Below are 72,089 nucleotides of genomic sequence, written 5' to 3'. Positions count from 1 at the left end.
AGTCTGAGTTAAATTGCCAACCAAAGACATAATGTTGGCTAGATAAGCCAAACATAACAAATTGTATTGCAATATATATGTTTGATACATTTATAAGGATTATACTTGTATACAAGTATACAAGTATACATAGAGTTGTAGTCAAAAGTTTACATACCCCAATGGAAATGTATAATATCTAGAAATGTCTCAAAAACAAATAATTATAGGAAAAATCTTTTGTAGCAAAGATTTTGGTAAAATAAATAGAATATTTTTTTTCTGCAATTATGTATTTCAACAACTACGGGTCGTGCAGTTCTGTGACAGAAATACAATGAACTTTGGTTATAAATTTCCCTCCCGACCTGTGAGGGTACTAAGCGAGGACAGAATTTTTTTTGATGGGCTCACCTGACAGTTCTTTTCCCGGGTCGGGAAGTCATTCAGCCTGATAAAACGCGAGACTCCATTGCAAGAAGGTATTGACCTGGAAGGGAAACAATGTATCAGCCGCAGATTGTAAAGACAGCTGCATTTGTTTACCAAGGGGTCATGCGTGACAGCATATAAGGGGGGCAGAGAATCGTAATCAGTTCCTTCGCATTGGTTTGTAGTGAGTTAAAGCCAGAAGGTCAGTAAAAGTGTGTTGGTATTGAAAACCATGAGTGTTGTTTTTTTGTTTGTTTGTAACTGTAGCCTACACTAATCGGTTATTGGGCAAATTAAACAATAACATTGCATGGGCATCAATGCAATTCAAGCTCACTAAATCAAGGAGCATCTCTATAATTAAAGGTAAAGTAGTAGATAAAAGGTTCTACATTAATGGTGAGGCAATACCAACAGTGTCCGAGAAGCCAGTGAAAAGTCTAGAGAGATGATATGGCGGGAATCTAAAGGACACAGTTCGTGTGGAGAAACAACAAGCAGTGGAAGACTTGAAGAGAATAGACAGCAGCACTTTACCAGGAAAACTGAAATTCTGGTGCTTTCAGTTTGGTCTACTGCCAAGACTGCTGTGGCCATTGACTGTGTACGAGGTTTTCTTGACAACAGTTGAGAAGCTGGAAGCTTTAATCAGTTCATACGTCAGGAAGTGGTTGGGAGTTCCACACTGCCTCAGCAGAATGGGACTTTATGGTAAAGGAATACTGCAGCTACCAATCTCTGCTCTAAATGAGGAGTTTAAGTGCACCAAAGTCCAACTGAAAATGACATTAGTAGATTCAGGCAACAAATGCGTAAGGGAGGCAGCACTCATGTTGAAAACTGGAAGAAAATGGATGGGAAAGAAAGCTGTGGAAGTTCAATATGGAAAAGGAGGTTTTGGTCTCAGTTCAGCTCCTCCTACATGGCACAAGGCAACTCCGGCTCAACAGAGGAAGCTGGTAGTCAATGAGGTGCAAAAGCAGGAGGAGAGGATCAGGTGTATAAAGGCTGTTTCCCAGGCCAAGCAGTAAGAATAGATGAGATGGTAGAGTGTGGAACAACGCAAGATCAGCTAGCAAGACCTACGCACAACGGAACAGAGCAGGATCAGTTTCCTCATCAGATCAGCATATGATGTTCTCCCATCACTTCAGAACCTAAACCTCTGGGTGGATGAGGATCCCTCATGGCCTTTGTGTTCATCACCTGCAACATTAAGGCACATTTTGACAGGATGTAAGGTGGGTCTTAGCCGAGGACGGTTTACGCCATGACCAGGTGCTGTGATGTTTGGCAGCACTGGAAGACAAGCATAACCTGACCAATAAGTTGCTACCAGTTCCATCAAAGCATTACACACAAAAGACAATATTCCTTCGTCCAGGAGAGCACCCACCAAGAAAAGGTGTTAAAGCTAAGCCTCATCCAGGACAACTGGAAGCTGCTAGAGACTGGAAGATGCTGGCTTCTGGTCTGGATCAGCATGCCTTGTTCATCTGGGAGAAATAACAGTGCCGTGGGAAGATGCTGTGGATGAGGCGTATGAGAGGAAGAAACTTTGGTATGCTCAACTATCTGCTGAAGTAGAACAGCGAGGATGGAGAGTCTGAGTTTACCCAGTGGAGGTCGGTTGTCGAGGATTTGTGGCACACTCTACAACCCAGATTCTCAGAGACGTTGTTTCAGTGGCCAAGAGTTGCGTTGCACAGTGAAGAACTTATCTGAAGCGATAGAAAGGAGCAGCAACTGGCTGTGGTTGAGAAGGAAAGATTCTGGATGGGGATCTTAAGCACAACAGAAAGAAAGCAACGCTGATGTACAGGTAAGTAAGCTGGGCTGAGCTGAGTGGGGGATGGAGGGGGGTGATGCTGGGACGCCAGAATCACTGTTGAGTCCTCTTGAGGTGTCATGGGCTAGTTAAAGAAACACAGAGGATGGAAGGTGCCCACTTCAAGACCCCAGAGCTGTACCCTACTTAGCTCAATCCAGACGGTTGTCCTGCTGATGCACTGGGGAGAATGCACTGGGTTGATCCCCGGAGCCAGCATTGCAGCCGTTGTGTTGGTGATGCGCTGGGGAGGCAAAATGAGCTGATCCCTGAAGCCAGCATTACACTTCAGGAATCAACACCAGACAGAAAGATATCTACATCATCAGATGAAAAACAACACAAATGGATGGAGATGCAGATGGATCACATTAGTTTACTGCAAAGCTACGTCTTAGTTGGTGCTTATTTTGGTGAGATCCAAGTTCAAATCAGCATGAAATTCAACATCTACTCTCATGTAATGGAAATCATGTAACTGTCTCGTCTTGTCTTGTACTTTACCAGACAGTTAACACAGTTCTGGAGCTGTGTGACAAAGTGGTGGCCCCTGTGTATATTATCTGTTATATGTTGAGTGTGGTGTGTTAAATGTTGGTGTATAGTCATTTGTACCTGGGATATAAACGGGTCCGTGTAACACAAGTGTTTAAAATGTATATTTGTATTTAGGCACGAGGATTGCACAGCACTTCATGTGCAATTAAAAAGTAATAATATGTGAGCACAGGGAATTGCACTTTATTAATTCACGTGCAGTTGTACCGAGACTCCAACTGAATGATTGATTAGCAATCGAGTCTTGGTACGGCTGCATAAAAGTAGCATGTTTTCACCCACTCGGGGTTGGGTGTTCAGTGAGTGGAGAACGGGAGAGGAGGGGAAATTTAATAACAATTGCTATTGTGTGCTGGTGGGACCAGCACGATACTTGTGTATTTAAAACTCACAGTGTTTGTCAGTGTGTCTGTCCGTGCACCGTGTTGTTAAGTATAGTCCGTTTTTTGTTTATCTATTTATTTTGGCGAATGTGCGATGTTCTGCCTTTTGTCTGTTTAAAACCCTTTTATTTACAATAAACCAGCGCAAACAAGCGTCTCATCATTTCAATTCATCTGTCCTGTCTGTGTGTATTCTATTCCTTTCCTGGTTCTGACGCCACCCCCTTCAGCCGTCTTTGTGACAAGCTGTTACCAGGGGCCAGCAGGAAACCGGACAACACTGCACCTATGGGGCACATCCTGCACTGGGTGGAGTGCCTTTACCGGATGCGCCACTCGGGAGCCCCCTCAGGATTTACACATTTATATGTATATATATATATATATAGCTATATATATTCCCCCATTGATTCTGTACATTTCCTTTTATCAGAAGATTTTATTTTATTCGAGGAGGCATCTAAATTCTCCTGGTAAATAGTCATTCAGTAAATTAGTAAATTATGAACATACACTGTCTGCCTACTTTATTAGGACCTGTCTATTTGACTGGTCTTGGCTTTGCCAATGTGTGAGGCATGTTCTCTTGGTATACCCTTCATCTCTTGGTTACTCTGGAAGGCCAAGCAAGTTTACAAAAGCATTGTTTAACTACTACTTTCAAGACAACTGCTCCAGAATGGTAGAAAAAATAATCAAGGAGATTCTAAAATCAGGAAATGACATTCGCCGGAGCAAAGATGCAGATATTAGCCATACTCTGAAGAATGGACATCTGTTGAATCCCTGGCAGATTAAAATGGCCTGTGTGGATTTCTCCCTTCAATGTTCATGAGGAATAACATTGGAGGGGGGGATCACTGTTACCTCTGAACATCCAGGGCTGAATGGCAGGCAGGGGTGTTCAGGTCAGAAATTAGGACCATCCTTGGGGGGTAAGGGAGAAAGCAATTCAGTCTCCACGCCTCAAGCCTGCCCGGGACTGGAAGGGACTGGAGAAATCAACCTTTCTCTTGGAAAAGAGAAGGGGGGGGGGGGGGGGGGGGGGGGGGGGGGGGGGGGGGGGGGTTCAGTCTTTTTTTCAGACAGGGTTCTTCAAATACTTGCTTATCAAAGAACATTATGTTTGTAAATCAAATATGTGTTCATAGATGTGTGGTTCTTTCTTAACAGATCATTTGAGACAAGACCAGCAAATATCCCTTCTTGTCAATGTAACATTTACTGCATTGATTTATTGGAATCAAGTCCTGTAAGTATGCTAACATTTCATGGAAATTAGCCTACATGTTTCATCTAAAACAATGCAGACATGGTTTATTGCTCTCTCTCCCCCATTCTTTCTTTCTTTAAGTCAGCCTTGCTCATTTCTATTGACAGCATTGAACTGTGATTGCCAGTGATCTATTAGACATGGAGCTGATCTTCAATCAACAAACTCGTGTAGGCAGAACTGTTAATGAAATATACTGCTGTACGTGGCATTCGCTGGTACAAGCAAACAGATCAAATCAATCTAGCTTGGTTTACTTTTTCAGTTGAAAAGTACTTAGCATTCATTATTACACCAGATAAGCCAGACCAGCTAAAATTACACACAAGAAAAACCTGTCCTGCATTTTCAGTGTGGTCTTCATCTATCTGAATTGCAAAGATGCTTGCAAATGAACACAAAAGTGTTTTTCCTGTTTAACATAATTCATGATCTCTTAATGTATTCTAACAAAATCAAGGCTGAGGGTCCAGTCTTCTCATTTCAGATATGAATAAGGGAAAGATCAAGACAATTGTGGATTTTAATTATTTAACAATGATGATGCTTTCCCTGCAGCAGATTTTAAAACAAAAAAAACTATGATAACTGTGCTATGAAGATTATATTTAGTGGTAACACTGCATACAATTTTGTAACGAAAACATACTTAAATTTAGAAAGAACTTAGAAACACATTTTGACAAGAAGTTATATATTTTGTGTTAAAATTATAACATATTTTAATGTCTGATTATTTTACCTCCAATTTTCTCACCAACTTAGAGTGTCTGATTATTTGTTCCCATCACCACAGCAATTCCATGCACAACTCAGGAGACCTGAAGGTTCACTGGGCGTCCCCTGATCCCATGACTGAGAGTGTCCTGTTCTACACCCAGGGACTCAATGTTAGCGAGCTACCAGCCTATGGAGCACAAAGGTCAGCCCTGCAGGTGTCCGACCAAGCTCACTAGGCACCTGGCCGGTAGAGTCCACCGTAGCACAATGAATAGAATAAGTTTTTGCCTCCCTAAGCCAATGCAACACTCCTGCCTTATCTGCTTTCATACTACTGTATTCTGCACCATACAGAAAGCATGTTTTCCTTGTTGAAGTTTTTTTATTTCTAGTTTCAATGGTAAGCCCAACATATATCTGAAGTGCAAAGCAATATGTACACTGTATCATTGCTGAACATCAATCTCTACCCCCTAAATAACATTTTAGTTCCCTAGTATATTTATAGACCTTATAGTTTCCTCCAGAATGTTTTTTTTTTTTTTTTTCTTGTTCAGGTCTGTGTGAGTATGCTATATTAAATGAGGAAACCACAAAACTTAAAAATGGGTTATCAGACAAGATAATAAAGGAAAGCAAATTTCATGTTAGACAGGGAAGAACACATATGGATCACGCACAGGGTTTCCACTTCTGGATACCTGCTTTGAAATATTGCACTAACCCCTATGTCAATATTGCTACATGTGCCATGTTTGCCCACTGTTAAAATTCCATTCCATTTTGGGCCCAGATAAATACTCATGGGTGACGTAGAAGGGTTGCCCCTGTGTTTGTTGCCCCTGGGGTTTCCCAAGGAGATTTATCCCCAGAAATACCCCCAGGCCCAGGTACTTGTTCAATTTTAGCTACATTTGTGCATATTAGTGAATACGAAGCTAGGATGTGAATAAGAAGCTTGACAAATAAGAAGCCAACTTTAGCATGTTGCATTAACTAATTTTTTTTTTTTTAGTTAGTTTGTTTGATTTTTTCATTTTGTAAAGTAGCCTGTAGTTTGACACATTTGGGCCTACCCTGGAGAATAATTCAAACTTGTCTCATTTTGACACAAAGTGATGGTTGGATCTTCTTTAGATCGGCTTGAGGTAAAGAGAATTGTGTGCATTGCAATGAGATGGTTTTTCAGCTTGGGATCGTAATAAACACAGACACAACTGCTTTGAACTGACTTGCTAGCTGGTGGAAGCTGGTAGAAGTTTACATTATCCACCACTTTCTTCTTTAGAAAATAAACACAGATTCTTAGATCATTACATATTCCACAAAAAGAAACCGTGAGAATAACTAATAAACCAAACTAGTGGATAAAGTCTGCAGCTTTAGAAAATACTGAATCGATGGAAAAAACAGTGGTGCAGAAAAATACGATCCAAAAACGATCTCCTTTGAAAATAACTCCAATTATGTTTTTAAATGAAAATGCATGTGTGCTATAACATGTGTTTCTTTCACAACTACACATTTGACACCTGTTTGGTTTATTGAGGAGGGTTCCCAAGTGCTGTAACAAGCTTTAAAGGCATCCAGCTGTGGTTTATACTAGCTGGGTACAGCAGATACAATCAAACCTGAAGTGAAGTAGACAAGCGGCTTGGCCATTGCCTTTCTCACTGTTCTAACTGACTCATTTCTTTTAGTATACGTTTTTCTGGATATGGTCTATAAGGGTGCTTAAACTGTTATAAAGACTTTGCAATGTTGTGTAAAATAGAATTAGTTAGCCCTAATCTTCAATGTGCTTTAATGATAAGGTATGACTTGTTTAATTTAGTAAAGCCACAAAATGATGCTTTTGTGTGACGGGGTGCTCCCTCCCCTGTGCGCATTTTATATTTTGTGTTATTGTGTATTTGTGTTTGTTGTATTATTATTTAAAGTGTATGGTTTTGTGGCTTTTGTGGGAAAAAGACAGTGTTTTGTTATTATTGTTTACAGCCTGAATGGGGTTAAAATGCCCCATCCAGATAAAATCGTGAGAATGCATGGCCAGCGAGTGAATATTGACAAACTGGCTGTTGACCACGCATATGAGAAACCCCGAGCTGAACCTGGTCGAGGGATAAACTAGGTGATTGACAGCCAGTTAATCCCTCTGTCCCAATATAAAAACAAGCAGCTTTGGCTTAGCATGGTTAGTGTGTTCAGAAGCGGAACGAGAAACGTGAGTCATGAGACAAGAGAGTCGATATTATTAGAAAGTGATTGCTACCCGTGGTTTACACTAGCACGATACTTGTTTTTGTTTCGTGTCTGTTTTGCATCAATCTATTTATTTTGGCCACTGTGCCATTATGTTTTGGTAAAGTGTTTTGTTTCTGTTTAAACCTTTTATTTTTCAATAAATCTGTGCATTCATTCATACCTCAGTGCTGTCTGCGTCTGTCTCCTCCATGGTCTGCCATCACCCAACAAGGCAATTTGTGACATACAGTCACACAGTTTTCTCTTAAATTACATTTATTGTGGTATTATATGTCCCCTAAACTGGGTTATTTAATTTATCAAAGGGCAATTTTAACACAGCGTAATAACTTAAAATCCAGCTCACTGTTACTAAGAGATCAGTTTCTCTTGAGCAGAAATCTGAAATGAGTTGGGGGGGGTCCTTCTCTCCAAACACAGCACACTGAAAAAGAATTCTGTGCAGTATCTCTCTGACTCTAACACCAAAATGCTACTGAGTTTCCCACACGCTTCAAACTCTTTATTTCTCAAACTTGACAGCACTTTCATTCGTGGTGTGAAGGAGAAAGGGCATTGTATTTCCATTACAGATTAGATAGGTTGATCAGCCATACTAACAGTACACCATATTTAAAAGATTAGATCCTTCTAGATTTATAACTTTTTAGTATTAAAAAAGTCCAAACTTTATAGAAAGTATTCTGTGAAACTATTCAGATTACTGAACATGATATCCTGGTACTAATGTATTGAAACAGAAAGCTATACTGATTCTCCATGTCTTATTCCATACTGTACATACTGTTCCTATACATCATGGTCATTTTTTTCATCATGTGTTACTGATACTTGGTTTCAGAATTGTAATTTGTGTTTTTCCTACAGAGCTACTGACTATTTGGAGTGAACAGTTTTAAGAAACTAGTCCAGAGTTTACTGGAATGGAGTGAAAAACAACATCCTGTTATTTAGCTCAGAGTTTACTCTGGTTGCTAGGCCTCAATAGTAAAGTACATTTTTATTCAAGGCAGCCGCCTCACAGTGGGGGAGATCTTCTTGTTTTCTTGTGTAGAATGACAAGAGAGAGCCAAGCTGCTTCTGGTTTTGCTGCTAGATGCCTTAACCTGTTCAGTGCCTTGTTAAACTTAATGCTTGTAACAGCGTGGCCGTCCTGGTTTCATACAGTTTAATGGTGTTCAATGGGGTTTAGGTGATTCTTCTTATGATCTTAAAGAAAATCAAAGTGATTGCAGCTGAATGACAACGACACGAATCCAGATCCTCTGCACTGTGACTTTGTCGTCTCAGTCAGGGCTGAGGGCTCCGGAGAGCAGTTCTTTCAAAGCAGTCTTTCAAGTGTTCCCCAAGTCAATGTATTAATTAAGAAAGACCAGCCACTTCAATTTGCATACCTGGAACACTGTTCCCTTTTACAACAACAAGCAATCATTTCATGATTATCTGGGCTGTGTAAATGTGACCCTAAACAGAACTGAATTGCACTAAAACTCTCTACAAACATGTTTCTGGAATCATATAAATATGATTAATGTTGCACATGATTCAGTTCACAATGCTTTACCTATGGGTTTCAGTGCAACGCTAATATGCTTCCCCACCTCACTTCCCTGCAATCAGCATATTTTCAGAAGTTTTTTAGTTTGTAAAAAATGTAAAATGTGCAAAAACAGAATCAACAGAGAGAAGAGAATCACACAGAACACACATAATAGGAGATGAAATGAGTATGGAATGAAACAGCATGAGAATGCAGATTGTATAAAGTAGCCCTGTGAATCATTCTACTTATCATCCCTTTATGTAAAAAAAAGTCTAGAGAAAATGTATCTATGCATCTGCATATGTTTTACCATATAGCATACACGGAGCTAACACATGTGTTGGGGAAATGTTGTGTTATATTTTTCCATCATGATATGCAATACTAGTACTATATAGAACCACATAGATCAAATACAAGTGTTTTAAATAGTATCAGTGATGACTGCCCTCATAATATGTATTTGTTGTAAATGAGTCAATTGGACTGTAGTAAAAACAACGTAACACTTTGCACAATTAACAGGTTCTTTTATGTCTTAATTAACAAGATCATTAAATTCTGAATAAATTAATTTGAATCAAAGACCTACTACTCAATCCATGTGTTACCTCTTATTAGCATTAGCAACACTATCACTGCACCCCCCAACCCCCCCCCCTTTTATTCATATTCATAGATTTTCTGAGCTGTGAGACTGCACAGCAGGATAAGATGGAATGTAAACATTTCCCAAGCAAATGAAAAATGGAACACATATGCAAAACCAACGTGGATTTCGGAATTTGGGGGAAATAAGTTGGTTTCAAGACAGTGGGTTGGGTTGGCACGTTTCATAACAGTAAGTGTATTATTCTGCTGTGTGCACTGCAATGGAATGACACATAGTGCTAAGAGGTTCTTGGCCTACAAGTATTATGTCGTGCAGTCTTCTTAATAAGGGGCTCATAGTTCATTTAAAATCCCAACCCATTTCTCTTTAAGGGCATGTCTCGTTTCAAGGGAGGTTACTGAAATGCAAGGCTGCTCATATTTTCCTGGTTAGTTGAAGATAAGGAGCCTGCCAGGGCTGAAGATAACCAGCAAGGAAGATGAAAGGTGTTTTTTTTTTTTTTTTTTGTCTCATTTTACTCCGGGCCCTTGTTTTATTTCCTTGCTGACAGCTACCATCCTTATAAGTACTTGGACCGATTAATATTGTTTGCTCGTTATGTTATCAAAGCAGTTGTTTAAAACAACAGAAGGCCTACATTGACAATTGTAACTGATATGAATCTCTCTAAGCTGGCAGAATAAGAAGGTGCAAGCTTTAATGCACATCAGTGTATTACTGGAGAAACACCCTCTAGTGCACAGCAGTGTATTACTGTAGTAAACATCCTCTAGTGCACAGCAGTGTATTGTCAGCAAAACAATAGGAAAGCTGGATTATATTGAATTGATCTTAACAGGCCCAAATAAAGGGCCCAAAACATATAACACCCTATAGTGCATACTGGTCTCCTTTGTGTATTTGTTAACAAAAATAAAAGAAAGGTCATATTTGAAATATTAATTAATTGAAGATCAGTTCCTGGACTCCGGTGAAAGACAGTGTTTGAAATATGAATGAATTGAAGACCAGTTCCTGGACTCCAGTGAAAGACAGTGTTTGATTGCAATAAGAACCACTCAAAATAAGTGCAGACTTTGTAAAGAGGTAAAGAAGCAGCAACAGAAAGAAAACCAAACCTGAAGCTGCTTGCTCTTTAAACACATTATTATTATACTTTATTAGTCAAGTTGTGTTTTGATTTAAAGGTAGGGTTGTAACCTTAATTCAATGCACTGTAAACATCATACTGTAATCCCACTGGGTTTATGCAAGCAGCTGTTAAACTGCATCCTGGTTATGTAGCCTGTGATTATACAGGTAATGTAATCTACCCTGAGACTGTGTACCACACTGAGATAAGAGCTATCCTCCAGCTCTCCTTATTAGTGCTTGGTCTTTCTGTAATGAAGAGCCATCTCAAGTATTGCTTGTGATTGTCTGCAGGCCTGGAGAGCTAGAATTCATTATCTGTTGTGGGAAACTGAAAGGACTTGTTCAGTAGGCAGTCTCAGAACACTCCTGGTTGTACCAGATACACTGTCTGGCCACTTTATTAGTATTAAAACCTAATATGGGGTTAGGGTTAGGATTAGGCCACAGTTTGCCCTGATCACAGCCTTGACACAATGTGGCATGGGCCACATGGTGCTTGAAGGGGTCTCGAGGGTCAGTAATATTTCATACAATCGGTACAGAGAAGTAGGAAGAGGTGGTTATGAATGCACGATTCAAGTTCATCCCAAACATGCTCAGTTTGATTGAGATCTGGGGGTTGTGGTGGTCCTGGAAGATGCCTTCAGCACCTCATGCTCCTCAAAGCATTCATGCACAATTCCGGTGTGGTGAATGGGTGCGCTAGCATCTTATCCATCACCATCAGGGTGCAAGTACAGCACTGTTGGGTGGGCTTGCTCTAACAGTAGTTAACTGTAGCAAAAATGACGGCTTCCAGATTACACCGTGTAACAATTTTTACAGTACAAAATAAATTTACAGTATAATCGTAAATCTTGATAAACTACTCACTTCTAAATCTTTTGTAGTCATTTTTGTATTACTTTAGTATAAATACATGTTAATTTGGATTCATATGTTGTTTTTTTCTGACTTTATGTGAAAAAAAGACACAAATTTGCCTGTTTTCCCATTGGAAATAGTGATATTTTGAAATATCACTGTCCTTGTCACAAAAGCAAAGTTTGTGGGGAATAATAGCCATTTTCTATACTTTTGAGGCATAAGCAATTAGGAAATAATACTTACTACCCAGGAAAAAAAATTGTGTTACATAGTGAAGGGATCCAGGGGTTGGTCAGATAGTATTTAATAAAGTGGCCAGGCTGGGTTTACTTTACATGCAGAGTATTATAGATGCAGTTCCCTTTCTCAAGCTGTAACCTAATCTTAATTTTAAGAAGTGCTTCTACCTCTTGCTTTCTTCTTGTACTAGATTTCATTGGACAATACTAACAGACCCCTTTTTAATTGACACAAATTTTCTTTAATTTATGCAAAACAAAGTCACCTTTACTAGTCCTGAATGATTAAAAGAAGATAAAACCAGTTCTTTATTACTAAATTCAATGACAAACGTCTTTTGAATTGTAAGTCACATCACCACTGGAACCTATCAGCAGCAACTACGATTATAATGTCACTGAGAGTGTAGATCTCAAACTCAGCATGTCAGTGACAAAGAATTTTAAACATTTAAACCAGAACAGGTTCTGTACAAACAGATTACATACGTTAATATCAGCTTTTTGTCTGTTTTGTATTCATATCTAGTGATTTATAATATGCATCCTAAGCCAAAGTAGAAGGCACTAATGAAAGTCAAGGCCATCTTAAATTTGATTCACAGTTGATGATATGATGTAGCAGTGGGCATCTACCACCTGACAGAAGACTGCTAGAGCTGGAAGCTGATTGACTGATGGTACTGAATCATTTTATATTTCTATTTAATGATTTATTTTATTTATTGTCTTAATATTGGTCAAATGATTGAATTTTCCTGAGACTCTTGTTTGTTTACACAGTTGAATTGTAATAGGTACTGTAGAACATGAATAGTGAAATTAAAGCTACTGTCTGAATAGTTTTTGGTGGCACTATAGGTGTAAATGTCAGATGAATGTTTTACTAGCAATGCTTTTGCACCACCTAGAGGCACCACAGTGATATGTTATAGCCTTATACAGTGAAGTAGTCAAGGTACAAGAGCTTCAGAAAATCTTGAGCTAATGCTTCTCAAAAAAACCCATGTCGGACTCTAATTTCCTTTATTGTTGTCTAACACATAAACAGTGAAATACTGAAGGCAATGCATTAGTTGCTTCAGCTAATAAGAGTTACAAAAATTGATTTAATTGATGCGCACTTCTTCAAAGGGACACCAGTGATAATGTTGCTAGCGCCATTTAGAAATATGCAGAACTCTAAAATGTTATACAGATAGACAGCTGGATAGGCAGACCAACATCCTTGGTAAGTGTCATCACTATTGGACAAGCTGTTCTGTAGATGCATTGAAATGATATACAGAATAACTGACCAGACTAAAAGGCTTGATACACCAGAGATTATAATAGATCATGTGCTAAAGAAAGTCCTTTGCAATTAGAAATATGGTTCATCAATAATTATAAAGAAACTAGTTCTTAAATATTGAGAAGGGCTAAGGGGACCCCATTCCTCACAGTGGAAACATTGTATGCTTCACATTGTACACTTGGAGAGGTTGCTGCAGAGTGATTGCAGTAGACTGAAGTGCTTTTAAAAAATATGGGAACCAAGGCTAAAAGCCCTTAATATCAAATGATTTCAAACATATTAATTCAATTATGTTTTTGTTTTTTTGTTGTTGTTGTTGTTGTTGTTGTTATTGTTATGTACTTTTTGTAATCAATCATAAAGTATGTTTTTGAAAAATGTTAATAAATATAATTAAATCAGAAAATTGTTTTTCTAAGTATATGGTATACAGTAGTCCAGCCTCCTCTACATGTTCCAGTGTGGATAAGGATCACTGCCGGGGTTAATAAGAGGGAAAGAAATGACCTTGGTTGTGGGGCAGTGTTGATTTTGCCCTTGCTAATAAGAGTAAGGAAATTGGTTTCAACGCCTTGGTTAGTCCAGTGTAAAGCAGGATGGGTTATCTTGATAGAGATAGGAGAGGAATGGGTATTGTGTTAGAAAACTGCTATTGAAAGAGCACTGTCAGTGAGACAGTGGTGAGTTTAAATACAACACAGGCTGCTTCAATCCCACCTGTTACTGCACACAGTCGCCTTCACTCCCATCCATTACTGCACACAGCCCGCTTCACTCACACCCATTACTGCACACAGCCCCCTTCACTCCCATCCATTACTGCACACAGCCCCCTTCACTCACACCCATTACTGCACACAGCCCCCTTCACTCACACCCATTACTGCACACAGCCCCCTTCACTCACACCCATTACTGCACACAGCCCCCTTCACTCACACCCATTACTGCACACAGCCCCCTTCACTCACACCCATTACTGCACACAGCCCCCTTCACTCACACCCATTACTGCACACAGCCCCCTTCACTCACACCCATTACTGCACACAGCCCCCTTCACTCACACCCATTACTGCACACAGCCCCCTTCACACACACCCATTACTGCACACAGCCCCCTTCACACACACCCATTACTGCACACAGCCCCCTTCACTCACACCCATTACTGCACACAGCCCCCTTCACTCACACCCATTACTGCACACAGCCCCCTTCACTCACACCCATTACTGCACACAGCCCCCTTCACTCACACCCATTACTGCACACAGCCCCCTTCACTCACACCCATTACTGCACACAGCCCCCTTCACTCACACCCATTACTGCACACAGCCCCCTTCACTCACACCCATTACTGCACACAGCCCCCTTCACTCACACCCATTACTGTACCTTGTTCTGATCATGTCCAGGGATAAAAATTATAAATCTATTCACACTGCAGAACAGGCTGCAGACATGCTGTATGGGGACATTGAATGTAAAAATAAACCAAGCCATACACACAACTTTAGAATAGTGCAGCTGTTATAGTATAAGCACATCAAGATGTGCCTGCTCATGTGACCTGTCACTCAAATACTGCCACCTTGTCAGTGGTGGAGGCTGACACTTGGGTTAGCTCCCTTCTGAAATGACGAGTAATGATAGAAGTTTTGAAATTATGTTATAAACATTTGCAAATTGTTTATTAAGAGATGCATTTTCAGGACCTGTGGCCCTGACCACAATCAAGAATAAAATAATAAATGCAGGCAAAATACAATAAAAAAGATCATTTCAAAGTAGATGGTATAGTTAGAGGTGAAAGTAACTTTCAATTCTTATCGGTGTAGTGTTATATTTTCATGTGCTCGTCAAATCTTTTACATATATTTCATTATTTATTGAATTTATTTAAATTATAATTTTTAATATAATTTATCATAAAGTACGCAGAAAGAGTGCACGGAACTGCAAACGCAAGTCAAAAAGGAAGTTAGAAAGGCCAAGAAAGAAATAGAAATGAACATTGCTAAGGGAGCTAAAACCAATCCCAAAATGTTTTTCCAGTATTACAACAGCAAGAAAACATTCAAAGAGGAGATTAAATGTTTAAGAGATACAAATGGCAAAATCGTAGATGAAGAAAAAAAAATAGCAAATATATTAAATGATTACTTTTCACAAGTTTTTACAAAGGAAGATACTGACAACATGCCCCACATGTCATCCAGTTCCTATCCAGTTTTAAATAACTTTAGCATAACTGAGGCAGAAGTGTTAAAGGGACTAGGAGCTCTTAAAATAAACAAATGCCCTGGGCTAGATGAGATCCTCCCAGTAGTACTCAAAGAAATGAAAGAAGTAATTTACAAACCACTAACCAAGATCATGCAGCAGTCTCTTGACACAGGGGTTGTACAGACAGACTGGAAAATTGCAAACGTAATACAGATCCACAAAAGGGGAAACAAAACTGAACCAGGTAACTACAGACCAGTAAGCCTGACTTCTATTATATGCAAACTTATGGAAACTATAATAAGATCCAAAATGGAAAATTACCTATATGGTAACAGGGTCCTGGGAGACGGTCAACATGGTTTTAGGAAAGGGAGATCATGTCTAACTAACTTGCTTGATTTTTTTGAGGATGCAACATTGATAATGGATAATTGCAAAGCATATGACATGGTTTATTTAGATTTCCAGAAAGCTTTTGACAAAGTCCCGCACAAAAGATTAATTCTCAAACTGAACGCAGTTGGGATTCAAGGAAACACATGTACATGGATTAGGGAGTGGTTAACATGTAGAAAACAGAAAGTACTGATTAGAGGAAAAACCTCAGAATGGAGTGTGGTAACCAGTGGTGTACCACAGGGATCAGTATTAGGTCCTCTGCTATTCCTAATCTACATTAATGATTTAGATTCTGGTATAGTAAGCAAACTTGTTAAATTTGCAGACAACACAAAAGTAGGAGGAGTGGCAAACACTGTTGCAGCAGCAAAGGTCATTCAAAATGATCTAGACAAGATTCAGAACTGGGCAGACACATGGCAAATGACATTTAATAGAGAAAAGTGTAAGGTACTGCACGCAGGAAATAAAAATGTACATTATAAATATCATATGGGAGATACTGAAATTTGGAGAAGGAATCTATGAAAAAGACCTAGGAGTTTTTGTTGACTCAGAAATGTCTTCATCTAGACAATGTGGGGAAGCTATAAAAAAGGCTAACAAGATGCTCGGATACATTGTGAAAAGTGTTGAATTTAAATCAAGGGAAGTAATGTTAAAACTGTACAATGCACTAGTAAGACCTCATCTTGAATATTGTGTTGAGTTCTGGTCACCTCGCTATAAAAAAGATATTGCTGCTCTAGAAAGAGTGCAAAGAACAGCGACCAGAATTATTCCGGGCTTAAAACGCATGTCATATGCAGACAGGCTAAAAGAATTGAATCTGTTCAGTCTTGAACAAAGAAGACTACGTGGCGACCTAATTCAAGCATTCAAAATTCTAAAAGGTATTGACAGTGTCGACCCAAGGGACTTTTTCGACCTGAAAAAAGAAACAAGAACCAGGGGTCACAAATGGAGATTAGACAAAGGGGCATTCAGAACAGAAAATAGGAGGCACTTTTGTACACAGAGAATCGTGAGGGTCTGGAATCAACTCCCCAGTAATGTTGTTGAAGCTGACACCCTGGGATCCTTCAAGAAGCTGCTTGATGAGATTATGGGATCAATAAGCTACTAACAACCAAACGAGCAAGATGGGCCAAATGGCCTCCTCTTGTTTGTCACTCTCAAACAACCACGTTTCTGTAACACCTATCAAATCATACTTACCTGTTAGTGCAGTAGCTTCAAGTTCTAGAATTTTGTTTCTGATACTTCTAGCATTTAGATAAATACATTTAATGGTTGTCTTACCTGAGTTGTTTTTCTTGTTTTGATGCGGTTTCCCTTCTGTTTTTTTGTTGATTTCTCCCCCCTTCCTTTCTAGTTTAAATGCTTCTGAACCTGCTCGAGGATCTTTTCTCCAAGTAGACTGGTTCCCTTGTTATTTAAGGGCAGTCCCTCCCGTCTATACAGATAGTCCTCGTTGTAGAATGTGGTCCAATGATCAAGATAGGTGAAGCCTTCCCGTGTGCATCACATCTTCAGCCATGCGTTTTGATTAATTATTTCCAGTTGTCCGTATGGTCCTTTGCAAGGTGCCGGTAGTATACCAGAAAATACCACAGTTTTGGTTTTCTCTTTTAATTTCCTTCCTAGCTCTCTGAATTTGTTTGGCAGGGATTTTGGTCTGTCTCTTCCAATGTTGTTTGTACCGATGTGGACGACTACTACCGGGTCGTCTCCTGTTCATTCTAGGAGTCTGTCCACGTTCTCAGTGATGTGCTTGACCGAGGCTCCCGGAAGGCAGCACACTGTTGTAGTAAGGGGGTCCAAACTGCGAATTGAACTTGCTGTGTTTCTCAATATGGAGTCCCCAACAATCATGACCTCCCTTCTTTTTGATGTCTGGTCACCACTGTCAATGGGGTCCTGGATGTTGTTCCTTTCATTCTCTTGTTGTTGGCTCTGCTCATCAAAATTCTGAAGTGACTCAAATTTGTTGGTTGTTTTGATTTCTGGTGGTTGTGTTTGACAAAGTTTCTTTTTTTCCCTGCTTCTGCCTACCTGTACCCAGCTGTTTTGACCTTCTATCTCCTTGTTGGCTTTCAGTCTGTTAGGGGTCATGCAGACTTCCATGAATTGTGGGTGTGCCAGTTCCTCAAGATCCTGTTGCTGTCTCACTTCTTCCAGCTCCATTTCTAGCATACTTACTAGTTTATGCAAATCCTGGATCACGTGACACTTTACGCACACTTGGTTTCTCAGATTTCCCTCATCAAGCAGGTGTCACAGATTACTGGCTTGAAGACCATGTTGAGGGTTTTTTTTTTAAGTTTAGTTTCTTCTGCAGCTGTCAGCCTGCTTTCAAACTGCTTCTAAACTGCTCTGTACTTTTCCACGCCTGTACTTCTCCCACTCACTGTCGCTGGGAAGACTGCCTCATTTAATTGCGTTGTTCTGCTGTGCTGTTGGCTCCTCCCCTCGCCCGTGTCTCAGAACGGCGCTGAATTTGAATCAGCTGCTCCGAGTTTCAGCTTGTTTGTTATCAGAAAAACACATGCGGCTGTTTGACTTTGAGCTGCTGCTGTGTTTCCCCAATGTCCTCTGTTTTCTGATTAAAGCAATTCAAGATGCAATTTCTCCTTACTGCTTCTAAACTGCTCTGTACTTTTCCATGCCTGTACTTCTTCCACTCGATGTCGCGAGTGGAAGATGTCCTTGAAGTCCTTGAGGAAAACCTGCAAGAAAGCTGAAACTGGGATGGAAGTTCACCTTTCAGCATGACAATGACCCAAAGCACAATGCCAATGCTATACTGGAGTGGCTAATGAACAATTATTATTGATCCCAGAATCTCATCAAACAGCTTCTTGAAGGATCCCAGGGTGTCAACATTACTGGGGAGTTGGTTCCAGACCCTCACAATCCTCTGTGTAATAAAGTGTTTCCTATGTTCTGTTCTGAATGCCCCTTTATCTAATCTGCATTTGTGACCCCTGGTCCTTGTTTCTTTTTTCAGGTCGAAAAAGTCCCTTGGGTCGACATTGTCAATACCTTTTAGAATTTTGAGTGCTTGAATCAAATTGCTGTGTAGTCTTCTTTGTTCAAAACTGAATAGATTCAATTATTAAGCCTGACTGCATATGACATGGCTTTTAAACCCAGAATAATTCTGGTCACTTTTCTTTGCACTCTTTCTAGACCAGCAATATCCTTTTTGTAGTGAGGTGACCAGAACAGAACACAATATTCAAGATGAGGTCTTACTAATGCATTGTACAGTTTTAACATTACTTCCCTTGATTTAAATTCAACACTTTTCACAGTATATCCAAGCATCTTGTTGGCCTTCTTTATAGCTTACCCACATTGTCTAGATGAAGACATTTCTGAGTCAACATAAGCTCTTAGGTCTTTTTCATAGATTCCTTCTTCAATTTCAGTATCTCCCATATGATATTTATAATGCACATTTTTATTGCCTGCGTGCAGTACCTTACACTTGTCTCTATAAAATGTCATTTGCCATGTTCCTGCCCAGTTCTGAATCTTGTCTAGATGATTTTGAATGACCTTTACTGCTGCAACAGTGTTTGCCACTTCTCCTATTTGTGTGTCATCTGCAAATTTAACAAGTTTGCTTAATATACCAGAATCTATTCATTAATGTAGATTAGGAATAGGAGAGGACCACTTGTTACCTCGTTCCATTTTGAAGTTTCTCCTCTAATCAGTACTTTTTGTTTTCTACATGTTAGCCACTCTCTAACCCATGTGCATGCATTTCTTTGAATCCCTATTGCGTTCAGTTTGAGAATTAATCTTTTATGCGGCACTTTGTCCAAAGCTTTCTGGAAATCTAAATAAACCGTGCCATATGCTTTATAATTATCCATTGTCGATGTCGCTTCCTCAAAAAAATCAAGCAGGTTAATTAGACACCATCTCCCTTTTTTAAAACCATACTGACTGTCTCCCAGGACACTGTTACCATATAGGTAATTTTCCATTTTAGATCTTATTATAGTTTCAATAAGTTTACATATAATAGAAGTCAGGCTTATTGGTCTGTAGTTACCTGGTTCGGTTTTGTTTCACTTTTTGTGGATCGGTATTACATTTTCAATTCTCCAGTCTGTAGGTACAACTCCTGTATCAAGATCTTGGTTAGTCGTTTGTAAATAACTACTTTCATTTATTTGAGTACTATTGGGAGGATCTCATCTGGCCAAGGAGATTTGTTTATTTTAAGAGCTCCTAGACACTTCTGCCTCAGCTATACTAAAGTTAGGAACAGGCTGACAAGTGGGGCATGTTGTCCATATCCTCCTTTATAAAAACTTGTGAAAATTAATTATTTAATATATTTGCTAGTTTTTTTTCTTTGTCTATGATTTTGTCATTTGTATCTCTTAGACATTTAACCTCCTCTTTGAATGTTCTCTTGCTGTTATAATACTGGAAAAACATTTTGTAATTGGTTTTAGCCCCTTTAGCAATGTTCATTTCTGGCTCTCTTGGCCTTTGTAACTCCCTTTTTGACTTGGTTTGCAGTTCCAAGTACTCTTTCTGTGTACTTTGTTTTTGGTCCCTTTTAAACGCTTTGTAAAGTGCCTATTTTTAGCTGAATATTTTTTTTTTTTAAATTGAGCTATTAAACCATTTTGGCAATTTTGTTTTAGATTTAGATTTGTTTACTTTTAGGATTTAATTGTTTTGCGCCTGTAGTACTACATTTTTAAAAAACAGAAAATATTTTTCTGTCGATGTTTTCTCTATTTTACTCCAATCTGCTTATGTTAGTCTCTGTTTCATACCTTCCTAGTTTGTCTTTCTAAAATTGTTAACCTTAGCTTTAGTCATTACTTTGTGGGTTTTAAAAATCACTTCAAATGAGACCATATTGTGGTCTGAGTTTGCCAATGGTTCTCTGACCTCTGTTTTAGTTATTCTGTTTTCTTATTTGAAAATAGAAAATCAAGGCATGCCTCCCCTCTTGGCAGTGCCTTGACAAATTGCATTAGGAAGCAGTCATTTGTCATTTCCACATTTTTAATTTCGTCCTTTGTGCTCCCCACCAGGTTTTCCCATTTTATATGGGGGAAGTTGAAATCCCCCATTAGTGTGGCTTCTCCTTAGTTACAAATTTAACACCTGGACATCAAGACTGTTTCTTATGTATAGTGCTACCCCCTCTGCCTCTTCTGTCCTGCCTGTCTTCCCTACAGTGTATAACCACTAATATTATATTCGTCTCCATCACTCTCAGACAACCAAGTTTCTGTAACACCTATCACATCATAGTTCCTTGTTAGTGCAGTAGCTTCAAGTTCTAACATTTTGTTTCTGATACTTTAGGTAAATACATTTAATGGCTGACTTACCTGAGTTGTTGCTCTTGTTTTGATGTGGTCTCCCTTCTGTTTTAGTTTAAATGCTTCTAAACGAACTTCCTCAAGGATCTTTTCTCCTAGTAGATTGGTTCCCTATTTATTTAAGCGCAGTCCATCCCGCCTATATAGATACTCCTTGTCGTAGAATGTGGTTGAATGTTCAAGATAGATGAAGCCTTGTTGTGTGCACCACGTTTTCAACAATGTGTTTAGATGAATTATTTCCAGCTGTCTGTATCCCAGAAAATACCAGAGTTTTGGTCTTGTCTTTTAATTTCCTTCCTAGCTCTCTGAATTTGTTTTGCAGGGATTTTGGTTTGTCTCTTCCAATGTTGTTTGTACCGATGTGGACAACTACTACCGAGTTGTCTCCTGTTCGTTCCAGGAGCATGTCCACGTTCCCTTTCAATTCGAAGAAGACCACCACCAGATAGATATGGGATATTCCTGCCCTTTTGGTAGGTATCATTGAGCTCTCTTTACCAGAGCTGCCGATAGGCCCCTTCCCGTGATAACGCACCCGGTACTGCCTCCCGGTGGAATAAAACTGTCACTGTCACAAGATCCTCCTCTTTTTACCCTCTCAAGATGGTACGGTAAGACCTTTGTGTTTAGCTGAGCGCATTGATAGAAAAAAGCTTCTCGAGTTGATTCAAGTCTGTTGTATTTCTCCTGCATTCGTGCTGAAAGCTGCCTTGCAGCTTTCCTGGAATCAACGACTTAAAAAAGAGTCCTTTATTGCCTTTCTGTCTTTCAATGGCCTCCCTGCTTGCGTGGTAGACCGCTCTTGTTTATCTGTCTGTCGTCTGTGAGCGACTGTCTGTGCAGTCATCCGCGAATGATTGTCTATTCTTTCTGAGAGTACACGTGTCCTCCTTGGGGCTAGGCTTTGCCACATCCCTGCTGTCAAGTAGTTCTGCCAGCTACAGCACCACCACTGTGGTGAGTCGGGCCTTGTACAGAAGGGGTACTTTTCTCCCTCCTCTATCATTTTGCTCAGGTGCTTAGAGTAGTAACACACTGCCAGCGCCCCTCTAGTAGTGCACAATAACGCTACACGGTACATGGTGCATTTAGTGCCTTCAGTACTCAGTGTACATGGTGCTCGGTACACACAGCCCACCTAGTGTACACGTACCTCTACCATGTACTGCGATTACGCATGGTGCGACACGGTATGCAGTGCACGTAGTGTACAGTACTCAGTACGCACGGCACTTGGAACACACGGTGCAAGCAGTGCACAAGCTGCACGTTGCGCTTGTTGTGTAGCCGCTGCTCTCCCAGCGTATACTTTACGTACGGCGCGGTATATGGTGCACAAGGTGCCCACGTTACTCACGGCATGATACGCAGTATTACTGCAGTAATGCTAGTGATTTGTACACTACGTTAACGTCTCTAGTGTTTAACGCGGTGCGAGCAGTGCTTTGGTGCTATGCACAAAGTCAGGCCCATGTCGGTATGGCCTGTAACTCTGTCATCCCCGCAGGAGGATAAACATACCCTCTGTGTGCGGTGCTTGGGTGTTCCTCATGCCACCGCTGCCCTTGAAAGGGAGGTGACATGCAGTGTCTGTGCGGCCCTTCAGCCTCGGTTCAAAGAGGCCCGCTTGGAGAGAGTCAAGAGGGAGAGCTCCGCATCCTCTTACGTTAGACTGTCAGCGGCTCTGGGTGCCCCAGACAGCATGTCCCAGGACTCCCTGCTGGATGTTGCCAATGCACAGACCTCCCATAGTCACACCCAATCGCCACAGTTGAGACAGGCGAAGCGTTTTAGGCAGACGAGGGACATTATGGACCTCAAGGATTAGATGACTCAGGTTCTAGAGCTCTTGACCAAGGCGCCGATGGCCCAGACCCCTGTCCAGGGTCCGCCGCAGACCAAAATTTCTATACCCCCCCCTCCCCTTTGGAAGTGCAGAGTGGGGGGAGCCGCCACAGCTGGAACAGGAGGATATGCTTTCCATAGCGGCCTCGGGGAATAGAGCTTCTTTCTCCTCTGATATTCAAGTGGGTGAGACCCTTGTTGAGGAAGAGCCCCGCTCCGAGAATGTCTCAGACACCGGTTCCACCCCGTTGTCCAGCTCGGTCTCGGCTCTCAGGAGTCGTGCTGCAGCCTTTTGGCAGGTCCCCTGGACGTCAGTGGCAGAACCACACCGATCTGTTTCTCGGACACAGGCGCTGGCTCCTCACCCTCAGAGTTTCCTGGTCTTCCCAGATTTTATGGAGGAAGTACTTCGGGTCCTAGTCTACTTAAACAAGCTGCACTGCACGCCTCCTTGGAAGGCACAGATACAGTGGCTCTCAAAAGTATTCACCCACCTTGGACTTTTCCACATTTTATTGTGTTACAACATGGAATTAAAATGGATTTAATTAGGTGGTTTTGCCACTGATCAACACAAAAAAATTCCATAATATCAAGGTGAAAAATAAAATCTACAAATTGTTCTAAATTAATTACAAATATAAAACAGAAAATACTTGATTGCATAAGTATTCACCCCCTTTGCTATGACACACCTAAATAAGCTCTGGTACAATCAACAATCTTTAGAAGTCACAAAATTTGTTGAATGGAGTCCACCTGTGTGTAATTAAGGTGTTTTACATGATTTCAGGTTAAATACACCTGTCTCTGGGAGGTCCCACAGTTGGTTAGTACATTTCCTAACAAAAACTACATCATGAAGATGAAGGAACATTTAAAGCAAATCCGGAATAAGGTTCTTCAAAAGCACCAATCAGGGGTAGGATAGAAGAACATTTCCAAGGCATTGAATATCCCCTGGAGCACAGTAAAGTCCATTATTAAGAAATTGAGAGAATATGGCACAACTGACAATCTGTCTAGAACAAGCTGTCCTCAAAAACTGAGTATCCAGGCAAGAAGGGCAGTAGTCGGGGAGGCCACCAAGAGGCCTATGGCAACTAAAGGAGTGTCACAAAGATGGCCGGAGTGGGGGACGTCCGACCAGAAACAGGAAAATAAACAACAAGAGAGGTGGAGTTTGGTGGAGCTGAATGAATGGTTTCGCTCAGCATATAATAAACAGAACAGAAAATAAAAAGGTTGTAACAAACAAAAACACGGCACTTTCGCCAAAATAAATAGACAAACAAAATGGACTACACAGACATAGATGGTGAGCTTCTACTTTTCTTACAATTATCACAATTACCTCCATCTCCAATCCAGTTCTCCACTCACTGAACACACAACCCAGAGTATATGAAAACAATCTGCTTTTATGCAGATGTACCGAGACTCGACAGCTAATCAATCATTCAGTTGGAGTCACGGTACAACTGCATGTGAATTAATAAACTGCAATTCCCTGTGCTCACACATTATTCCATTTTATTTGCACGTAAAGTGCTGTGCATTCTTTGTACTTAAATACAATTATACATTTTATGTCAGACGTGCTAACAGCTCCCAGACTGACTCCTTCAGCCGGGGCAAGTCCAGCAGCGGAAAAGCTGCTGGGTTTGGTGGTCTCTAGACCTCCCTCAAGATCTCCAGCAGCGAAACTGCTGCGGTGAAAGGTGGTTTCCTGACCTCTCCCCCCTTTATAGCCGGCAGCTCCCTCTGGAGGGACTTCAGCCCCCAGAACTTCTGCAGCGAAATTGCTGCGGGGAAGGGTCCCCACTTTTTCATAGCCGGCAGCTCCCTCTGGTGGGGCTCTGGACACACTGACCCCTGCGGCCAAGCAGAGCTGACTTCAACCCCTGGCGAAGCAGTTCTAGCAACCCCAGGCGATGTGGAGCTGCTGGCAACCCCAGGCGATGCGAAGTGGCTGGCAACCCCAGGCGATGCGGAGCAACAGGCAACCCCAGGCGATGCGGAGCAACAGTCAACCCCGGGCAAAGTCAGGCAGGCATACTTGGGCGAAGCCAGGCAGGGAGTCAGGACAAGCTGGGGTGAGGGCGTTGGCCCTCTTCTCGGCCAATGCGGCCGGGCGGTTCTTCCCAGTGCTTCCCTCAGCAGCCTATGCAAGGGCTGCTGAGGACCGCCAGCATCTATTTCTGGTCCTTCTGGTGCAGGGAGAGGCAGCTCCTGCTCCTCTCCCCCTGATGGTGATGGAGGCAGAGGCAGCTCCAGCTCCTCTCCTCGTGATGGTGGGGGAGGTGATACCAGCATGCATTCATCCTCTGCTGGTGGAAAGGGGCCCAACAGGCATTCACCCTCTGCTGGTGGACGTGGCGAAGGCAGAGGCAGCTCTTGCTGCTCTGCTCCTGCCGGTGGAGGTAGCGGAGGCATGTAGTCTCCTGCCGGTGAATATGGCAGAGTCTGAGGCAGCTACTGCTGCCCTGCTCCTGCCCATGGAGGTGGTGGAGGCATGTAGTCTCCTGGCGGCGGAGGTGGGAGCAGCATGTAGTCTACCCTTGTTATAGGGGACTGGTGCGGCTCTCCCTCCTGCTCTGGAGATAGCAGTGGGACCTCTCCCTCAGGAGCTGGAGATGGCAGCAACAGCTTCTCTCCCTCTGGCGCTGGAGATGGCTCCTCTCCCTCTGGAGGCAAAACCAGCAGGCATTCATCCTGTGCTGGTGGAGACTTGGGCGGTGGACGCTCTGCCTTCCTCTTCCCTTTTCCCCTTCTCTGCCTCCTCCTCACCTTCCTCTGCTGGTCCAGTTCCTCCTCTCCCTCTTGGTAGGGACAGCGCACCACCGGGTGCCCGAACTCCCCACAGGCAAGGCCCCAGCATTGGTCCTCTAGACCACAGAGGAGGTCCTCAAGATCCTGGCAGCCATCTCTCCAGCTCCAGCCTTCCACTTCTTTATTATTTTGTTGTTGTTGTTGTTTTTATTGTTTTGGTTTGTTTTAAACCACAAACTGAAGTCGGAGGAGGCAGAGGCAGCTCCTGGCGGTGGACTGGTCTTGTGGCCTTCAGGCGAAGCCACTCCTCCGCATCCTCCACCTTTCCCTGATTAAGGGCCTTCAAAAGAGAGCATTTAATAAACAGAACAGAAAATAAAAAAGGTTGTAACAAACAAAAACACAGGTCACAGCACTTTCGTCGAATAAACAGACAAACAAAATGGACTACACAGACAAACATGGTGAACTTCTATTTTTCTTACAATTATCACAATTACCTCCATCTCCAATCCAGTTCTCCACTCACTGAACACACAACCCAGAGTATGTGAAAACATTCTGCTTTTATGCAGCTATACCAAGACTCGACTGCTAATCAATCATTCAATTGGAGTCGAGATACAACTGCACGTGAATTAATAAAGTGCAATTCCTCGTGCTCACATATTATTACTTTTTACTTGCACGTGAAGTGCTGTGCAATCCTCGTGCCAAAATACAAATATACATTTTAAACACTTGTGTTAGACAGACCCGTTTATATCCCGTGTACCAATGACTATATACCAACATTAACACATAACACAAAATACACACAGGGGCGGCACTTTGCCACAAGGAGTTACAGTCTTCCATGGCTGAGCTGCGACACACTGTGCATACGGCAACAGTAGCCCAAAACTGGCTCACAAAACTGGCCTTTAAGGGAGAGTGACAACAAGAAAGCCATTGTTGAAAAAAACTCACATCAAATCTCGGCTAGAGTTTACCATGAGGCATGTGGGAGACTCTGAGACCAAGTGGAAGAAGATTCTGTTGTCAGACCAAAATAAAGCTTTATGGCCTCAACGCTAAGCACTATGTTTGGTGCAAGCCTAACACCGCACATCATACTGAGAACACCATCCCTACCATGAAGCATGGTGGTGGCAGCATCATTCTATGGGGATGCTTCTCTCCGTCAGGGCCTGAAAATCTTGTGAAGATAGAGGGCAAATTGGATGCAGCAAAGTACAGAGAAATCCTGGAGGAAAACCTGCTGAAGTCTGCAAGAGACCTGGGACTTGGGAGAAGATTTATCTTCCAGCAGGACAATGACCCCAAACATACAGCCAAAGCCACACTGGAGTGGCTTAAAAACAAAAAGGTCAATGTCCTGGAGTGGCCCATTTAAATTGAGAATATGTGGAAAGAGTTGAAAATTGCTGTTCACCAAAGGTCCTCGTCCAACTTGACGGAGCTTGAGCAAGTTTGCAAAGAAGAATGGGCAAAAATTGTAGTGTCCAGATGTGCAAAGCTGGTAGAGACTTATCCAAATAGATTCATTGCTGTAATTGCTGCCAAAGGTGCTTCTACCAAATATTGACTCAAGGGGGTGAATACTTATGCAGTCAATTATTTTCTGTTTTGTTTTGTAATTCATTTAGAACAATTTGTTTTTATGAGGACGCCAGCCTTCAGGGCTTTGTTTTATTTTTCACTTTGACATTATGGATTTTTTTTGTGTTGATCAGTGGCAAAAACTCCTAACTAAATCAATTTTGATTCCATGTTGTAACACAATAAAATGTGGAAAAGTTCAAGGCGAGTGAATACTTTTGAGAGCCACTTTAAGCTCAGCCTGGCGGGGTTTCCCTCGGTAAACTCCACCATCGCGGCCCTGGTTAAGACCCAGCTGGTGGATGGTCTGGCTAGAGACCCGGCATGCCCGAACCCTCAATGTAGGGTGAAGGAGATGCATCTGAAGCAAGCTTACACAGCAGAAGTGCAGGCAACTCGATTAACCAATACAGCGAGTGTGCTTTCCGCATATTTGGATGGTGTACTGCGTGAGGCCCAGCTCCCTGAGCCAGTGGCCTCCAAGTTACGTCTCCTGTCCAGTACGCTGCTGCAGGTCTCCAGTCTCCAAGGGCGAGCCGTTGGCGGGAGCCTAACCAACTTGGTTGTGGCTCGTAGACAGCTGTGGCTGACACAAGCCAGAGTCCCTGATGCTGATAAGGCCCCGCTACTTGATGTGCCCATATCCCCAGGGCACACTTTCGGGCCATCAAGTGGCCGCGCTGCTCCCTCCCCGTGTATCTGCATGGGGTGGGTTGAGCCGCTGGCGAGCTCCCCAGACTCGAACTGTCACTAGAAGAGTCCCAGTCCCCACAACTCTGGTGGGTGACCTAAGGTATCTCCTTCAGGGCACATCAGCAGGTAACTGAGCCCAACCGGCAGGCAGAGGGAACACAGGTCGTGGTCAGTCCACAAAACCACATCAGAGGAGGCATTTTCAGGGCCAGCACCCTAAACACCCACTCCAAACTGCCCAGCCCCAGCCTCAGCAGCCCAGCCAGAAAGGAGGTTCTGAATGCTGACTCACTGTCACATCCTCCAGTCTGTCCAACCAGGCAACTGGTTCACCACCATAGACTTAAGGGATGCATACTTTCATGTTCCCATTCGTCCAGAGCACAGAAAGTACCTGCGCTTTTCCTTTCTAGGAAGCGTGTATGAGTTTGTTGTGCTATGGCTCCTCATATATTTTCAAAGCGCGTGGACACTATCCTGGCTCCCCTGCTGCTGCAGGGTATCAGAGTGATAAACTATCTCTATGACTGGTTGATCTGTTCCCAGTTGTGAGAGGGAGCACTGGCCCACACAAAGGTTGTGACGGAGCATCATAAGACGGGCCTCACCATAAACGATGCGAAGAGTTGGCTTACACCAGTGCAGTGCACCACGTACCTGGGGCTTCGGCTGGACTCTGTTACAATGCACGCATACCTGTCGGACGACTGAGTTGCAGCTGTCCATGGTTGCCTCCCCCTGTTTCAACAGGGATCACAGGTAACTCTCAGATTGTGCCAGAAACAACTGGGTCTGATGGCAGCAGCCATCTCAGCCATTCAGCTGGGTTTGCTTCGCATGTGCCCGCTACAAGCGTGGCTCAATGCGTTTCACCTCAATGCCAAACTTGACAGACACTGTCAGCTGACTGTGCCTTACGTGTACTCAGCAGTCCTACACTGGTGGAGTGTTCTCTCTCACCTGCACAAAGGTGTGCAAATGGGAGTAGGACTGAATCGGCAAGTGGTTATGATAGACGCGTCCAACCTGGGTTGGGGAGCGGTCTGGGAAGGCAGACGAGTACGTGGATCCTGGTCGGATCACTGGACATTTCTGCACATAAACATGCTGGAGTTGCAAGCGGTGTCCCTTGTTCTCCACCACTTTCTCCCAGTGCTGAGTGGCACACATGTGCTGATCCATACCGACAGCACAACAGTGGTGGCGTGTGTCAACCACCAGGGTGGACTAAGGTCCCTGGGGTTACATCACATGGTTTTCAAGCTACTGATATAGGCTCAAAGGAATCTGCTGTCCCTACGGACAATGCACATTCCCGGTGCAATGAGTTGGGCAGCGGACCTCCTCTCCAGGAGCAGCCTGCATCCATCGGAGTGGGATCTCCACCCTCAGGTGGTGGAGTGCATTTGGGAATGGTTTGGGAAGGCGCAGGTTGATCTCTTCTCTTCGGCAGAGACGACACATTGCCCCCTGTGGTACTCTCTCCACCGCTTAGGCGGTCCACTTGGCGTAGACGACCTAGCGCACGAATGGCCCAAAGTGATTTTATACGCTTTCCCATCCATGCTGCTGCTCATGGCTTTTCTCTGAAAAGTCAGACTGGAGAAGGCGTCAGTTCTCCTAGTGGCTCCCAAGTGGCCCAGGAGAATATGGTTTTCGACCCTGTGCCAGCTGTTGCACGGCCAGCCCTGGTAGATTCCACTTCATTTGGATTTTCTCAGTCAGGCAAAAGCCTCTCTTTGGCACCCGGAACCAGGCAGGTTCCAGTTATGGGTCTGGCCCCTGAAAGGGACCGCTGGCTAGCCCTAGGGCAGTGGTGTCAAACTCAAGGCCCATAGGGCAAATACAGCCCTTGGAGGCAATTTATCCGACCCCTTGCAAAGTTCATTCATTACTGTATAATTTGGCCCAGCCCAGTTTGAGTCTATTGTGTTATTACACGTAAGAACTCCAAATCCCATCAGCCATCAGAAAAGTAGCAGGAAGCTCAGAGCAAAATAAACAGAAGACAGCGAGAGACAGCCATTCATATCTCGTGTTTGGTGCTGAAGGCGTGTTTTCCGTTAGAAACAATAATATAACTCTCAAAATATCCAAGAAAAGAAAGATCGATAAGGAAGACTGATTATTTCAGGAAAGGTGGGAGAATGAAACAAAAGAAAAATATGGCGAGTTTGAAGGAAAGCAATGGCAAGAAAAGCGGGCCGAATTAAAAAGAACCCTTCATTTACAGCAGAACATGTTTAAAAAGGCAAAAAGTAAAAGTGGTGTGGCAGTAAAGGCAAGTTACCTTGTGTCAGAGCTCATCACAAAGTTGTCAAAGCCCTTTTCTGAGGGTACTTTTGTAAAAGACTGCATGCTTAGTCTCAGAAATAGTCTGCCTGAGAAAAAGCGTGTGTTTTCCAATGTCAGTCTTTCCAGAAATACCGTGGCTGGATGACCTGGCTACCGATCTTCAAGAGTGCTCACTGAAAAAGCAAGCGATTTCGTAGCCTTTTCTCTTGCTGTTGACAAGAGCACAGATATTACTGATACCGCTGTGTTATCTATTTTTATCTGGGGTGTTGATGCATACTTCACTACTACCCAAGAGCTTTTGGATGTTGCAGCTATACACCTCACTACCACAACAAAAAATATATTTCAACAGCATGAGATGTGTGCGCGCAACATGAAATTACAGTGGGAGAAATTAGTTGGATTGACTACAACAGACAGAGCGTCTCCCATGTGTGGTGAAAAAAATGGGCTTGTTGCTTTGGTGTGCAAAAAACTACAGGAGGTGAATTGTCCAACAACACTTACAACAGACCACTGTATTCTACACCAGCAAGCTCTGTGTGGGAAGGTGCTGAAAATGGATCACATAATGGCCACGGTTGTGAAAATGATACATTTTATCAGTGCGAAAGGTTTGAATCACCGGCAATTTCAAATATTGCTTGACGAGCTTAATGCTCAATATAGTGATTTGCTGCACCACACCGAAGTTCTCTGGCTTAGCTGCGGTGCAGTACTTACAAGGTTCTTTGAATTGTGTCAAGAAATAGAAATTTTCATGCACAATAAAGGGAATGAAATTAGACAGTTTTCAGATGCAAAGTGGTTGTGTGATTTGGGATTTTTCTGCAATATAACCAACAGCTCAACAATTTAAATGTGAAACTGCAAGGCTGTAACAAGTCATAACTGAAATGCATGACAGTGTTAAGGTGCTTCAGCTAAAGTTACATGTATGGGAAAAACACACGCAGCGAGGAAACCTTTCCCATTTCCTAACGTGCCAAGCTGTATGTGATTCTATGGAGGATTTTACTTTTTCTGGTGGTGCGTTTGCTGCACCGTTTTTCAGATTTTCGCAAGTAGCAGTTCCAGTTCCAGCTTTTTTCAAACCCATTTGGCGTAGACTTGGAAACTGCACCAGAAGACATCCAGGTGGAATTTATTGAATTGCAGTGCGATAGCGCACAGAAGGCTAAGTTTGATTGTCTTGGCTGAGCAATTTTACTCGTTTCTTCCAGCCACATTCCCACAACTCTGCATTCAGGCTGCACGCATCATGTCAATGTTTGGCAGTACGTACTTCTGCGAACAGCTATTTTCACTGATGAAGATTAATAAATCCACTGAAAGATCTCACCTGAATGACAAGCATCTACACTCCATGCTAAAGATCGTTTCAACAGAAAACATGAATCCCAATATTGACAAGCTTGTCTCACGAAAAATGTGCCGAATTTCTTCAGTAAATGAGAACGCACAGGACAGCAACTAGGTAGATAACATGTGTTTTAAATTAATAAGTCATATATAACATATATGTGTATGTATTAAAAACTGAATATAAACGTGCATTTTCTATGTCACCTTGTGGCAGAGCAAAGCTCTGCCCTTTAAATTGGCAGAGATGGGGTTAACTTCCCCTACCTGCCTGGGTTTATTATGTTCAGGTGGCTGGGGTTGATTAGTTGATTAGGTTGATTAACGATCAATCAGCGCCCAGCCACCTGATATAAAAGGAGGCCTCTGCTTCTCATTTGGGGAGAGGGAGCTGAGGAAGCAGGTTGGTTTTTTTTTGGTTGTTTGGAGAGCTTGAATCCAGTGAAGGCATTGCCCAGCCTGGAGATTGTTATTTTTGTAAATTTTGCTTTTTGTCTTTCTTTGTGTTTAAATTGTTTTGTTTTGGCCCTTGTGCCCTTTCATTTTGTGTTTATTTATAATAAAATAGTTATTTTTTTGAACTGCAGTCTGTCTTTGGGCCTCTATCCACTCGCCAGCCTGCCACACACCTATTAAAATGCATATGTAAAAGGTGTGCATTTTGTGGCCCATGAATCAAACGTTAAATTAAGATATGGCCCTTGGTAAAATTGAGTTTGACACCCTTGCCCTAGGGCTATCAAAAGCGGTTGTGGAAACAATGCAGAGTGCTAGGGAAGACTCCACTAGGTCATTGTATACCTGTAAGTGGAAGTATTTTCAAACTTGGTGTCTGGCTGGGAACCATGACCCCATTACTTGCCCTATGCTTGTCATTTTACAATTTCTGCAAGAACTGCTCGATGCTGGAAGATCACCTTCCACCTTGAAGGTGTATTTAACAGCTATCTCTGCTTGCCATGCTCCCCTAGATTCTATGTCTCCGGGTGTGCATTTTTTTGGCTACCAATTTCCTTAAAGGCACACAGCGATTACGCCCTCCTAGTAGGACTGTTCACCCCGAATGGAGCCTTAATATTGTACTAGAGGCTCTCACGAAAGCCCCGTTTGAGCCCTTACATTCCATAGAGCTGAAGTATCTGTCTATGAAGATAGCCATCCTCTTGGCTATCACCTCCACTAAGCAGATCAGTGAGCTGCAGGCGCTGTCTGTACACAGCTCCTGCATGCGTATTTGGGAAGATGACATTAGGGTGTTTCTGCGCACCAACCCCACTTTCCTCCCCAAGGTGATTACAGCCTTCCACATCAACCAATCTGTGGAATTGGAGTCTTTTCATCCCCCTCGGTTTGCTTCTACGGCAGATGAGAGATTAAATTTCCTCTGCCCAGTGCGGGCATTGAGATGCTACATGCATAGGACAAGAGCTCTGCGTCAATCTGACCAGCTCTTTGTCTGTCACGGGACATGGACACTAGGACAGCCACTCTCTAAGCAGCGTCTGTCACACTGGATTGTGGACACAGTCTCGACTGTGTATGATGGTGCTGGCTTGCCCCTCCGGGTAGGGTAGCTGCACACTCCACTAGAGGGTTGGCTACATCCTCGATGTCTGATATTTGTACTATAGCTAGCTGGGCTACGCTGCATACTTTCATCAGGTTCACCGTAACAACGCAGTAGACCCTGCATTGCCTTCTGTAAGGACAAGGGTCCTTGAGGGTGTAAGTTCCCACCCCTAACCCCTGGGTTAGACAGTGTTGTACGTCCCTCAGTTGCTGCCATTCCTTTTCCCTCGTGATGGATTTGGTATAGGTTATCCCATACCTATCTGGTGGTGGTCATCTTCGATTTGAAAGGGAATGTTAGGTTACCTACCGTAACCCTGGTTCCCTTGAAAGAGAAGACAACCACCACCCGCTTCTGTTGCTTCTGTCGCCCTCACAGGTTCAATGGAAAAAAAGGAGGATAGGCGGGACCGAGTGTGTCATCAAGGGGAGGGGTCTATCAGCAGCTCTGGTATAGAGAGCTCAGTGATATCTACCCGAAGGTCAGGAATATCGCATACCTATCTGGTGGTGGTCATCTTCTCTTTTAGGGAAACAGGGTTACGGTAGGTAACCTAATGTTTTCATTGATGTGTGTGACAACGGTTTCTTGAAGGCTGCACACTGTAGTAAGGGGGCCCAAACTGCGAACTGAACTTGCTATGTTTCTCAATATGGAGTCCCCAACAATTATAATCTCCATTCTTTTTGCTGTCTGGCCAGCACTGTTAATAGGGTCCTGGATGTTATTCCTTTCATTTTCTTGATGTTAGTTTTGATCATCTAAGTTTCTGAAGTGGCTCAAATTTGTTGGATGTTTTGATTTCTGGTGGTTGTGTTTGGTTTAGTTTCTTTTTTCCCTGTTTCTGCCTACTTGAACCCAGCTGTTTTGACATTCTTCTATCTCTCTGGTGGCTTTCAGTCTATTAGGGGTGATGCAGACTTCTATGAATTGTTGTTGTGCCAGCTCCTCAAGATCTTGTTGCTGTCTCATTTCTTCCAGCTCCATTTCTAGTACACTTACTAGTTTAAGCAAGTCCTAGATCGTGCAGCACTTTAAACACACTTGGTTTAGCTCTGCTGGGTTATTTGGATTTCCCACATCATGCAGGTGTCACAGATTACTGGCTTGAAGACCATGTTTATTGTTATTATTATTTATTCATTTTTTTTTTTAATTTAGTTTATCTTCTGTAGCTGTCAACCTGCTTTCAAACTGCTCTGTTCTCCCACGCTTTCGCTTCCACTCACTGTAGCTGGGAAGAATGCCTGGTTTAAGCCCCCCCCCCCGAACAGAGCCGAATTTGAATCAGCAACTCTGAGCTTCTGCTTATTATCAGAAAAGATACACAGCAGTTAGACTTTAAGCTGCAGTGTTTCCCCAATGTCCTGTGTTTTCTGTTTAAAGCAATTAAAGATGTAATTTCTCCTTACTGCTTCTAACTGCTCTGTACTTTTCCATGAATGCTTTGTCACCAAATTAATACTAAATGTCCAGATAATTACTTCAGAAGAAACTTAACAGACATCTGGCTGTGCACAGGGTTTTAACACAAGACTTTTAAAGTCTAGGCTTGAATTCCAAACTCTCTCAAAATTATTTGAAGGATATTCCAAAGTTTAGGATCAAATCCACAAATCCTTCTACTCAATATCACAGCTTTAGTGGGGAAATGCAAACAGGGATGTGTGGGATACAGTCTCTGCTCAATTACCCGCTCTGTAGGGTTTTCCTCTAAAAAGTGATCAGTAGAAAAACACCCCAAGAGTCTGTAAAATGGGAATTTTCCTGAAATGTTTACTATGGATTTGTTTCACCTTCAGTGGGTATGTTCCATTTTGATCAAATCCTACGTAGGCCCACTTGAACATTTTTCCAGTTTGAATCAATGATTGAATGTGAGCACCATTTTTAAACAGTGTCATGTTTTAATAGTTATCACACCTCATAACCCTAAACAACATGTCAAAGACTGAAGCTGTTTAAAGATGGCCCTCGCATTAAAAGAGGATGCAAAGGAGGAAAAGTGCCCTCAAAAGGACTACAATTACACAAGTTGGTTTTGATACACATGGAAAAAATAAGAATGTGTGCCAAAATGATTTTCGGAAGTGAAAACAATATTAACAGGGTTACATGAACAGTAAATAAGTTACAGTGCTGTATCGAAAAGTTCAGAAAATGAAGTAGCTCAATATTTAATACCAAGCAACACAATATGAATGTTTACAGATTACTTATGTTTTTAATTATTAACCCTTTTCATGCATTGCGACCACATAGAAACTCTTTTCTTGTTTTTACATGGGGACATATGGCAGACGCAACTGCATGATGACTTCATATGAGGATGCCATTTTTCCCATATAAAGCAATGGCAAAAAAATATATTTTCCAGCTATGGAAGGGTTAACATGTGTTGTAGAGAATAACAGATATATTGACCTTTATATTAATTGTCAAGTCTTTGTTTTAATGATTATTTTGCCAGGTTACTGATGAAGTCCTGATAAAGTAATCCATGTATTCTCATTTATTAATAAGTGATATTAAACACATGAATGTTGGTAGTAAACATGTCAGTGCTAGACACAGAGTATTTACAAGGTTGCATGATATGTAGATATAGATTTTATTTATTTTTCACTTCTGACTTAATTGTTACCAACCAGCAGTATTCTGGCCAAACAACATTCCAGCTAAGGTAACTAAAAGCGTCGGCTCATCCCAGACTGAATGCAAAGATCAAAGTAATGAAATCACAGAAATTGTAATACACATATGGTATTACAAAAGACTAGCTAATAAAGTAGTGGCAAGTTTTTAGTCTAGAATTTCACACTCACACTAAGTCTGCAGACATAGCAAGAAAGCCCCCGTCTTATCAATATAACAGAAGTTCATGCATTAAGTTTATAACAAGAATAAGACACAACAACTGTTAAAGCTATCCTTTCTACAGGTTTCACTTTTCAGATTTGATTCAGAAGTAACATAAACTTGTTTGTCCAAGTTTTTTACATTGTATGATAAATGTATTTATTTCTTTACTTATTTTACTTTAGACACGGCTAGTAATTGTACAGATGCATAAATGCAGAACCATTGGTGGTGGGACATGCGTATTTGGCTGCTCATTAAGTATATAGTTAATTTCCTGTCAGATTTCCAATCAGCTTGGTTCCTGACTCATGGAGAGAGTTAGATAAATGGCAGTGTTGATTTTTTTCAGTCCACAGGATGCCCACTGACCTTAACTTCTCCTGAGCTGCTGTGGGGGGGGGGGTGATGTAACGAGAAAAACTGGGGTAAAATAATTCAGCAATCAATAATGAGGGAGATAGTAAAAAGCTTGTCATGAATAGTAGGATAGATCTGAACCCTTTTAAAGTGAAACAAGTGGCATACTATCTGAACAAAGGAACTCAACTATTCCTGCTTGCTGGATGTTATTTTTCTGTTCTGGAAAGTTTTAATAATAATTCACAGAAAGAGAACATGACCTGCTAGCACAGTCGTCGTCCCACCTCGGTGCACAGATCTGTATGCTACGGAAACAGACACAGTTAGCAGCTCAACACTGATAACAAATGACTGGGAATCAAAGTCGACCTTCAAGCAGAGAAAACATCCTCCCTCTCTCTCTCTCTCTCTCTCTCTCTCTCTCTCTCTCTCTCTCTCTCTCTCTCTATGTAACAGTACCAAAAATGTGGAAATATAAACGTTAAAAAATTATGCAACTTATAATAACATTAAAACTGGTAGCAACCAAACTGGTCAGATTTGTAAATTAAATGTAGACAGGTTTTTACCAGCTGATGGCGCGCAAGTCTTATGTCTTGCTGTGGCTAAACATTTATCGTGAGGTAAATACCTTTTCCCAGAATAGACCCCCCACCTTCCCCCTCCCCTCCGAAATCAAAACTAGTCAAAACAGTAGAACCAGGCAGGAGAAATACATAGATTGCTTCATCAGCATATACAAATGCCATGCATCAGGTCACTTGTTTAGGGCAAACGTTCATCTAAATTATCAAAATGTGAAAAACTACAATAAATCGATTATTTCCAGGAAAGCTTCGATTTGTCATGAAAATGCTCCTACCGGGGAATTGATTATCGTGCTAATGTTAACAATATTGGTTATCTTGTATCTAAAAGAAACATTATCGCTAGTCAGATAGACAGTAATAGGATTGGAGTAGGGGTGGGGTTGTGTTTTTTTAACTCGAGAGGTTCTTGGGAGAATTGTTTTAAAAAAAAGCACCATTGTCACTTTAAATCTCGAACGCCTTGAGCAAGGGGCGGGGCTGGGTATGCAGCGTTCCGAGAGACTGCTTCTATAGAAGCTGAGAGAGTTCGGTTTTATTAGACAACTGCGCTGCAGGAAAGGAACTGTCTGCAGAGGCAGGCTCCTAACCAAACCAACCCGGTATCGGTATTAGACGAAAAGGACTTTGTTCACAGACAAGGAGCAGGGGACACTAAACCGTCTGCACACAATTGTTTTGTATTATTGTTTGTTAAGGTAAAATATCCGAGACACAGAAAACAATATCAGACTGTGAATTGTAAAAGTGTAGCTTCAAGATACGAGGTAAAAAATAAATAAACACATAAATAAATAAATATAAATAAATAATAGAAAAGAAACATCACTGGACAGCCTTTTACAGCTTGCGACAAGAAACCAAACAGATTGGATTGCACGTTGGATTTGAAATATGATTGCTGAAGAACTGATGCTTGCGCTCGTGCAGCTCTGGGGTTAAAATTGAGCGAGGTGGGATGTTGGATTTATTTACTTGAGAGAAAATGCAATTACGTTGATTTTATTAAAAACAAAACACGTTAGTGTGAAGTTGGTGGATATTACGATGTAAACACGGTGTGTTTTGACTCTCCAGCTGTACATGTAGTTAATTAATGAATTACCTTCCAATCACAACTGACTGGTAAAAATGGAAAACAAGTCCAATTGATTCTTTCCCCCTAAAGCTGTTTTTTCCCCCAGCTTGAGTATTGTTTGTAACACTTTAAAACACCAGAATAAGAAAATGGGGAACAGTTTTTCCAACATGTCTGCCTTCCAGTCGCTTCACATCGTCATGTTGGGCTTGGACTCCGCCGGCAAGACCACTGTATTGTACCGGCTGAAATTCAACGAGTTTGTCAACACCGTGCCCACCATAGGGTTCAACACGGAGAAGATAAAACTCAGCAACGGCACCGCCAAGGGCATCAGCTGCCACTTTTGGGATGTCGGGGGGCAGGAGAAACTGCGGCCGCTTTGGAAGTCCTACAGCCGGTGTACTGATGGAATTATCTACGTGGTGGATTCGGTCGATGTAGACCGGCTGGAGGAGGCAAAAACTGAGCTGCACAAAGTCACCAAGTTTACAGAGAACCAGGGCACGCCGTTGTTGGTGATAGCCAACAAGCAGGACTTGCCCAAGTCGCTACCAGTGGCGGACATTGAAAAGCAGCTGGCGCTTCACGAGCTCTGCCCCTCCATCGCCTACCACGTGCAGCCAGCCTGCGCAATCATTGGAGAGGGGCTCCCTGAAGGAATGGATAAACTCTACGAAATGATCCTGAAACGCAGGAAATCTCAGAAGCAGAAAAAGAAACGGTAATTTTGGTGCCACCTCTTTATCTCTTTACCGCCTATTGACTGTATGGCGGCTGTTGACTTGAGGTAAAGACCATATAGTGATTCTGTCGATATCACCCGAACCAAAAGGAAATGAGGAAGCGTTTATTTGATCAACCTTTAATAATATATATATATATATATATATATATATATATATATATATATATATATATATATATATATATATATATATATATATATACACGATACTGGCCAGCTGTGTTTCAGCTTGTGGAAGAATGTGTGCATGTATTTCGAGGTGCAGGATTATGTTTTTTTCTCTACCGGTCAACCAAAAAGCGTGCATTATTTATGACGTTGTAAAATGGGCTGGCCCTTTCAGACGCTGCTATATGGAAACGTAGCCTGTGACAGTTTGGGATTTGTCGAATTCGTTACTTTCACTGGGAATACAGGAAAAAAAAAAAACACTGACAATATCGGGATATTCCTAGTGTTTCTATTTCAACTGCGTTTTCACCGAACTTTCTCGAATATTGCTTAGTTTTTGTCAGACAATTATCTACTTTTTGCACGTGATGTAGATGTACTTATCATGCTGACTGAATTCAACCTAGTAGTTCACTGCCATGTCCATCACACAGCTGTGTTCAACTGAAGACCACCAAATAGATTGTAATTAACTGTAATTTACAGAAATCACATCCATGACTGCTACTTACAACAGTATATATTAACACCTGGGCGTTTTCACCAGAAAGTGTTTCCTATAGCATTGTGTAGAATTTAAAGACATTTTTTTGCACTTTTGTTAAAAAAAAAAAAAAAAAAAAAAAAGTTTAGTACTACACTGTAAAATATGAGACTGTTTATCCACAATTAAGCCAAAAAACCTGCAGTATTTTTAATTCATTTTTAAAGGTTAAGTGCTTGTAAAAGTTGTATTCATCTCTGAAAGAAGGTTCTTAGTTCCAAGTCAGACTGTGCTAAGTGGAAGCTAATAAAAAGGAAACATGCTTATTTTCAAACAGAATGTTCCCAATATTTACTGTAAAATGCCCAAACCACCAATAGTTGTGCAATTTGCTATGTTACTGTACGTGGGTTAAGTTTTTGACATTTCCAACTTAAGCACAAATTGCTAGTTGAACCCTCAGGTGAAGGAGGTTGCCATTTGAAAGAGAAAAACAAACATTGGCTTAGAAATGGTTAATGTTTGAACAGAATAACCACCCCAACAGAATGCATTCAGGTTTACCATGCAGCCATGGGTGCCAAAGTCTTTGTCAACACTTTATTGTGTTGCTAACAGAGATGGAGGGATGTTGTAACCTTATAATATAATATAATATATATATATATATATATATATATATATATATATATATATATATATTTATGTGGTTGTGTGTGTTCTTTTCTTTGTACTCCTCATCAGACTTTCCCCAAATGTAACCACTATGCGCGTCATCAAATAGCTCGAGTTTTGTTTCATCACTCCACAAAAACTTTGACAAGAACTTATATCCATCATTCAAATGCCATTTTGCAAACTTTAAGCGACTGTCCTTGTGATATTTTTGTAAGAGTGTCTTATAATCTATTATAAATCTATTTTGTTGGTCAAAGCTACCAACTTTGACCAACAATGTTTAGATCTCCCACGTCTAACATAGCCATTTTAGTCAGTGTATGTTAAAACATTGATAAAGCCTTCTCAAAGCATTTGTCTAGTTTTAGTACAAGGTCACTTTTTATCACCACTGGTTAAGCAGCAGTGGTTTACTGTTAAATTCTAGGAAGTTATGAGGAAAAACATTGACTGCTGCTTTACAGTACAGCTCTGTTATAGTATTCCCATGCAAAGACATTCTGTTGTCTGTAAAAAAAACAAGTGCAGTCAAAATGCAGTATATTGATATTGTGTTTTAAGCATGCAACATGTTCAGTGAGAAGAAAATTACTCTGTTAGTGTCAGCTTTTTTGTAAACTTGTTTTATTGTAAAGTGTTTTATTATATATTTTTTGTATGGCTCTTCAATAATTCCCTGTGAATGTGTATGGCTCTTTTAGCCAAGAAGTTTGGACATCTTTTCCTTATAATATGGTAATATTAGCAAATTCAAATCCTAGCAACAAAAGTGACAACACTTGAAATTTTGACCCAAGCTCCCTATGTTTCCTTCAGTTAATGGCTTGTGTGTTGAAACATGAAACTTTTTTCGGGTTAGGCTGGCCTTTCCCATCTCTAAATGTTACATTAAAATTGTCATATTTAAATATGTGCATTGCATATTCTGTATGCGATTGAAAATACAAGATCAATGTATAGCGATTGCCCTTAGGGGTGTTTAATAAAATCTTATTTGACAATAATAATAAAAAAAAAAAAAAAAAAATGTCGTGTGTTGCAGTTGCTCTTCAATTTTTTGTTAAGTTTACTTTTTATGTTTATGTCTCTGAATACTACACTGTTCATTTAAATTGGTCTAAGTTCTGTAACTTGTCTCCCCTGGCGACAAAGGTACAGTGTGTCAATATGCCATGTTAGGGGACCGCTTAGCCAGTTGAGCTGTGAAAGGGAATACTTTAGCACAGAGTCATTCCAGCTCAAATAGATAAAGTCCCTTGGGAGGTGTTTGCTATATTTGTGGTTGAACCGCATATGACTTAGAAAATTCCATGATGCGTGTCGTATGAAGGCAAAAAAGATCTTTCTAACAATGTTCAGCTCCATGCGATTCTACACAAAAAACCTTAGCATAGTTTTTCTGTGAAAATAAAGATAAAAGAAGGTAAAGCTTGCTGTAAATGTGCATTTATAACTTCAAAACAATCAAAAAGGGAAACGTATAAGAAGTAAACAAATAAACAAACCTTTCGGCATACCTTAGAATTTTGGTTGAGAGTTTTGAAACTATAGATGAACAAAGTATTAATAACTGGACTGCTGTTTCATAAGACAATTGTAGTCAAAAATGTACATATCCCAGTGGAAAACAAATAGTTATAGGAAAAATCTTTTGTAGCAAAAGTTTATTATTTTTTTGCTTTGGTGGATGAGAAAAAAAAAAGTTACAAGAAATGGATGTCTACAATTATTTATTTCAGCAATTTTTTTTTTTTTACAAAAGTCCAAAAATGCAAATTCAAAAGTATTTATAACCTGACAAGGAAAATGAAATGCATAGCTAGTTGAGGCACCTTTAGCAATAGTAACCTCTTTTAAATGATTAGGATATTTGTCAATGAGCTTTTGGCATGATTCGTTAGTGATTTTTGACCATTATTCAATGCAAAATTCTTTCAGTTAATTCAAATTCCAAGGACTTCTCTTGTGCACAGCCTTCTTCAACTCATCAAAGATTCTGAATCAGATATAGATTGGTACTTTGACTTGGCCATTCCAGATCCTTGATTTTATTCCTCTTTAACCATTTTTAAGTAGATTTTGATGAGTGCTTTTGATTGCTGTTGTGTTAGAAAGTCCTGTTGCGCTTTAAACAAAGTTTTGTAGTGGAGGGTTTCAGATGATTGGCCAATGTCTTATGCTACGCTATGGAATCCATTTTACCATGTATATGAACTAAATGTCCTGAGCCATTAGAGGAAAAACAGCCCCATAGAAGGATATCACCACCTGCATGTTTGACAGTAGGTATGGTGTTCTTTTCTTTGTACTCCTCATCAGACTTTCCCCAAACGTAACGACTATCCACATGATCAAATAGCTCGATTTTTGTTTCATCACTCCACAAAAACTTTGACCAGAACTTATATCCATCATTCAAATGCCGTTTTGAAAACTTTAAGTGTGACGAAAAACATTTTGCAAACTTTCCTTGTGATGTTTTCATAAGAGTGTCTTTTTCTTTTGCCTGTGACCATTGAGACCTTCACCATGCAATGCTCGACCTATGGTTGAAATGGAAACCTCAGTCCCATTTGCAGCCAAATCACTTTGAACATCTTTGGAAGTTAATCTCAATTTGTTATCAACCTTCCTCACAATTCTTCTTCTTCTTGGTGAAAGAACCTTTTTAAACCCAAACCAAGTGTTGTGACAGTACCATGAGTCTTCTACTTGATAATAGAAGCAATAATTGAAATTGGGATACTCAAATGCTTGGAAATCTTCTTGTATCCTTCTCCAGCTTTATGACGATAAATCATTTTCTGCCTAAGCTCATCAGATAGCTCTTTACTTTTTCCCATATTGACTTATTGGTAATGACAACAATCATTCTATGCCTAACCCTTTTATACACTCTAAGAATGTTCTCCTACAATACAGCATAATCTATACTTTTGTAGAACTAGGTTCTGCATTATCATATATAAATGTCTAGCGCCTTGTAGACAGTACTATCATAGCATCAAAGGGTATGAATACTTTTGAATTCACATTTTTAGAGTTTTTCAAAAAATTGTCGACATCTATTTCTTGTAACTTCTTTCTCATCCACAAAGCAAAATGTTTGCTACAAAAGATTTTTTCAACAATTATTTGTTTTGATAAATTTATAGAAAGTATATGTTTCCATTATCTTTTGAATACAACTGTATGTGTGTTTGTGTGTATGTGTGTATGTGTATGTATATATATATATATATATATATATATATATATATATATATATATATATATATGTGTGTGATTTACGGCACTATTAAATGAAAAAAATGATAATTAACTGAGTTGTGTTGAACTCCTTTTTTTTTCTTTTTCTTTTTTTTTCAACAAAAAAACCCAAAATGGCTTTTTGCACACAATACTGATCCAAAACTGTACATGTCCCTGCCTGCCAACCACCTTCCCCTGAGGTTTGTTTATTTTGAACAGATAAGAACATTTCTATTGCGCAATAGGACATTTCTAATTGCAAAGGCATGAGTCAAAGAGAACCACAAAATTGATGTGTGTTTGTTCCATTTCTGTATAGCTGTCTTGTCAGGATTATTACTCTCGGCTCAAGACTTGGTCAGTTACCTAATCTAGAACTGTACATAAATGACAGGTCTCAATAAAGATATGGCTTCCCATTTTCAGAAATTCCTGTGCAGTGTTGTCCAATTGTGATAAACTTGCAAATACATTCCTTCTTAAACATATGTGAGTGTCAGAAACTGTGCTAAGTGGAGGCTGTCTGTTACACTTGCATTTGTGCTGCTTTTCTGCTTATGTCTATTTCCAAGTTAAATTTGCTGCACTCTTTAATACAAGTTGCAAGATACAATTATCAGGCTGTGCAGGTACATTTTACAGATACCTAGAGAACCGCTTATCAATCGTGATCAAACTTGATGTATTCTTTTTCATAAGTAATTGAGCGTATCAGAATCTGAGGGCATATGGAAGCTGTATGTCTTTATGGCACACTTTTATATTTTTACATCCATCTAAAGAACTGCTTGGATATGGGTCATGGGGATTTACATTTTCATGTTACTGCTAGCTCTCATTTTGTATTTACAGGGGTGGTGGAGGAAGAATGTCTCTGACATACAAATATTGTTGGTTGCATTTGCATATTATCGGGAGAATTTATGGATTTTCAAAACAATACGGATTGTAAAGAGAAACATTCCATTCCTATGGTAACTAAGTGGAATTCTGAATAGTGACACAAAATAACTAGAGTAACTAAGTACTATAAAATCAGATTGATTAACAGCATGGTAACTACAAAAATATTTGACATATATCCAGTTAGGGTGAAAATTGACATGGACATTATATTGGTATTGAGAGTATATGGGGATATAAGAGGCGACTGTGTATTCTACTGATAAAGGACTGTTGGCCGACCACTGTTTTTTACACTAACAAGTGAATACAGATAGATGTCAATACATAGACACATTGTAAAGTCATGACTATAGATACCTTGTCAGACCTGGTACAAGCTTTCCAATCAAGCAACCAGCCAACCATCTGATAATAGTCATTGTAAGTCTGCAATCTGAAGATCAATACCATCCATTCCTCTAATAAGAATTTTTCCACAACATTCCCTGGCTGTTGGTTCTCCCTTTAAATGAAAGCACATTGTTAATGCTATTGCCTGGGCAGGAAAGGGTTAAATGTTTTCAGAGACTAGGAGCAGATTGGGACGAGCTGGGCAGGCTTGGTGATTTAGAGAGTTGTTTTATTTTATACAACCTGCTGGGCTGTTCTCTTTCAATGGGAGGTGTGGGGGATGGGGAGAGAAACAGAGTGCAGAAGATGTGAAAACATTTTGCATGCCTTTACTGTCTGCTCTTTAGGGATTACCAAAATAAGCACACTGCTGTTATTTGCTTTACAACCACACACCCATAGGCTCTTTTCATTGCACTTTGCTCCAAAGAGAACATTTACACCATTTATTTATAAAAGGAGAAACAATAAAAGCTTTAAAGTTAAAAACAAATAGCTTTCCAATTAAAGAGAACATATTTATATACTACTGTGTTGTATACTAGCTAGGCTTGCCAGTTCCTTGTCCTTATTGAAATTCTCTTGGCAGTTTAATTGTATTAAGTATGATCAGATCTTGTGTAAGAATGTGCACCATGCAGGTAGGAGTAGTCCTTTGAAAGGGTACCAGAAACTGGGTTTGTGTTTTACCATAGAGTTTACAGAAAAAAAGTACTTTTTTAGTTCTTCCAGTGGCTTGTAATAGTTTGTGGATGAGACTAGCATTACTTCTGCCACATTTCCATCTGGACCCTGCGACAAGTTTGTAAAACAAACACACTCCAGTATCAATCTGGGGCTGCAACCGGTTACTGCTGCATTCTGCAGTCCAATCTGAGACTGGACATTATATACAAAGATCCCACATTTTTGTGTAATTGCTGTTTAAAATGTCTCACTAAACTCCATTATTTCACTGACCGTGTAATATTTTCACAGCTCTCGTGTCCAACGTATTTTCTTCTTCTGTTGTCGACGATTTTAAAACCCAGCTCCTGCAGTGCAATGCACCTTCATCAGGTAGCTTCTGCCATCAATATATATTACTGATCCAATTAGACATTCACCTTTTAAAACCATGCTTCCCATTCATTAGGCCTGTTGGCTTTGTCATCAGCAACAGTATAACATTTACATTTCACTGGAAAATTGGTCTGACTTGTTGACACGTCTTTTCCATATTGACTGGCAGATATACCTCATCCCACAAGGCTGTTTGGGATTGCATATGTTATGGTCGTCACAGATTGATGGTCTGTTTTTTCACAGGACAGATGAAGAGAATGCATTCAATATAAACATTGTATTTACCTAATGATTTTCTTTGTCACATTTAAACAAAATATTTAGAAATGATGCAGAATTTCAACAGGAATAGAATTTGATTCTGTGATGTTGTTTAATCATCAGTAAAAATAATTCAATTTCTAGATTTCTGTGTTGTGGGGGCTTATCCTGAACTTCTAAAACAAGGAAGTAACAAAATAAATAATGTTTGTTTTGAATTTTTCTCCATCAAACCCACCTATCATGAAAACCTGCTTTCTGCTGTTTTTCTGCTCATGTCTATCTCCAGCAACAGTCAGAAAATGGGCATCTCTCTCCAGGTATTGTAACACCGTTTTTTGGGATACAGCCTGTTACTTTTAGTCTCAAGTGTCTTGTCACCAGTGTCAAACATCCCCCAAGTCAAACATCCAGCCTTTAAAAATCTTTTATTTTATTTGCAGTTTCAGTCACAGGGCTTGAATGGAAGATTTTTGGCAAGGTAAACAAGTTGAATTTTGCACGGGCCATTAAAATCCCCACTGTCCTTGTTCTTGGCCACTAGACCAGCACAACACACACCCCCAGGTGAACCTTAAGTGCTTATGTTTACACTAGACCCAACAGTCAACAGCTTTATCTTTAAAATTTAAGACCATCTTAATAAATAATTAAATCAACTCAAAAGTATCAGCTTGTTAACAGTAAGGACATCACAGTGATGTATTTTGAATTGTGAGAATCTTTCGCGGAGTCATTCCTACTCCTTCGATTCTACAAAAACTAAATGTGATTTATAGTACGTTATTCCACCCATAACTATGAAACATTCAATAGTGGCAAATTTAGAAATACAGAAATAAGCTTTGTAAACTTCAAAGACAATCATAAATGTAAGTGTTAAAAAAATAAAATAAATTGAGTATATATGTTTTTATTACTGTCTATGAAACTGAAGTGCCTGTATCTGGCAATGTGAATGAACCATTTCTTCATTTCTTGTTATAACACGTGTGCAGGGTGTCTCTTACTGTATGAGACATATCATCTCGTGCACATTGAGGAGAGGGCTACTAAGCTGAGTTGAGCTGTTCAAACTGTGAGAAACACTCTACACACAACATAATAACTTCAACTGCTATTAAACTTTCTTAAAAAAAAAAAAAAAACAGGATATGACGTACAGAAATTTTGGCAAATCTGTAGCTGTTTTGGTTGATCTCTTCACATGTGATTTATTATGATGTGTACGTGGAACATTTACAACGGGAATTCTGTTCTTTCTCCACCATATGGTGCCAAAGGGAGGCATGCTTTTGTATTCCCCAAATTCTACCAACAAAAGAAGGGTTTGACTACAGTTTGACTTTGTTTAAAGAAGTCCCATACAGGTTTTCAGTCTGTGTTTTATGTAGTGTCATGTACTAGTGATATGACTGATGGCAAGACTGAATGAGTGCTTGCATTCCCTTGGGAGTCTCATGAAAAACAAGTTGCTTTGCACCTCATGAGGCTATTCCTGTGAGAAAGAAGAAAGAATGAAAGAAGGGTATCTTCAGCGACTTGTTGGATCTCACCTAGAGCAGCGGTTCTCAAACTTTTTTTCCAGCAGACCATTTGATTAACTTTTTTTTTTTTCTCTCCAAATCAAAGCACTTCTAATCTTCAAACTCTTTCTTGAGAGCAATAAGATGTTTTTTATTTTGTTGTCAAGAACCAGTTAATTTTCAGACATAAAAACCTTTCAATGTTGCAAATGCACTGAAGTCATCCGTCATTACGCGAAGTTTCTTGATCATTGCATTGATTTTGTCTCACATTTTCACTATAGCCACTGAAACTCCCTGCTGCCCCACGTTCAGCTAATTTAGGAGTGTGAATCTATCGTAGAGGTAAGCCAATCGCAAGAGTCAGGATGAATCTTCAAAACAGCTTGTGAATTGGAATGGATGGTTTGTTAGAAATACACTGATCAAAAATATAAATGCAACATGCAACAATTTAAAAGATTGTACTGAATTACAGTTCATATAAGGAAATCAGTCAATTGAAATAAATTAATTAGGCCCTAATCTATGGATTTCACATGACTGGGAATACAGATATGCATCTGTTGGTCACAGATACCTTCAAAAAAAAAAAAAAAAAGGTAGCGGCGTGAATCAGAAAATCAGTCAGTATTTGGTGTGACCAAAATTTGCCTCGTGCAGCGCGACACATCTCCTTCGCATAGAGTTGATCAGGTTGTTGATTGTGGCCTGTGGAATGTTGTCCCACTCCTCTTCAATGGCTGTGCGAAGTTGCTGGATATTGGCAGGAATTGGAACATGCTGTCGTACACGTCGATCGAGAGCATCCCAAACATGCTTAATGAGTGACATGTCCGGTGAGTACGGAGGCTATGGAAGAACTGGGACATTTTCAGCTTCCAGGAATTGTGTACATATCCTTGCAACATGGGGCCGTGCATTATCATGCAGAAACATGAGGTGATGGCAGCAGATGAATGGCACGACAATGGACTTCAGGATCTCGTCACGGTATCTCTGTGCATTCAAACTGCCATCGATAAAATGCAATTGTGTTCATTGTCAGTAGCTTATGCCTGCCTATACCATAACCCCACCGCCACCATGTGGCACTCTGTTCACAACGTTGACATCAGCAAACCACTCGCCCACACGATGCCATACACGCTGTATGCCATCTGCCTGGTACAGTTGAAACCACGATTCATCCATGAAGAGCACACTTCTCCAGCGTGCCAGTGGCCATTGAAGGTGAGTATTTGCCCACTGAAGTCGGTTACGATGCCAGGCTGCAGTCAGGTCAAGACCCTGGTGAGGATGACGAGCACGCAGACGAGCTTCCCTGAGACTGTTTCTGACAGTTTGTGCAGAAATTCTTCGGTTGTGCAAACCCACAGTTTCATCAGCTGTCCAGGTGGCTGGTCTCAGATCCCACAGGTGAAGAAGCCAGATGTGGAGGTCCTGGGCTGGCATGGTTACACATGATCTGCGGTTGTGAGGCCGGTTGGATGTACTGCCAAATTCTCTAATACAACGTTGGAGGCGGCTTATGGTAGAGAAATGAACATTCAATTCTCTCGCAACAGCTCTGGTGGACATTCCTGCAGTCAGCATGCCAATTGCATGCTCACTTAAAACTTCTGACATCTGTGGCATTGTGTTTTGGGTCAAAACTGCACATTTTAGAGTGGCCTTTTATTGTCCCCAGCAAGGTGCACCTGTGTAAGGATCATGCTGATTAATCAGCTTCTTGATATACCACACCTGTCAGGTGGATGGATTATCTTGGCAAAGGAGAAATGCTCACTAACAGGGATGTAAACAAATTTGTGCACAAAATTTGAGAGAAATAAGCTTTTTGTGTATATGGAACATTTCTGGGATCTTTTATTTCAGCTCATGAAACATGGGACCAACATTTACATGTTGCGTTTATATTTTTGTTCTGTGTAGCTGTATTTCTGAACGTAGCTCAAACAAATGGAAAGTACTTTGCCTCTTGACAGCCACCATACTTCTGTATGAAGTAGTTTATTGCACAGTACACAAAAAAATTAAGACTTCATAGGTCATGCTTTTATGAAATTAACAATCTTCACAGCAGAGTCCAAAATGGCCTTCATTTTCCACTGGCATTTTTTGACAGCTAGTGCCTCTTGATGAATGCCACAGTGCACCCATTTCACATTTGGTGTAACTTCATGGATACGAGCCATTGTTGCTCGTGCACCGTCAGTACATACTCAGACATTTCATTGACAATCAATACCGTGTTCCTTCACAAATTCATCTAATAAATGAAAAATATGTCTTGCGGTTGTTCTTGTTGGCAGTGAATGACAAAACAAAATATCTTCATGTGCTTTCCCTTCCCACTCATACCTAATGTATACAAGAAGATTTTCAAGTTTAGCGACATCAGTGGGCTCATCCAGTTGCAATGCAAAATACCTACTGCTGTTCACACACTTCACAAGAATGTCTTTAACATTAGCTGCCATATCATGAATTCTGCATGACAGTGTCATTTGAAAGAGGCACACAATCTAACTGCTTTACCATCTTCTCTCCGCACATTATAGACAAATTTTTTTGCTTCAGGCAGAATACGTTCTTCCCCAATAGTATGTGGCTTCCCTGCTTTGGTGATTCGAATGCTAGCACGGTATAAAGCTTCCAAGGCCTGCACATTTACTGTTGCATTAGCAAACAAACTTTCTTTGCCTTGTTTCAGTGAGTTTGTCCTGAAAAAATTCAGGTGGTTTATCTTTGAACGCAGCATGTTTTCTCTCCAAATGACACCAGAGATTTATAGGCTTCAAACTTTCGTTAGCCAGCACTTGGTAGCATAACACACATTGCGGCCTTGGTTCATCTTGTTCGCCAGTCCATGTGAAGCCCAAATTAATATAGCTTGATTCATATTTTCTTACAGTTTTTCGGCGTTTCACACTATTTTCATTACCAGTAGTTCTACTTGTGCTGGTACCCGGCGCATACAGACCTGCACTCAAATCCTCTGCAGATGTATGTCCGCTTGCTGTAGTCGCATGTTCGACTTCTGACTTTTCACTGATCTCGCTATCATCACTGGCTTGATTATTTGTTGTTTTCTTTTTCAAAGATCCCGTGTTCAGTCACAAATCCATATCTGGAGGTTGAACAACTGCTATTAACCTACTGCACTAAATTTATAGAAAACACACTGGATTCTGGTACAGCACGTTCCACGTGACAATGATAGAAACCGAGTCGTGAGTTCAGAATCAGTTATACTACAAGAATATGTGTAATAAAATTAATAATAATATCAACTATTAGTTGAAGTAATGTTTCCAACACTATACATTACAACGGTTCTCATTGTATACTTAATCATCATCTATCTGTATGCAAAATTCTATACTATATAGGATCTATAAACTCGTTGCCGCTTCCTTTCCATAATTATGCAACCTTTCCGCGGACCACCTGAATAAGACCCACACTTCCCTCTCGACTGCAGAGCTTGCTCTTTAGTTGAATTGTAAGGCGTTCATCTTTGAACCGTATGGGTAGCGGTTCGCAACCAGTCCTTGTTTTTCCATTCATTACAGTCTGCCTGCCCTTCGTCAGTCTCCGAAGAGATGAAAGAATGAGAAAACTAACAACAGAATGTAAAACAGGTGCAAATTTCAAGGCGAGATAATTCAAAGCTTGTTTTTAAAGCCTGAGTTGAAATTCACAAAACTTCTCTCAGCTGTAAAATAATGTTTTAAGTCTTTTCTCGTGTTTGAAACAGGCATTGGGGATTGTTTTCAAAAACAAATAAAAAGCAAAATTTGTGAAGAATTAATTAAAAAATACTTTTACTATATATATTATATATAATATATTATAAATATATATAGATAATATATATATATAGATAAGAATTCTTTTAATTTATATAACGATTGCCTGAACGGATAATTGTCATTTTTAGATTTATGCAAAGTATTTTAATGAGCTGTCTGATACTGTGAATACGGTGGTACCACAAATATTATCTGTTTACTAAATGGTGAATGTCTTACCAGTCCCGATTGTACTGGGTCATGACTCATGGAATTAAACCAAGAACCCTTCTCAACTTTTAAACTTTAAAGCCAAGGCGATTGTTTATTTGGAGCACAGTAAAAATGATTTCTTGTTTCAATATTCTTCTTCATTTTTTTTTAATAACAATAAAAACAGTTTTTAAAAAAGAAACCTTTTCTAATTAGGAACAGAATTGTTGTACCATTTAAAACAGACCCTGACACGAGGCCTGGTCTGTACCATTCGAAGCACGTGCTTCCAAGTTGTTTGATTGTTCTGTAATATCAATAACAGTTTTATTTTACTCAAAGGATAAATGGAGGAAATTTCTTGGCCCTATCTGTCAGGGTTAAGTACAACATGATTCTTGACAGCTTTCAGAAACTTCTCATTAAACCGAGAATATTAAATGTGATATCAGTGATTCATATCTGACTTTAAACACATACTTCTATTTTGACAGACCCCAAGCCTTAATTTTGGATACCTACATTAATGTAGATAAGTTAATCCAAGATTAGTGCCAATCAGGGTTTGTAAAACCAGCCATCAATCATTAGATAAACAGTATCGCAAAAATAAATAAGCACTGTATTGAGATAAACTTTAATTTTAGCAAACAGATTCACCTGAGATAATGGTATGCTGTATTCATTCAAGTTAAAATCTCTATGCATCATCACCATGGCTTCCTGGCCAATGAAATGTGGTTAGGCTGTGGTGCTACATGGCCTGCCTATGGGTGACCGTGTTAATAGTTCAGAAGTGGTTTACAAATGATATAAATATCTAGGGTATCTAGTTTAAATTCTGTGAGAGGCAGCTAAACTTGACCAATGTTCTCTTGCATGTTGTTGTTGCTGTCTGTCTTTGTCTCTCTGTCTGTTGGTCTATCTGTCAGTCTGCCTGTCTGTCTGTTTTCCTCTGCATGTGACTGCAGTTTCTCTAGCAGCTTCTGCAGGAGATTCAAACCCAGCACTGTTTGTGTCCCAGGAAAAAAGCCGTACCAAAGTCCCAGGGCACCAGCATTCAGTAAATCCAGGACAGATGACCAGCCTGAAAACCAGGCCTCAAACTATATTATTACAAAAAAACTGACAATAAATAAATGAATGAATGTGACCAGATTGATCATGGTCGTAACACCAAAGTAGCATTTTTGAGAAAGCAAACCATCAGTCATCTTAATCACAGTATTAATTTAGATTGTTGTTCTTACTGTATATACATAATAATATACTTATTGTATTACTTTACTAATGTATGGTGTTTGCAATGATTCCGAGTGCTAGTGGGTTCTGTTGCTATTGAGTTCTCTAAATCTACTTTACCTGGCTTAGAGCTGCTTTGAGCTTGTCTGAACAAGCTTCCTTATTTCAATAAAATCATGTGGTAATGTGAGCTTTCAACTCAGCCTCACCTAGTCTACATTTAAATCGGCAGAGAGTATGGATACATGGATTGAGGAAGGCTGTTCAGTGCCAGAACCTAGGATTCCCCAGAAAAGCTCACATCCTGGTAAATGCAGATTTTGAGGAAACAGATAATAACTCAATATTGGAAACACCAGAACTGATACACATTTTTTTTTAAATAACACTTGAAGCTGTTTCCTCTTTTAATTCAATGTAATCATTGCAGTATTTGAAGAAAGGGCAGTGTGGTAAAGTGGTTGATTGTGTACAGGTGCAGGAGGGATGCAGTGTACAGTAAACAAAACAAGAAGAGTTATAGTCCAGTTGGAAAGGTATTTTACTGTATCCAGGTCTAGCGTCCAAATAATAAGACCTTGGCAATACACAACAATGTGTACTGCATGGCTTAAATAATAACGGGTTACAGACCCAAACAATAAACACAACTATCCGCCCCACAATAGTACTAACATGGTCACCAGTCCTGGGTGCGTGTAATAGTGCTCATGGTGGATGATACAGTTTATTTAGTGACAATTATGCTGTGCTGTTCCGGGTTAGTGCTGGCCCTTGGCGACAGCTCAGGAATCATGTTTCACCATCATCTAGTAATATGTAACACAAGACAATTACAGACAAAACAAAACACTAACACACAGGGTCTCTCACAGTCCTTACAGTTCAAAATGCTTTTAAACCAAATGAAGGAACAGATACATCGCTTCGACCCCTATTTATACCGTCACTCATCAATGCCAGATACCACGAGTTTATTTATAATCCAAAGTCTGATGATGACAGTAAAGAAATGGAGGGCTGGCAATACACAACGATGTGTATTGCACAGTTCAATAAACAACAGGTTGAGGTCCTGAAATAATAGATACAGTTAAACACACGCACAAAATACAGCTCCTGTCACAAGTCCAGAGTGAGTGCTGTAGTGCTTGTGGTGAAATACAATTTAAATCCATGAACAATGGTGTTGTGCTGGCCTTTAGCCATCTAATAACAAACAGTACAATTAGACTCGACAAACAAACAAAACACATATGGTTATATTTTTCTCGTCCTTCAGCATTCTTTTAACCATAAATAAATGAACAGATCACCTAGGCACGTCACCTATTTGTACCTCCAGTCACTCTCCCTTGGTTAACGAGTGCAGACGTTTTTCCTCCAATCCGCGGTTGCCACATCGCTTTCCCTCAGGGACAATGTCTTAATGTACCGCAGCTGAGCCCCCTTATTAGAATGCCGACTTCCACCTAACCCTGGGAATGAATTGTCAGGCCATCTAGTCCGGGGCACTTTGTTCCCTTTACGCTGCGTCCTCACAGGTCGGGAGGGAGATTTATTACCAAGAATCAATCTGTTTCTGTCACAAGGAATCAACAATAAAATGTGATAATCACTGAATAAAAAACAAAAACATGCATTAATAACTAAAAAGTTCCAGCCATTTTCAGTTAAGAGTTCCCTTTATAAATACAAAAATGTGTCGGAACATGTTGCTGAGGACAGCAGCATGTCTGTATCTGCACTTCTCCAGCATGTTGCTGCTGTTTTTGATTCACAAAGCAATAAACCAACAAGAAATATGAGTTGCAGCAGTACCCAATGTATATAGGCTGCAGACAGCAACCAATTACCAAAGGAATATAGGACAGGGAGTAATCAATAGTCAATAGAAAATACAACTGAAAGCATGATGTATATATGATTGTACATTGCACTATAATGTGCATCGAGAAAGATTAATTATTATAAAGCAATCAAATTTTTAATGAGATTCTGCCATTTCCCAACACATAAAAATACAAGCAGAAGAGATCTAGTCCAGCAATGCACAAGAGAAACAAATGTTTGTTTGTTTTTTGTTTTTTTGTTTTTTTTTCTGGGTAGCTCCAGACAGTGCATCAAACAAGCCTGTTACACTCTCCCCCTCCTAAACCCCAGCGATGGGATTCAGCTGATTCGAATCATGGCAACGTACAGGGATTCGGTTATTTTCTTGTTTTGATCCAGTGGCTGCACATCATAAATCTGACAAGATTTATTCATCACAGTGAATACAGGGGAATTGAGGAAAAAAATAACAATATTGTAGTTATGAGGTCTAGCTTTTACAAATATAGATTGTATTATAAATTACAATGTTCCTTCACACATTAAATACACATTTTAATAAGAAGAAAGAAGTGTGTTACTAGAATGAAGGTTGAAAATGCTGAATGTATACATAATACAATTAACAATGGAGCAACGTTGTAATACATTTCTTGCAATAAGAGTTTCTGATAATTACCGTATTATTAGAATGCCTTCAGCGTAACAGAAGGGGGGCCTGTGATAACATTGCTGTTGCAATGGTAATGAGAAGTAAGAAAAGAGATTCTAAAGCCTCAAATTTGACTCCTTGAGACAACTTGGATAAGCCCCAGGGCCTTGTCAAAATTAACTTGTGTTTTAGCACCTTGAACTTTATGGAATTTTAATGGAATAACAAAATAAATTTCGCAACATACAAGTAGAGCTTGATAAGCAAGTTTCTAACAAATTAGAACAAATTACTGAAATATGCAGACCTGTCAACTCTCCCTTATTTGTCGAGACTCTTCTGCTTTTTGGACAATTCTCCCAGACAACTCCTGGGACAGATTTTCTCCCGTATTTTGCTCAAAACTACTGTTAAACACCCTTATGTCAGCAAACCTTCAATTTCTGTGGTCTCTGTGGTTACTGCAATCCCTGTCTGTAGCAGGGTTTAGGACCCAGGGGATCCCTGTAGCAGGCATGCATTCAGTGCACAATGCAAGCTCACATACTTGACCATCTATGATAGCTTACTTTATGAGGCTCACACACTGCACCGCTTTCCCACCATGCCCCTCACTACAGGGGAAGCAGGGAAACGGTAAAAATGGTATGATTCTCATCCCTTTGCCCGTCCTACACCCCCGCCACCCAAAAAAAAAAACTCCCGATTTTGATAACAAATGGAGTACTGTGGTGTCTGTCTACACACAAGAGACAGGGCCTTCTCACTAATTTACTTTCCAAAATCGAGACTAGAGACACGTACCGAGACACAGCTTTTGCTTTCAGCCATTTGATCCTTTTTGACTTTTTAAATTAGCCCTTCGTTCAAAACAGGACAGAATTTATTATTATATCAAAAGGCAACAATACATTGTCTGGAATTCCACCTTAACTAACAGATGGTTGAAATTCAGTATTAAGAAAAAAAAAAAAATGCTTTTCGGATATTCATTTGTTAAGTTTGTTAATAGAATGATGTTTTCGCTTATGAGTTGTAACAAATGCATTTGTACTGTGGGCTAAGTTTTGAGATGCAGTCGTGTTTTTTGTATAGAAACGTTTTCATACTAATTTTTGTGTTTGATAACATTTATTTAAAAATCTAATTGATGCCTATGATTAATATGTTTTGTGACTAATTTGAAGTTATTAACATGTTTAACTATTAACTAAACTGAGTTATTAATCAAATTGATTAACCTTGCTATGTCTTTTTCATAGTCAACTTAAACTAACATTACAATATGTTTTGCTGAAAGAAACAGTTTTTAAACCGATTCAGATTTTGCTGCTTATGTATGTATTTTTATTCAGTTTTTCTTTAGTGCTTTCATCTATTTCACAGTCTTGTATCAGGGCCTAGTAAATCCTAGTGCTGGCACTGCATAGTAAAACTGCAAAATTGCAGTGCAAAATTACAGTGGCAAACTTTTACAAGGGACAATACAGCAGCAGAGATGATAAGGTTGCAATGCCCCCCTCCCCCGGTGCATGAGATTAGGAATGTCAGCAGCAGTAGTAGATTTGCATGCCTATTCTATTTTGTGATAAGCAAGTTTCAAGGTGGAGAGGAAGCTTGGGTCCCTACAGCCCTACCTCATTGAAATATTCAGTAGCTGCCTTACCTAAAGGGATTGCTTCTGACTGCGTGGGCAGTTAATGCTCGTTTCACACAATGCTGAACTAACATGGACTTTAGACATGGACCCTGAACCCAAAGTATTGCGAAGATAAAACCATGCAGAATACAGGATAGAATGGTGTCTACCAAGGTCAACATCTTAGCAGAATCAAGGTGGTATATTTTAAAAGACTCCATTCTTTAATTATATCCCATGGTTTTTAATTTTTAGTTAACCTAATTTTTAGTTAAAGCGAACCTTGGTATGTGTTTGAAACACCTTAACTAATGTATTGCTTAGATTCACTTTGTATGTCAGTTTCTGTCTAATGTCTAATTTCTGAGTACATCAGCCACAGTGTAACTATTAAGGCCACCTATGTATTCAATATTAAGACCACCATATGCAGCCACTGTTAAATTGTCTCTTTAATTAGACCAATGTGCTGTAAAAACTACCGAACCCTCTGAAAACCTGGATGCAACATGATGTAACATTTGAACAGCTTGCATAGAAAAAAACATCTTAAACAACATCTTAACAGCTCAAAAATCTCTGACAAATATTTTGACTTCAGTAGTGAGGCCACCTTCCTTTAACAGCAAGGTTGTAATAAAGTCTTTCAAAACTCCAGAGTGAGGACAGGGAAACAAAGGCTTTGTTCTTGAAAGTAAGACACTTCTTAGAGCAGTGTGCTCTTTGACAGGAAAGGAGAAAGTCCTTCTCATGAAGGAATTATGGGAAATGATATGCACTGCTAAGTGACCTGGAAAGACACCTGAACAAAGGGGCAAGGTGTCAGGGGCGTCACTACTGAAGTCAAAATATTTGTCAGAGATTTTTGAGCTGTTAAGATGTTGTTTAAGATGTTTTTTTCTATGCAAGCTGTTCAAATGTTACATCATGTTGCATCCAGGTTTTCAGAGGGTTCGGTAGTTTTTACAGCACATTGGTCTAATTAAAGAGACAATTTAACAGTGGCTGCATATGGTGGTCTTAATATTGAATACATAGGTGGCCTTAATAGTTACACTGTGGCTGATGTACTCAGAAATTAGACATTAGACAGAAACTGACATACAAAGTGAATCTAAGCAATACATTAGTTAAGGTGTTTCAAACACATACCAAGGTTTGCTTTAACTAAAAATTAGGTTAACTAAAAATTAAAAACCATGGGATATAATTAAAGAATGGAGTCTTTTAAAATATACCACCTTGATTCTGTTAAGATGTTGACCTTGGTAGACACCATTCTATCTTGTATTCTGCATGGTTTTATCTTCGCAATACTTTGGGTTCAGGGTCCATGTCTAAACCTCCTTTTAAACTCACCCCTGCATCTGATCACATTTCTGGAAATGAGCAGGGGCCCTTGATGGGAAACTAAAGGCTCTCGAAACTGTCTTTTCTGAGTCACTGTTTTTTAAGTATTTGGGGATTTTAACTACTTAACATTCAAACTGGAAAATCACCTGTTATAATCCACTGGTAGCAGTGGAAGCAACGTGACCAGGAAAGATGAAAGTATAGGAAGGAGAAAAGGGAATGACTGGAGGAAACTCATAAGAAATGCTACAAAGGACTGGGCAGTTCCGCATATTATACAACTCCACAGGTAGAGTCTAGCTTCTGCGTATAGAGTAGAGGACAGGATGACAGAGAAGAATGGGGTCTTAAAAAGTGTATAAAGGTACCCTAATAACCCTTTACTGCAGTATATTATGATGAATGAATAGCAAAGTTTAGTAAAGAAAATGGAAAGTAAAGAGGATGTAATGGTATTACAAAATATAAGTTTTTGAGGAATTGCAGTTAGAACTTCTCTGAATGATTGCAAACACTATGAAAAGTAAAGGGAAAGTAAAAAATGATACAAATGTTTGACGCCACTTTCTGCTTAATCATCTGAAGCAGCGTCTATGTGTGTTGTGTCAGATGCTAACTGTGCTTCTTGTTTGGTTTGTGTAGCGTATTGACGCTGGTGACTAGGAATAAAGGATGGGGATGCTATTTTGGGAATGGGATGAGACGGTTCCCCAGACTGGCAGGCTGACAGCAGGCCAAGTGAGGTGCTTCATGATGGGCTGGTGCAGTGTCATCAATAAACAGCTAGTACTGGCAACCAGCTCAAGATAAACACTGCAGTCTATGCCAGAGGAGTTTGGTGACTGATGGGAGGAAGGAATATCACAAAGGTGAAACCCAGCTAAACTGGCCTGCTTGTTCACACCATGGCAGATGGCAGCAATACAATACATCTTCTAGCCCTGCTAGAGCTCAGAAAGCTAAACAGAAAGGGGTTATAACATGGGCTTATAATTGAAACATTCATATATTATATTTATGTGGCTAAGCAAGATGTACAGTGTGTGTGTGTGTGTGTGTGTATATATATATATATATATATATATATATATATATATATATATATATATATATATATATATATATATATATATTATATATATATATATATATTATATATATATATATATATATATATATATATATATATATATATATATATATAAAGGTGCAGTATGTCATTTGTTTCCATATTTAAGAAGGTTGTTACATATATTGTAAGGAAACAACTTTCTTAAATATGGGGAAAAAAATGACATACGCACCTTCAAATGTTTCAAAACAATTTTTAAACAACAGATGTTTTACACATTTAACCTATAATGAAAGGAGTAACAACCAAACCTTTCTAATAGAGTTAGTGGATGGTGTGAGTCTGTGTGTGTGTCGACATGTCTGTGTATGTGCCGATATAACCCGTTTACAGTTAGGATATTATATACGGATTTAGTATTAATATAAAAGTTAAGCAAATACTGCTAGGAATGTTTCTGTACATAACCCATCTTTATTTAGTGAGTTTTTCATTGGAAAGAGGGAAAAGGTTGATGAAGAGAACACTGTGCAGAAGCTGAGGTACATGGTTGAGTTTTTGAACCTCTATCTTGCTTCCCTGGCTCTCTTTATCAAACACTTGTTAAAATATCTTGCAGAAATATATAACACACAACATTTAAAAAGATATACAGGTAAGAACAATGACAGGATATTTTTGTAAAAACGTTATGCAATAAATACCCCCTACTAAAAGAATTGCACCTTGAACACCCATTCCAGGGCAAAAGTGGTTAACTTTTCAGATAGCTGCAGATAACTTTAGTTAAGGAGAGGTTATCCAAGAAAACTCTAAAACAGGGATAAATATAATTCACTATCTAATGTATTAAATTCAGAGAACCGGCACAATTAGTTACCATGCCAACATAATCACTATAAATATACAGTACTTCCACAGTTAGTCTCCTTTTTAAACACAGCTTCCCTTGAAAAGCGGTTTGTTAACTGTTCTGAAATGCGGGAGGCTGTTTTTCATTTCCGCACAGATAGAAGGAAGTATAAACTTTAATATACAAAGTATTGCAGAAATTAAACAATCAGTCAGTATCACCTGGTACCCTCGGGAATGATTACTTTTGGATCACGCACTCGCTGCCCATAATAAAAGGAGTAAACCTTTATAAGTGTGACCACATATATATTTCAACGGTAACCAGGCACTACCTGATTGTTCAATACATCAAATATATTTTTATATTGGAATACCCTTTTTTATATACCATTGAAAACTTTAATAGCTAACCATTGCTGTTAAAAGCTATGGAAACTGAATCAGTTTTTTAAAGCTAAATAAATACTCTACCTAAAAGGCTGGCAGTTCTGTATAATGTCTACAGCAAGCCTTCTGTTTCCAGTCTTCTAATTGCAGATCTAATCATTTGAATAATAAAATTGCTCTTCCTGTACAGTATTATATAGACAGTCTGAAAGATGGCTTTGACTGTCTCTGCCTGATCTGGATGCTTAAAAGACCATCAGCTCTCTACTGTGGTGCATCTCAAAGACTACATGGCTAATTAGACTGACAGGAAAGAAACGGCAAGAAGACGTGTTTAATTTGCTGCAGCCAGACCCGCCAGACGCAAAGCTGGTCTCTGGCGTGTGAAAGTGTCAGGATTGCTTGTTTGTGCCCCGCAGGGGGTGAGGAGGGAGGGAGGGGAGGGTTTAGCGTCCAGCTGAAATCTGTAATTCAGCTTCAGTGACAATAGACAGGCACAGCAACAGCTGACGCGCAAAACAATAAGGTTTCCCATGCCAGGAGAGAATCTGTTCACATGGGAACAGGCCATAGATTGTTTTCGGTTTTTATCCACAGATCAAAAACCTCTTAACAAAAGTTCTGGAAAATCTGTGGGTCCTGGGGGCTCCCTTGTTAAAGACATGGCTGTATGGTGTGCATGGTGAGTCATATAGTCAGGGGAGTGCCAAGGGCTCCGAGGTCTCCCCTGGTAAAGGCACTGCCGTGTGGCGTGCAGGGTGAGTTATAGTCAGGGTAGTGCATGTTCCTGGTTGCGCAAAGTTGCCATTCTTCACTATGGATTTCAGGGAGTGTCACATTGGCTGTGACATTAGGAAGGTAACAAAGCCCAGTTGTGTTTCACCATCTCCAAAACTGTACATCTTGAAAGCCTTTTTCTAATGCATTTTTATTTGTTCTAGATGCATATCTCTTAGGGCAATTGGGGAAGCGATTCCTTCAATCTTTAGTTAACTCCTCTTTTTTGAAAGAAGATGAAGTAATGCTGCTATGACAGAAAAACAAAACACCTTGAGATTCTTTAAAGAGTACGTAGCAGGGTTCTGAAAAATATAGCGTACTACATCCCCATGGTTGCACAACTGTTTAAATCATGTACCTGTAAGTTTTCTTTTCATTATTAAAATCCTGACAATTTATTACACTTTTTACAACTTTTTAAAGTCTGTTTCAAAGCTTTTTTCAAAATGGCTACTCTAGCACACTGGAATTTGAGATCTGTCCTCTAAATAATTGCAGGAAGAGTGAAAAAAAAAAAAACTTAACAAGTGCTCTGGCTTTTCTGCTCCTTACCACATCATGGATCTTTATTGCTTACTGTTTGACAATGTGGGCAATAATCCTTACACTATCAGTGCACTAGAATGGCCATTTTGAAAAGAGCTTTGAGACAGACTTTAAAGGTATAAGTGTAAAAAGTTGTCAGGACGTTAACAATGAAAAGAAAAATTACAGGTATGTTATTTAAATAGTTTTTATATAGTAACACGTTGGGACGTGTAACGTTGTATTTTTCGGAACCCTGCTACTTACTCTTTAAGAAAACTTTAAAAAAAAACTTAGTTGTTTTGTAAAATTTACAGATGTTTTACCTCTATAACAAAAAATAGGAGTTATTTAAAGAATGGTGTAAACACTTTGAAAACATGGTCCATAGTGTAATACCAGATATCATGTTATAAAATGAAAATAGTTTGATAAAACTGTGTTTTCGAAACTACACATGTGAGATCTATACAGTGAATGGTTGTACATTACTAGGGTCAGAAAGTCCAACAAATCCACATTTACACCAGCTTTCAGATCCTCTCTCATAGTTTTTGCATTGCGTCGAGTGCTGCTCGAAAGGTTGGCTCCTGCTGAGCAAGCCAGATTGCAGGAAACACTCCTTCCAATCCTGGTTTAGAAACATAGCCCATTCTCTGCCTTATTCCTTCATAAATATAATGAGCTGCCTCTGCAGTTTAGAAAGCAATAATGATGCAAGTGTCTTTTAATATTTGAATTAGTTCTCTCTGTGTCTCTCAACGAAAGGGGATTTGGTATATCTTTGCATAAGTCTGTCTCACTCTCTCCTGGGGAGCTTTTATAATAAGGCCAAGCCTCTCCATCTCCCCTGACAGGACACAGAAAAAGAATGCTTTCAATCCCATAATGCTTTATTGACATGACAACCAAACTTTGGTTTTAAATTGTTTTTTATTCATTTTAGAATTGTGATTTTTGGGTTTTTTGTTTAAAAAAAAAAAAAAAAAAGACCTGCTTTGAGAATCTGGTCCACTTGACTATCTCCCCCTTTCCCTCTCATTTTGTTCTGTTAAAAGATAATGCACACATTTGTTTTGGTTGAAGCCAAATTCTTACCTGTGCTTTACCATGCTTTATTACACTTCGCTGTACTTTTACTGTGGTAAAGTTTGAGAAGGCAGCATCTGTGTAAAACCCTAATCCTTAATTCATGCTTTTTATTCCAAACCTTTAATTGTAATCTTAAAATCACTATTAGGTTACAAATATGATGTTGTAATTTCTGTGCAAAAGATGCTTTTTAGATCTTGGATGTTCCGGGTGAATTTAGCACTGGACTATTCAACAGCCAGGAGAATACAGGTCTTAGTTCAAAGTGGCGGAGAGGCTGCTTCAATGAAGGAAGGTGTCTGTGTGTGTCTGCAGCTTAAGCTATATACAGTAGATAGAGACTACTGACCAAACTCATATCACTTGTGACCTGAGCAGCCAGACTGGAAACCAGACCTCCGGAAATGAGACGTATGAGAGGCAAATAAATTATCCTGCTGTCTGTCTGTGGCACCTTGCTCCCCAAATAGGAACCCAGACCTCCACAGGTGAAAGATATGAGAGGCTATTGAATCAGCCTGCTATGGGAGCACAGCATGGGAGAACCAGTCTTCCTTGTTGTGAATGTAGCTCTCTTGGGCGCCTTTGAAAACCAGCTGGGCACCTCTCCAGATCATTGGCTCTCATGAAGAGATTGAATCACCAAGAAGAGCATTCCATCCCTTTCCAGCAGGGCCGCTCAGAGCTCCCTGTCATGTGAAGTCCCTGGTAGTCAGAGATCTGCATGAAAAACTAATACACTGAGGACCTCACTGAGGAATACTCTTCAAATGATACTTTTGTTTGATCATGGAAAGAACTTTTTTAAGTGTTTAACCAAAAAAGTTGTGCCTTACTCCGATGCTTTGCGTTGCTTTTTAGGCTGCAGTTTGAACATTAAAATGACAGTGCATCACCCTGCTCTTACAGTGTTACAGTTTCTCAGCCTCAGAACATTGGAAGACAACACAACTTACCTCTGATGTCTTACAACCACCATAAAAAAACAAAACAAGTAAGGTAATTTTGATATCACCTTTGTTGAGTGGTTGAAAACAACCAGAAATCAGCACAGAAAGAAGCAGCATGGATTTCATTCCTGTTCATGATCGTGGTTGAAAAAAAAAAACACATTAATGTCATACTGTTTAAAATGAATGAGTCAAGGAGATGGAGGACATTAATGAGGGAGAGAGAGAGAGAGAGAGAGAGATGGAGGCAGAGCTCACTACAATCCTGACCTGAATACACTCTGCCTGCCATTCAGTTCTGGGTATCTCTCAAGCAGGCAGATTATGTGAAGTTTGTGTTGTTATTTGAATGCTCCAATATTCACTGGGTGGGCTAGTTTGAGACAACTTATAAAACTCACTGACCCGAGCAGCTGGATTAGAATCCAGGCTTCCAGAGGCCTGGTCATTTGCTGTGACCTTTAGCAGATAAAATTTACTCACCATCATTCCTGGAAACCTGATTTTGAACTAACAGCTTCTAAAGCAGTTACCTGTGCAAATGAATAATTGGAGTCCATTATTGGAGAATAAGAACACAGCAATGGACATCAAAAATGCCATAAAGCACTACACCAAAGATCAGGAGGTTTATTAGTCATCTTAAACCAGGGACTTGTTTTATAATCATCTCTTAATAGTGGACTAAACAAGCCACCTGGTACATGTACTGAGAAATGAGAATGGAGCCATGCTTATACAAACTGGCGCTGTAAAAACAACAAAAAAGAAGAACGGGCTTGTTCTCACAATTTCTGTGGATGATAATTTCAGGCATTGATTTGTTCCAAATGCACAACCAACACCAAATGTACAAAATGGATAATTAGAATAATGTTGCATGTGGTCTAATGCTCCCCAGGCTGTCGTACATTAACTCATCTTCCAAAGCACATGAATGGAAAGTGTTGTCCAAATATACGCAGGGGTTCAATGCAATATATGAAAAAAACATTCATGCAGAATATATTTGAATTAAACACTGCCTTTGGCCAACCTTATAGCAGTTTGTTCTGCTGATTTGTACCATCTTGTTCACTGGTTATTGATTTGTCTGCTGAAGGCTGCATCCATGGATCCAGGATTATGTCCACACAAACTGAACACATCTACAGTCATAATGGATCTCCTCCTAATGGCTGATGAGTTGATAATACCTACCTCTCCACTACAGAGCTTGCTCTTTAGTTGAATGGTAAGACGTTCGTCTCTGAACTGTATGGTTTGTGGTTCTCATCTAGCTCTTTCAGTTCAATTCAATGGGCTGAGATTCCAATTAATCACACAGTATTTTCACAATTCTCTTATTAAACAAAATAATGGTTATATATATATATATATATATATATATATATATATATATATATATATATATATATATATATATATATATATATATATATATATATAAGATGATAGGCCTTTATAGTGTTAAATATTTCCTTAACCAAAGTCCTGTAGACTCTTTTTTTATTTCTCTAAACTTTAGGCCATTAATCAATGAAACCCTACAGTCAAACTTACAAAAACTCACAATCTATATAGGCATAAAATGAAGACTTACATCACAAAGACTTTTAAATCTTACAGTCTTTGCATGTTGAGACTAGTTTAACTAAAGAGCAGGGGTGTCAAACTTCTAGAGGGCTCCGTGTCTTTTGGCTTTCATTCCACCAGAGCTCTCATTTACTTTATTGTTCAATTATTTGATTAATTGGACAAATTTAACACCTCTCCAGACCTCTAAATGTTTCTTAGGTAGTGTACCTTGAATCAAGTGCATTTTTAAATCATCAACTGAACAAATAATTAGATCCATTATTTTAACTGAGAGTTAAGTTGGAATGAAAACAAGAAGACCCTGTGGCCCTCAAGGACTGGAGTGCCACCCCTGCTCTAGATTTTCCTTCACAAAATTTTCAGAATTATAAGAGGCTGCTGTGAAAAACAGCAGCAGTGTGCGACATTGTATAGATACCAGAAGTGATCTGTTGTAAGCTGCATTGCAAAAGTGTTGGAAATCATAATTACTGACTGATAACTAACAGTATGCTAACTGTCTTCCTCTCTCTCTCTCTCTCTCTCTCTCTCTCTCTCTCTCTCAATGATTGTGTTAGTCTTTCGTTCTGGCACAGTAATGTAGCTAACTGTTTAGCCTTCTGTTTAGCCTTTGAGATCACAGGTAAAACTGACCTCTTGCTTCCAGTAGGTGGTGAATTGGCATATCAGGAAGTGATAAGTATTTGTGAGCAAACACACAGCTGTGATTACTTACAGGGTCCCAATACCCATGAAATACCTGTCGTAGAGTAATTATAATGGCTTGTAAAAAGCACAAAAGCATGTCAATATCTCTACGCTGTTACCTTCCATTCATTACTTTGAGTGGCTACATCAATATCACACGTGTCGTTGCAGGTTGTATACGGACCTTAAGTGTCATTTATTGACACAGAAGTATGAAATTTACTGCAATAAAAATTTGATTCCCAGTACAATAACACTGAACCACACACACTGAACAAAGGTGTTTTTTTTTTCTAGATCGTGTGATTACAAGCCAGTAATTGATGTACTTTTTTTATTCTAAAATTTTAAATATCAGATTTATACACTATACAAATTAGAAAATCCTCTAGTCTGAAATGTATGCAAACTTACATCTTTAAATTTCCACTTACACCTGAAGAAGACACTTCTGAGGTATTGGAAGCTATAGTTTGTATATGACATTTAATCTAATAAACATTTTATACCTGATGGATCATATCACCCAGTAGAATGTTTATTATCCCACAGGTAGATTCCCTCTAAAAGCTAACTGGACTTTAGAATCTTGAAACTCACTTTAAACAGAGCCCCCTAAAAGATAAAAATTATAACCTAAAAGTACATTAAAAAATGTCTTCAGAAACGCTTATTCGGTTTACAATAGCATTAACGTCTTCCGCAGTGGTCATTACCTGTAGATAATAATGACCTTGTCTTTCGTTAACTGCCCTCCCCATGGCCCATTATCTTGCAGGTAATGATAGCTGTACAGACATTAATGTCTCTGCATGACCAATGCGTTCATCATCTCCCAGGCATTCCTGGATCAGCAGCGTTTGTGGAAAACCACCGCCGTAAAGAAAGAAAGCGCAGATGTGACAGAAACTGCTCATGATGGAGTGAGCCTGCAGACATGTGCAGCATATTGTGAGCAGTGGCCCAAATTGCTCAAGCCTTCATTCCTGGACAAGACACGGCTGTTTCCACACACATTGTGGGCTTTCATACTTAAATAAGAGAATCGTGAGAATACTGTGTGATGACTTGGCATATCAGCCCATTGAATGGGACTGAAAGGGCTGGATGAGAACCGCAAACGATAAGGTTCAGAGACGCACATCTTACCATTCAACTAAGGAGAAAGCTCTAAAGTTGTGAAGTATGTAAGGGTCTTAAGCAGTATTATGAACTCATCAGCCTCCAGGAGGAGATCCATTACAACCAACGTCGTAACCAGCTGCCATTCTACTATTCAGCCTCCAAATCTATGTTACACGGCAAACCAACAGAGAATATTAAGGAGTGTTTTGTAATTTACCATAATTTTTACATGAGCATCAGCAATGATAATGCAAAAACACAGGCAAGGACACGACCTTGGTGTCCTCACAGCTAGTTATGGCCATGATTACAACTATATACTGTATGTGTCTAGTTTGTGTGTAGATACTCCTGGAGCCATGGATACAGACTTTAGTAGACAAATCGATAACCAGCAAAGATGGTACAAATTAGCACAACAAGCTACTGTTGAGGTGGCCAAAGACAGTGTTTCATTCCAACATGTTCTGTATTAATGTTTTTTTATTATTATTTTATCCAGTGCATTCCTTATGAACCACGCGTCTATCTGGAATACAATTTTTGGGCAAGTTTGTTACTAATGAAGGAAATGATCGTTCAGATGAATTGTTTCTTTACAAGGTAAAGTCCACTGTGGATACTCTGCACAAACCAAACAGCTGTGCAGACCAACTGCAGGCAGAAGCCTCGCTGCAGGTAAATAATTCAGCTTGTAATCATCCTCATCTAAAAATAGGAATGCAACCAGCTAGGAAATGTTTCCCCCTCACTTGAAACAAGATGTGGCATTTCAATTTGGCTAAATAAAAATTTTATTTAAAAATCTGTACTTTAGCCACTAGTTAAAGAGTTCCCTGCAGCCCAGTGATGAGGGACTTTGGCAGTGTGGGAGTAAGTTGGACCTGGGTCAGGCAGCTTTACAACTTTTTAGACTCTTTTGGTATGCAAGCATCTCTAAATACACTTAAGGTTTTTAAATATCTTTTAGGGATCTTAATGAATTAAAACATGTAATGATTAAAAGTTAACTTTAATTAAAAGGACAACTCATTTAGAAGAGGATTGAGTGGTACTAAGACAACCTTCAATCACATGACAAGGGTCTATGAGATGGGAATCTTTGCTTACAAGTGACAGCCAAAAAGAAACTGTTTACTATGGAATTTACCCAGCAATCCTGATGGAGGTGTTAGCCAAACATTTGTCTCAAAGATGTCAAATGCAAAGCAATTAAAGGAGTTAACGACATTCAAAATATATATTTCAAAAGCAGTCATGCAGTAGCATGTACCTGTGTAACAGGGCAAGGAGCCCTGTGCATGTATTTATTTGTTTTAGAACGGGGTACCCCTCCGCCCCTGTGCAGTTTATTGTTTGTGTTTGTATTATTATTTATTTATTTGTAGATATGTATGATGGAGTAGCCATGCATTTTTGTTTTGTTATTGTTTTGTTTCTGGCAGAAGTGAGATTAAGCAGCTCGTCCTCTGCCAGTGTGGAAATAAAAAAAAAAAAACTTGGGCAGATTGTTAACCCCTCAGCCATAGCAAATAAAAGCCTGCACCTCTCTGCACTCTGGGTGGATGTTCGAAACAAAAAATATACCATAAACAGGATCAGTAAAAGCGATCTGCCCAGCCTGACCTGTGCGCTTGGTTTTTGTGTTTGTGATTTTTGTTTGTTTTAGGTTGGGGAGGTAGAAGTTGAAGTTGTGCTGGGATTGTGTCAGTGACAGCCAGGTGCATTTTCTTTAGGTTTAATAAGTGATGGAGCAGGAATCGATAAGAGGGGCAAGCCCCCTGATCCCTTCCAGACACTCAACATAGACCTATAAACAAAACTGGAGACCCCAAAACTTTAATGACTTACAGTTTTAAGATTCAATGACTTGAAAATTGCCATTCGAGCCCTGTCTATTCTAGTGAGTTTAAAAAAACAGACCCAAAGTTCTCTTGGTTCAAGTTATGTGTAACAAGTTATTAATGAGTGAGTTCTGAAGCGCAAGGTTTGTACTCACAGACACTGTTTTCTAAAGTATGAAGCTGTGTTTGGATGTAGAAAATGTAATACTGTGAGTGCTCGTGGTTTACTGCAGGAATCTTTCTTTAATCTGCTGGTTACCAACAATAATACCTCAGCGTGGGGCTAATAGGATGTTGCTGATTTGGAAAACCAAAGCTGCACCTTTGTGACGCCACGCCATAAACACTCTCAGCATGAAGCCATTGTGGGAGGTGTCAGCAGGGTGTGTTCTGCTTGTCTGTCCTGGAGCCCTGGGATTCATGCTGACTTCTTACAGAGATTCTAATAATCAGTGTTCCACCATGATTTCCCATGGTTCAGCCATGATTTATTTACATGATTGTGTCAGGGTGGGGTGTCTATTGTCAGATTCTTAGTTTTTTAGGCAAAGAATTCATGTAAAATGGTTCTTGGCTCCCTCTATTGCAGTCATGTGAGAATGTGACTGGAATGGAGGGACCTGTGGGCCTTAATCGGTGGGCCAATCAATTAATCAATTGGTCAGTGTGGTTTAAATGATCCAGGTGAGGATAAAAGGCTAAAGAAAGCCTAATAAGGGGCAGTAGGCTATTTGAATCAGAAGTTGTCTCGCACTGATGTAAATGCTTGGTAAACAAATGTATTTGAACCAGGGAAGGCTCTGTCTTACCAGTCTTAATCTGAATACTGTCAGTATTGTTAATATTGATGTTTGTGATTAAAAACAATAAAAGTGTGAAAAAGCACTACAAACTTTTTTGTGTGACTCCAGCTTTTGCCTGCTTACCAAGTCTTAGTAGCCAACATTGCAGACAGTTTTGGTTTAAAATAAAGCACAAATAATTCACTCTGTTCTGCAATGTGAAGATTTTTTAAGGAAACTGATGTGTTCCAATATACCAAGATATTTAATGAGCACAAAGCCTGACTGTGGTAAAACTTTTTTTTTGTTTTGTTGTTTTTTGTTTTTTTATATAGAAATGTAGAATCTCCAATTATTAAAAATTGTCTCCCAATTTGGAATGCCCAATGACTATAATTTTTGTCCTGCACTGTATCGATTCCCCACACAGCTCAGGGACCCAAGGCTCAGTGGCTATCCTCCAATCCCACGAGTCAATCTGCTTCTTTTTACACCCAGGAACTCGAGAGTGGATGTCCACAGGCTACTGACCCTCCGAGGACAAAGGCCAACCCAGCAAATCTCCACCCCAAGCTCACTTGATGCCTGACCTGTAGGGGTTGCCACAGTGTAAGGCACTGCATGCAGGTAATACAAATTTGCATTAGAAATACCATATGGGAGATACTGAAATTGAAGAAGGAATCTGTGAAAAAGATCTAGGAGTTCTGTTGACTCAGACATGTCTTCATCTATACCATGTAGGGAAGCTATAAAAAAGAAAAACAACAAAATGCTCTGATATATAGTAAAACGTGTTGAATTTAAAACAAGGGAAGTAATGTTAAAACTTTACAATGCATTAGTAAGACCTCATCTAGAATATTGTGTTCCGTTCTGGTCACCTCACTACAAAAATGATATTGCTGCTCTAGAAAGAATAAAAAGAAGAGCAACCAGAATTATTCCTGGTTTGAAAGGCATGTCACATGCAGACAGGCTAAAATAATTGGCTCTATAACACAGTTATTACACTTCTATTATATTTTAATACAACATGTATACAACATTAATAAGTATCACCTGAATATAAAGTGTTACTGGCACTTTTTTGCACAGAGAATTGTGGGAGTCTGGAACCAACTCCCCAATAATGTTGTTGAAGCTGACAAGCTGGGATCCTTCAAGAAGTTGCTTGATGAGATTATGTGATCAATAAGCTGCCAACAACCAAACTAGCAAGATGGGCTTGTTTGTAAACTTTCTTATGTTCTTATGAGGAGAAACAGATCCCAGCTCCCCAACACTGGGAGTGTCAAAGCCAATGCAGCCCCCCCTCCCCTCCCCTCCTCAGTGAAGACCAGCTGCATCACACAGCCAGGATAAGAACTTGCAATCTCTGGTTGCATGACTCACCCTGCATGCCACGCGGCAGTGTTTTTACCAGGTGCACCTGTAAAACTTCTCTTCCAATCAAACCTCAATCATAAATTTTAAGTAGAGAAATATTCTGGCTCATGTCTTTGTTAGTGCTGTAACTTATATGTAACACTGAAGATGGCACTGAGATGGGAAGTGTGTCAGTTCGGGGACATCACTGTTACTGACAACATATACACAAAGCCAGGAGCACACACTCTCTCACACACACAAACACACTCACCCCACACAGCATTTAACATGGATTGACTCAATTGATCCTCTTTTAAAACACATAAGTTTGTGAAAATGACATTGAGATACCTTATTTAATATCCTCTGTTACCTTTAGAGCAAATGGAGGGGAGAGCTGAGAGGTCATTCATTTGCTTCCATAGTTTGATAACACTATGTAACACAATTTTTGTTCCTGGGTAGTAAGTGTTATTTAATTGCTTATGCCTCAAAAGTATAGAAAATGGCTAATATACAAAAGATTTAGAAGTGAGTAGTAAATACAGTATAATCGTAAATCTCGAAAAACTACTCACTTCTAAATCTTTTGTAGTCATTTTTGTATTACTTTAGTACAAATACATGTTAATTTGGATTCATATGTT

At 39.9% G+C, this 72,089-nt stretch overlaps 1 protein-coding gene across 1 annotated transcript; it reads left to right on the top strand.

Annotated features, from left to right (window-relative positions):
* The first annotated feature begins 37,610 nt into the window (after positions 1-37,610).
* Positions 37,611-70,692, top strand: LOC121322009 (ADP-ribosylation factor-like protein 4C). The gene is made up of 2 exons (XM_041261436.1): positions 37,611-38,887; positions 70,570-70,692. The coding sequence occupies exons 1-2, from the start codon at positions 38,313-38,315 to the stop codon at positions 70,658-70,660; spliced, it is 666 nt and encodes a 221-aa protein (XP_041117370.1). The 5' UTR covers positions 37,611-38,312; the 3' UTR covers positions 70,661-70,692.
* The last annotated feature ends 1,397 nt before the right edge of the window (positions 70,693-72,089 follow it).

This window comes from Polyodon spathula, chromosome 10 (genome assembly GCF_017654505.1).
Source record: "Polyodon spathula isolate WHYD16114869_AA chromosome 10, ASM1765450v1, whole genome shotgun sequence".
NCBI lineage: Eukaryota > Metazoa > Chordata > Actinopteri > Acipenseriformes > Polyodontidae > Polyodon > Polyodon spathula.
The sequence above is the reverse complement of the archived record's forward strand: the minus strand, read 5'-3'. Positions and strand labels throughout refer to the sequence as shown.

Excerpts from the sequence above, each read along its gene's own strand:
- LOC121322009 (XM_041261436.1), top strand. The coding sequence starts at position 38,313 with ATGGGGAACAGTTTTTCCAACATGTCTGCCTTCCAGTCGCTTCACATC. Across the intron at positions 38,888-70,569 it reads CAGAAGCAGAAAAAGAAACG|GAACTCGAGAGTGGATGTCC; the intron begins GTAATTTTGGTG and ends TTTTACACCCAG.